The 72,089-nt window shown below is 37.6% G+C and overlaps 2 protein-coding genes and 2 long non-coding RNA genes across 5 annotated transcripts; 2 read left to right on the top strand and 2 right to left on the bottom strand.

Moving 5' to 3' along the window:
* Positions 1-1,869: 1,869 nt before the first annotated feature.
* LOC114259445 (protein SGT1 homolog A) lies at positions 1,870-5,957 on the top strand. Of its 2 annotated transcripts, none has more exons than XR_003628295.2 (3): positions 1,870-4,821; positions 4,973-5,038; positions 5,633-5,957. XR_003628295.2 is itself a non-coding variant. In XM_082874349.1 (3 exons), exons 1-3 carry the CDS (start codon positions 4,719-4,721, stop codon positions 5,774-5,776), a joined length of 309 nt encoding a protein of 102 aa, XP_082730475.1. In that variant the 5' UTR covers positions 1,874-4,718; the 3' UTR covers positions 5,777-5,957. The 2 variants fall into 2 exon arrangements, 1 of the variants encoding a protein (XP_082730475.1); XM_082874349.1 differs by having other exon boundaries at positions 1,874-4,817.
* Positions 5,958-11,521: 5,564 nt separating this feature from the next.
* Positions 11,522-13,489, bottom strand: LOC145792349 (hydroxyproline O-arabinosyltransferase 3-like). Its single transcript, XM_082873098.1, has 3 exons — positions 13,244-13,489; positions 12,772-12,956; positions 11,522-11,631 (listed from the first exon to the last, which is right to left on the bottom strand). Exons 1-3 carry the CDS (start codon positions 13,305-13,307, stop codon positions 11,569-11,571), a joined length of 312 nt encoding a protein of 103 aa, XP_082729224.1. The 5' UTR covers positions 13,308-13,489; the 3' UTR covers positions 11,522-11,568.
* Positions 13,490-17,444: 3,955 nt separating this feature from the next.
* LOC145792806 (uncharacterized) lies at positions 17,445-19,079 on the top strand. The gene is made up of 3 exons (XR_014332722.1): positions 17,445-17,936; positions 18,093-18,158; positions 18,753-19,079. It is a non-coding gene; the product is annotated as an uncharacterized LOC145792806 (long non-coding RNA).
* A 9,576-nt stretch (positions 19,080-28,655) lies between these two features.
* LOC114259486 (uncharacterized) lies at positions 28,656-31,252 on the bottom strand. The gene is made up of 2 exons (XR_003628307.2): positions 30,702-31,252; positions 28,656-28,922 (listed from the first exon to the last, which is right to left on the bottom strand). It is a non-coding gene; the product is annotated as an uncharacterized LOC114259486 (long non-coding RNA).
* Positions 31,253-72,089: the final 40,837 nt, after the last annotated feature.

The raw sequence follows: 72,089 nt of genomic DNA on the forward strand, positions 1-72,089 counted from the left end.
TTTTACAGCTTGCAATGCACGCCATAAATAATAAACTTTTCTACGGCGTGCATATGGCGTGCTGTTAATACATCAATTATACACAACGCACATATGTTAGCCCACTTTTCATGGCGCATACAATGCTCGTCGTTAAAAGAATTGCACTTTTTACGACGCACACATCGCCTGCCGTTAAAAGTATTGCCTTTTTACAACGCACCATGTCGTGAATTGTATGATAAAAAAAGCACCAAAATGAAATTTGGGGTGCCAATCACCAAAAAAAAAATATTAGAATTTTTTTTTTCCCACACTACAACAAAAAGAGTCTTTGAAGACGAAAGTTAATGACGAAAATAAATTTGGTCACGAAAGACACACCTTTTAGTGAATAAAATAATATTAGAAGTATGATAAAAAAAAAATTAGATTGATATTTTAATCACATTTGATTTGATTAAGTGTGAAAATATTTATTATTTATACTTTTCAATTAAGTGTGATTATATATATATTTTTTTAATCACACATTCTAATTAACATGTGATTAAAGACCACGTAAAAAGAATTAAAAATATCTCACTTTTAGTAAAAGTATCATTAAAAAAATTAAAATAATTTTTTAATCACATTTATTTGAATGAGTCAAATAATATTTTTTTTAATCACACATTTTACATAAGTGTGATTATATATTTATTTTACTACTCTCTCTTTCTCTCACACACACGCACACACACAATCAATTCCCAAATTAAACCCTAACACACCTACCCCTCATCTCATCGTATTCAACATTTGTCTCACACTCGTCTCTCACTAGGAATGGCAACGGGGCGGGGCGGGGCCGGGGATCACCCTCCCCGTCCCTGATCCCCGATGGCCAAAACTTCCCCGTCCCCGACCCCGATCCCCGACGGGGAACCAATCACAGTCCCCATCCCCGTCCCCAACGGGGATCGGGTTTTCCTGACCCCGAAATTCCCCGATCCTCATCAACAGATCAAAAAACAACATCACCACCATCAGATCAAAAAATCAATAACAGATTAAAAAAATAATAATAACAGATTTGTTTTGTTATGGTATTTCATACAAACCTTCTACACAAAAAAAATTCGTTCAAAAAAAATAAAAAAATTCACACAGATCTGTTACAGAGATCTGTATTCGTTCCAAAAAAAAAAAAAATTACATACACAAACAGATCTCTATTCGTTCAAAAAAAATTAAAAAAAAAAAATTGTATACATACACAAACCCAAACCCTCTACACAAAATAACAAAACAAATTTGTTATTATTTTATACAAACCCTTTACACAAAATTTGTATTTCATACAAACCCTCTACACAAAATTTGTTTCAAAACAAGATCTGTGTCGGTGGAGGACGATCGGGGGAGGAGGACGACGGATGAGGACGATCGGCGGAGGAGCACGACGAAGGAGGACGATCGGCGGAGGAAGACGACAGAGAAGGACGATCAGCGTCGGAGGAGGAAGAACGACGGAGGAGGACGACGGAGGAGGCAATCGGCGTCACGGAGAGGTGCGAGAGTGAGAGTAGAAGAGAGAGAGAGAGAGTCGAAGATAAAAGAGAGGAGAAGAGGCTGCGGTTTGCCAAACCCTATATATGTTATATATATATATATATATATAAGGGCAAAACAGTAATTTTGCATCGGGGAAAACGAGGCGGGGATCGGGGCCGGGGTCGGGGCGGGACCGGGGCTGAAAAATGTATCCCTGTCCCCGGCCCGTATATCATCGGGGATTTAATTTTTAATACCATCCCCAGTATTTTTCGGGGATATTTTTCGGGGAATCACCACTCAATTCGGGGTCGGGGGATCGGGTCCCCGTCGGGCCGGGTTCCAATTGCCATTTCTATCTCTCGCTCCTCTATCATTAGACTGCACCATCTCATTCTATCACTTTGAAGACCTCAAACGGCAAGAGGTGAGGTATGTCTTCTTTTCTCCCTCTCGCTCTCTTGCGCCGCCGACTACACTCCCTTGAACGGCGATGTTTGAACGACGCTGCCCCTTCGTCTCTCGCACAGCTGATCGCGAGTAGAACCAATCGTGTCCTTCTCTTTGGTCGTTGCCCTCTCTCTAGTTACTGCCCTCTTCCCATCAGTCTCCTCAATCTTCCTTCCTCTACCGGACTCGATCCTATAATTCCTATCTTCTGTGAGTTTTGGTTTTTAAACGCAAAAGATAGGTTCCAATCTAAGAAATGCAGAGAAAATAGTGCCAAATCTTGGGGTTTATATAATATGAAAATATTTTAGCCTGTAGTTTATGATGTACATATATATGAACATATTTATAAAACAAATCTAGTGCTGTATTGTTTCATTAACTGGAAATATTGTTGGTGGATTTCTGTTAATTCTTCATCCTTTCATCTTCTTGTTTTGTAGATATTGTTAGAAGCTTCCATGTTTCTTACATCAATAAGCTACTGTAATATTACCATCTATCATAGTTTATATGCATTACGTACTATGCACATGCAGCAGGAGCTCTTTGTTTTGCATTGGAGAATAGATGAAATAACCACCCAAATTCTGCTTTCAAATTTGCTGAGTAGTTTTTACACACACACACACACACACACACACACAAACAAATCACCAATTTTGCATTAAAGTTGTGGTTAACTAAAAGAAAAGCACATACTTTGTAAGGCAATGCCAAAGTCTTTATCATTCTCTATGTTGCACGACAATCTAAGGCTTTTGCTGAATATGATTGTCTTCTCTATTGAAGGTAAATAAACATATGATCGGAAAAATCAAGTGCCCAAATTATATATTTCAAAAATAATCCCATTTTGGGTGTCTTACAAATACCAAACATTACTTGTTCCTACCTGTAAACTATGATTCGAAGGGTTGGCAAATATAATATGCCCAATCTCATGTCAGTTGCATGAAACAAAATCACATAAATAGTTTCAATAAGATAATGAATTGGAATTTTCTCAAATATTTAAAGACAAATATTCTTTGGGTGGGTTCTAAGTGGGTGCAATTTGGATTTTGGTGAGTTCACGAGTACATGTTAGGCTAGCCAACCCTACTAATGTAATGGACCCTGACTGTTAATGTTATGCATTTTTGCTACGTTGGGGGTTCTAGGCTCAAGTGGTATGATCTTATGCATCATGTAGGATCACGTGGTTGGGCTGTCATTGAGTCAAGCCGAGTTGAGTAGCCGTGCACGATGAAAATTAGTTGTGCTCAAGCTCAACAGAGAATTGTAGCTAAGCTCGGCTTAGTTAGCAGTGTTGGGAATCGAATTCAAACATGTCTATATTTATCTTTTGTGAGTCCAAGTTAGTGGTCTTTGACGTATTCAAAGTAATGGTATGATGTTTCAAATTATGTAGGGATGTCAAGTGGTGTCAAATAGTTGGATTAGGGAAGACTGATTGTTATTTCTCGTGGGATAGTAGCTATTTTTCAAACGTGTTTAGTGTTTCTTTCTCAATCTCTATGTCTAGCATATATTTCTTTCTATTGTAAAAATACCATGAGCAGTTGGGCAACTTGAGCTTTGCTTGTCTCAATTCGATTGTATAAAAGAGCCTAGCTTGAGCTCCCAGGAATATAAACAATACAACTCACACATATCAAATGTAAGTCATTAAGATACAAAAGAGAAAAACTACAAGACCAACAAAAAATAAAATAAAAAATGGACCTTTCAAATGCTCTGAACAAGCTAACTGGATGGACAATCACTAGCAACCTCAAATATGTCTTCATAATTCCAAAACCTTAACCCACCATAACCCATAAGCATTCACTGTAATATCAAAGAAACCCCAAAATTAGAAGGGGAAAAAAAACCTATTGAATAACGATATAAAATATACATACATGTATAGGAATTTAGATTTGTTAAAAGGGTTTGGTGTTTTGGTCATCGGGCTGTGTAGAGATATGGTGATTTGAACTCTAGGGTGTGTTGTGAAGCAAAGAGATGAAGGAGCGAAAGAGAAAGAGTTAAAACAGTGTTTGTGGCTAGCAAGTTGGGTAGTTTACAATTCTCATTCCAGTCCTTGTAATTGCACATAAATAAATAAAAAAAATTAAACTGGTCTCATGCCACCACATTCACATCAACATGAAAAACACTATTAAATTCCAGTCCTTTCAATAATTAATTTTTTAATTTTCCCTTTTCTTCAGCATTGCATGCTTTAAGCTTGAAGAATATCACACTGCCAAGGAAGCATTGGAAAATGGTGCTTCTTTAGCACAAAATGAATCAAGATTCACCAAATTGATTACAGAGTGTGATGAAAATATTGCAGATATGTACATGCCTATACTTATATGTCGTGTTACTTCTATGTTGAATAACAGAACAAGCCTTTAATAGTTTTTATAGGTCAGTTTTATTTTTTTACTAAATTATTTTTCTGATATGCATTAGAAGTGTAGTTTTTTTTTTTTTTTTTTTTTCATCTATTGTTTCAATTGCTGCCTTTATCATTAGACTGCTGCCAATGCTAGCAGCTGCTTGCCATTGTGATGACAGTACTATCTTTGTTTTTGGTTGTTGTTGGCACCAATGCCATCATTTATTTTCCTTGATTGCTGTTAATTTGTTGTAACCAATATTAGTCTGTTAGATTGTTTTTTTTTATGCTAGATGGAGTATTCTACTTCTGGAGATACTGTCCTAGCTCCATATAGTTTTTTGACAATGATTAGTTAAACATGCATTCATACTATCAGAAGCCAAAAGAAGTGGTAGTGACAATATTTGCAAAGGGTGTACCAGTAGAAAATGTTTCTATCAACTTCGGAGAACAGATAGTAGGTCAAATCTACTAGACAATTTCTTCTGTTATGTCTTGTTAAATACTATTTTCAATCATTATTCTTGAATTTTTAGCTGCCTCTCCAAGACTTCATTATCTTCTAATGACAAGTTGATGTACTAATCAATTCTATTTAACTTTTTTGTGCAGCTAAGTGTTACTCTTGATGTCCCTGGTGAAAAAAAGTACCATTTTCAGCCAAGACTATTTGGAAAGGTATTGAATTTTACTTTTTTACATGTTCAACTCTTTATTGTGAAGTTTTGTTACTCTTCTAACACCTATCGCACTATGTTTTCTTTCTAGAGTTGACCTACTCTTTTGGCCTAGCTTCCTTCAAATTCATCCCCATAATAGCTATGATGGTATATTGCTATATTTAGATCCCATGAGGTGGGGAAAATTGGTTGATAGCTAGGCAATCTATCATTGTTATGTTTGTAAGGTTTAGGAAGTTAGTTTGTGAATGCTGTTTTGGAGATTGCTTGATCATGTTGCGATTAAGATATTTGACTGGACTGTTTAAGAACAATGGCTAATATATTTTGAAGTTGGGGGTATTCATTAAAATAAGCACAACACTTTGTCACATGAAACAAAATCGACGATTTAATTAAACACCAGAAATAAAGTTCTGTGAGGGTGATCCAAAAATAGTGTCTTTTTTGGGGCCATTGATTATCTTATTAATTTTGGAAACATTTTGTTGATGTTTTAAAATTTCTTGATCATTTCTTAAAATCTCAAGAAATATTTTTGTCCTTGAGTTGTTGGTTTTTGTACTTATGTGAAGTTTCTTTTGTCATGCAGACAAGAAATGCAGCAACGTTAGTTGCTCCAGCTATTGCCGCGGGTTTAGGTGACACATACATTGGGCACTCTCGTCCTTGTGATAGGAGCAAGTGGATTTGCTACAGCTACAGCTGCAACCGCTATAGGAACTGTTGTCGGTAGTTTTAGATAATCTCTTAATAGTTGTCGATATGTTTAAAGAGTTAGATATGCATAGTTTTGGATGGTTTAAATTTTTTGTACAATTTAGAACTTAAGGATATAGTTTTCGAATGTTTGGAATGTATAGGCAATTGTTGAATGTTTATAATTTATGAATATAGTTTCTTTTTGATGTTTCAAACAATATTTTGGTGGTTGATTGGTGTTTTGTGATTCTTGTTTGTAATATTTGTTAGATTGTACAAAATTGGTCAAATAGAACCTGTTGAATTTAAAAATAAAAAAATAAAAAACTGCATATTTTACGGTAGGCACAATAAGTCGTTTTATTACATATTTTACGGCGCACAATCAGCGTCGTTATTTGTCTCACCAATTAACGACGTGCAAAAGTAGTCGTAGAAAAAGTAACGACACACAAAATTTGTTGTTAAATAGTTTTTAACGGTGCACTATAGCATGTCGTAGAAAAAGTAATAACGACGCACAGAATCTGTCGTTAAATAGTTTTTAATGGCGTACGAAGCATGTCGTTGAAAGTGAATGACTTTCCATGACTGGTCATAATATGACACGCTCTGCATGTCATAGAAGGGTTTTTACCGCGTGCATTGCGCACCATAAAAACCCTTTTTGGTTGTAGTGATTACTACTATTTATCAAACAGTATATGACTACTATTTACATTTTCCAACCAGAATATTGCTTTGTAAAAGCACAGAAAAATTAATACAATGAAGACACTGAAAATAACTATGTTTTAAGATTGTTGGACAATCTTCATTGTATTCAAAGAATAGATTAAGGAGAGGAGAGAGACTATTTGATTACAAAAATCAAAACAGCATAATAAAATAAAATAAAAACAAAAACAGATTCTTATTTTTTTACTTAAACAAAATCAGAATCTAAAAAAGAAAAAATACTTAAAACTGAAATTAAATTAATTACTTACCTTATTAATTTTTCGAACAAAATTTTTGATCAAGTCCAGTATTTAACACTGTGTTCTTAAGACAGATTCGTCCTCTCCAAGGTGTTTTCAGATTATGTACGTCTATTTCTCAAGATAAAATGATCAACAATGAATAGTAGCAGTATTACAAACTATTCACACAACGAACACACTTAGTGTTTATACTATTTCTCACAAAAAAAATAATGCAGCAAGAATGCAGAGAGCAATAGCAGATTTAGGACGAAATTTCTCAATTAAAAAATCAATTGAGGGACTGCCTATTTATAGATGAAAATAGTGGCTGTTTGGTTTGAATCCAACAAGTATGGCACCTGTTTGAACAGATCTGGTTTGATTTGAACAGATACAGGTTTGAATTTTGAATAAATAAAAACTGTTTAGGTTTGAATTTGAACAGATTTGGATTTGTTTGAACAAATATGTAACCTATACAGAAATTCTGAAGAGGTGCAAACCAAAATTTGAATTTTATTTCCAAACAAAAAATAAAAATAAAATTCAAATGTAATGTTTTTGGCCAAAAAAAAAAGTATTGGGCCGGACAAGCTCAACCCAACCCAACCTCACACCATGCGTCCAAGCCCGACCGACCGATTGGACGGACGGATGAACGGCGACGGCGGCACGTGTTTATTTTTTGGGTCCAATGGGTCTATCCCACTTCACCTATAACCTCTCCATTCTATAAACTTGGGGTGCCCCTTGGGGCCCTTCCCAAGTTGCAAACTCAAACCTTATAAACCCACAAAAGTTTGCCCACCAAACCAATATGGGACAAACCTTTAGTTCAAACCTTTAAGGAAACTTTACTAATATACCATTTCCATGGAACTCTCTTTGGCTTCAATTTTCCATTCACGTGATAATGGTTTTGAGAAACCAAATATACTACGTGAATTACAACGCGACATAGAATCCGTTACCGCTTAGACCTGCCAACTTTGGCGTATGGATCCCACCTACGACCAAAGTTGAGGAAAAATCTGATTTTTCCAAAACCATTTCTAACAGGGAGAACCCTAGGGGCGTTGGGAAGACAATAGTAGCAGTGAGATGAGAGGGAGGTTACACAAAGTAGGTGGTGGCAAGGTAGGTGGCGGCTACGATGACGGTTAGGTTTAGGGTTAGCCAAAAGCCTACAATTGGTGACTAAAACTAAGTTTGGTCGCTGATTATATGGATTTTAATGACTAAAAAATTTTTAGTAGCCCAAAGTAAAGCTTTTTGGCGACTAAAAAAATTTAGTAGCCAAAAGTCTACAATTGGCGACTAAAAATAAGTTTGGTCGCTGATTATATGGGTTTTATCGACTAAAAAAATTTTAGTAGCCAAAAGTAAAGCTTTTTAGTGCCAAAAAAAATTTTAGTAGACAAAAGTCTACAATTGGCGACAAAAAAATAAGTTTAGTCGCCAAAAGTGGTCATTTTTAGCGCTGGAGAACTAAAATCCTAAGGCGGGAATAAAATTTTTTGGTGACCAAAATTTTGGTAGCTGAAAGTGCATCTTCGGTGACCAAATCCGATTTTGGTCGACAAAAGTTAAGGTTTTTAGCAACTAAAAAACAATTAGTAGCCAAAAGTATAGAATAGGCGACTAAAAAATATTTTTAGTCGCCAAAAGTGGTCTTTTTTTTATTTTGGTAGTAAATAGTTTATTTTACATAAATTATGTTCAATAAAATAATTATGTTTATATATATACTTTTATATTAATATGGATGTATGTACTATATAAATAATATATGTTGCATATATAATCATGTGGTGGTATAGAGGTGTAGTGGGAAGAGCGTGGTGTATAAGGTTTATGGTGCGGAAGGTTGGCGGTTCGAGTCTCCGCAAGAGCGGATCAAATTGTTCTACAACAAATTATCGTCATGAATGGCACTTGATAGCGTCACGAATAGTGCCTACCATGACATTAAAGTGTCACTGAAAGGTTTTAGTCTTGATGGTGTAATGACACTTACAAGTGTCACTAACTCTTTTTTTAATGGCGCTTGATAGTGCCACAAATAATATCTACCATGACATTAACATGTCATTGAAAGTTTTCAGCCATGATGGTGCAGTGGCACTTGCAAGTATCTACCGTGGCACTCATATCTACCGTGGCATCGATAGAAGTGGCACTTGTTCAAAATGCCACAAGACCAAAAAATGTCATTAGAAGAATAGTTTTGTGGCACTTTCAAATGTCACTAAATTAAGAAAATGTTGCACGACAATCTAAGGCTTTTGCTGAATATGATTGTCTTCTCTGTTGAAGGTAAATAAACATATGATCGGAAAAATCAAGTGCCCAAATTATATATTTCAAAAATAATTCCATTTTGGGTGTATTACAAATACCAAACATTACTTGTTCCTACCTGTAAACTATGATTCGAAGGGTTGGCAAATATAATAAGCCCAATCTCATGTCAGTTGCATGAAACAAAATCACATAAATAGTTTCAATAAGATAATGAATTGGAATTTTCTCAAATATTCAAAGACAAATATTCTTTGGGTGGGTTCTAAGTGGGTGCAATTTGGATTTTGGTGAGTTCATGAGTACATGCTAGGCTAGCCAACCCGACTATTGTAATGGACCCTGACTGTCACTACAGGAAATGCCACTTTTGGCGACCAAAATATTGGTCGCCAAAAGCCCCATTTTTGGTCGCCGAAACAATTAGCGACTAAAATATTTTGTCGCCAAACTAGTCGCCTATACCCTGTCGGCGATAGTATTGGCGACTAAACTATTTTTGGTCGTTGAAAGTGAATGTTTTGGCTACTAAACTCTGGTTAGTCGGCAAAGGTTATCTTTTGGCGACTAAAATATTAGTCACCAAAAGTGAACATTCGGCTACCAAGCTCTGAGTAGTCGGGAAAGGGTATGTTTTGGCGACTAAATATTTAGTCGCCAAAAGTGTTCAAATAAAATAAATTAAATTTTCAGCGACTAAAACTTTTTGTCGGGAATAAGTTTTAGTCACAACATTACTACATTTAGGGACTAAAGAATTTAGTCGCCAAAAATATTGAATTGTTAATTTTATTAAACTTTTGGCTACTAACCATTTAGTAGCCGAAAGTCTTCATTTATTTTTATCTACTAAATTTTTAGTCACCAAAAATCTTTGGATTCTTTATGGCTACCAAATATTTAGTCACTAAAAATATTAATTTCCTTTTTGGCTACCAATTGGTTAGTCACTAACAAATTTACTTCTTTTTTTTTTCGCTACTAAACATTTAATTGCCAAAAACTTTATTTAGTTTTTTTTTATTATAATTAATTTCTTCACAACCTGTATTTATTTCGTACAACCTGCACCCTGTATTTAAACAAAATAATACATATATCTATTTCTATTTCGTTTCAACAATACAAAAATTTGATCTTTTAACATCAAATTCTATACAAATCTGAATTATCCAACCCAAAATAATAATTCCATACAAACAAATGATGGGAAAATTCTACATCAAATGTCATTTACAGAATATTTTGAAAGTGTAAACATGATGGAAAAATTAAATTTATTTACTAAAACACTTGCTTAATTTAACAATGAAGCCATTGATGTAAATGCTTCTCATCCTTCAAGCTTGCTTCATATAGTTTGGTACCTTTCTTTCTGAAGACACCAACTGCAAAATAAAGCAAATGTAGTAATGCAATCAGAAAATCAAGAAATGGAATGGAAAGATGCAAGAACATTTTCCAATACACCCATTGCCCACGTCTTATAAAACATTGTAATAATCGCACCTTCAAATATAGTAGGAAGCTAAAAATCAAATATAGTAGGAGGCTAAAAATCATTAAGTGATCTATAAGTAAATCCACAACTATCAATCATTAATCTAAGATGCAACAAAATTTGGTATTTTCTCAAGCATAACTTAGCAGTCAAAATCATTAACGCATAACTAAAAAATATATATCATTTGACCATATTACTACAAATATTCGATTAACGTAATTTTTTTTAATAGTAGTCAATGAGCCTTGCATAATAAATAATTTAAATTATTAAAATTGTCTGAAATGGACTCAGTCGAGCTCTCATACCAGCTTGTTGAATTCGATGTGCTCAAGTTTAGACCAAGTAGTAGAAATGGGTCTTCAATATGCAGAATGCCCAAAATTGACTTATTTTCATATGATTAAACTAACCAACACATTCAAATAAGTACAAGAATCTGAGTGAGTTAGAGCATAAAATTGTCTTCAATCCACCTAGTTCTAACTAAATATGAATAAAATATATGGGGATTCATCAACGATTGAGAATTTAACCACAACATATCTCATCAATAAATGCATACAAACAAACACAATGGTGAGATTATATCCAAATTTTTGATGACCATGTTCCATGGGGCTTGGCTAATTATGCAGTGGTTTGATTTGCTATTAATGTCTATCTCTCAATAAAATCACAATACTCTGTAACAGAGTTACAATGGTGTACATATATTGGTGACCATGTTCAATTGTGAAAGCAGATTGAAACAGATTCAAACACTCCATGTTCCAATTGTTTCTGATAAATTTGTCACTTGAGCATAGAATCAAACACTTGGTGGGCAAAAAATTTAACAATCCACATATCAAACAAACAATCACCTAAACCAATGATCCAAATTCAGAGTTTATGATCTAAATTTTCTAAATAATAATAGACCATAGATAATGAACCCAACAAAATACTAAAACCCAGATGAATGAAGCAAATGGCATTACTAATCCGTAAAAAAATAAATGAAAACCTGGAAGAGTGGGCATGGTGCAAGAAGCGACGGGCTTGGGCGACTTCTCAACCTCGATAAGGTACGTACGGCAGTTTCCGGCAATGGAGAGGCGGGTGTGGTAACAGAATCTGGGAATTATCCAAAAAAACTACAAATCAAACTCCTACGGAAAAAAAAAAGACAATCTGTAAAAATAATTTTCTTGTAGAATATTTACTCTTAGAATGATTTTTGGGGGAATTGTTGTTGGCCAACATTTGTTGTAACTAGGTTCATATATTTTTTCAATTTTTTATTACATATTTACTGTCGAGCACAAATATTATTGAAAACTGGTAACCATTACTCATTGGGTTGTTAATGTTAATATATGTAATAAAAAGTGCATTCAAATTTATAACTTAGCATTATTTGGTTTGAGTCATCGTGAAATACTGAACATAGTTAACATAACACCAGCAACAAGAAAAATTGAAAATCAGATAATATGAAATTATTCTATAATACCCAAGAATAACACACACATGAAAAGATTAAGCACAGATCTGGGCTTAAAAACATTCATAATGCTATTTGTAAATATATATATATATATATATATATATATATAAAGTAATTCAAATGTGATGCTGGATGATCTCACATTATGGATGAACCTAGTGTACAAAACTCCCACTAAAGTAGGGTCTGGATATACAACCTTACCCCCCATTATGGATCTGCAAATCAAATATTGTTTGCTGGATGGACAAAATTTATAAAATTGTATGTCCTATTCAGTTTGGTTGGACACCCATTTGAGTGAAAGAAGTAGAGATCTTTTATAGCTAATCATTTCAAGAAGTGTGAGATCTCTCAAATTTCAATCTAGAATTCAATTGGTATATCCCTTAAAATCTTTAAATTACAGAGTTATTAAAAGTGCTTTTGAGTTTCAATAAAAACTATATCCCAAAGAAATATTTTTAGTTATGAGGTTGTGGATGAGAAAAAGAGAACACAGGAAAAGGCCCAATCTAAATTAGTTTGAGATTCTAGGTACCACAACCTAGTATTTCCGTTAACCAAAAACACCATATAAGACCACTAAAAAGCAATAACATCATCTCCATATAAACAAAAACTCACTGGAAGCATTTAAAATCGGGCTCATTTCATTTTGAACTTATAAAATTCAAACCACATCTAAAAAAAGTAATAACAGTTACTAAAAAACTACAGAATGTAGAATAGCAAGTCCTAAGTACTGACAAAAAAAAGACTCTTACCCAGTCCAGCCCGTCTGGAAAAGGGTCAACCACAAAAGTTGGAATCTCCTCCATCAAATTGTCTGGATTTCCTGAATGCAAAACCCTAGTGAATCCTCCCATATCAGAACCTGGCATGGCTTTAACCTTCTTATACCAATAATACATGATCTGGCACTGCCACTTGCTGTAAGGTGCATCTGTGGCTGAGAATGAACAAATTATAAGGAAATATTAACCCAAAGAAAAGGGACTGGTTTCTAAAATTGAACCAATAGGTAATTCTCCAGTAATTATCAAAAAGGTAGAGTAGCTTATATTCTAATGTTGCTTTAACTAGTAATTTGGTCTGATTCTAATAATTTTCTTCACATAAGAAGCACCTAAGGAATTTTAAATGCTCCTCACGTAAGAATGAAAGCAAAATCTGCTGATTCTTGTTGTGATTGAATCATTAAAAAGTAATATAGTACTGATAATTGTCAAGGCTAACCTTTCTTCTTCTCCTTTTTTGCCCCTCCAATAATGCTCCATTTGTTTGGGAATGTTTTCTGCATTACGTAAAATCTCAAGCTGAACTTATTTATGACTGATGCAGATACATTCTGATTGTTGTAACTGATCAAGTATTTGTAAATCCTTTGCCAAACTTGGCATATGGAGACCAACCAGTTGCATTCCCATTTTCTACATAAAACCAAGTAACACCAACAACAACAGAGATAACCACCAAGCCTCACAGCAGCTAATCAATCAAACCACAACCTCAAATCAGAGCATACCAGCATACCACAACCTCAAAACAGAGTAGGAACAAATCGTATTCAACAATTTATCCAATTGGAAATCACAAAAAAATTGAGGGAAATCGTATACAAATCTTTATTCACAAAGAGTGTACATATATATATATAGAAAAGAAGATACCTGGTGCGAAATGGATGGAGAAGAGTGCTTTCGGTGGTGCCACATCAGTGAAGCAAAATGAACAGAGAAGAGGGCTTTCAGTGGTGCGATTCGAACGAAGAGAGAGGGCTTCCGGTGGTGCGATTCGAACAGAGAGAGAGGGTTTCCAGCATTGCTCGGGTGCATGCGAGAGGGCGAGGAAGAGATCGGTGAGAGGGTTTCACGAGCTCAGACTAGAGAGAGAGCGAGAGACAGACTGGGTGAGATTAGGGTTTTTTTTTTTTGGGAGGGGGGAGGGGGGGAATGGGAAAAAAATAAAGGGGGGAGCGGGAATGGAAAAAAATAAAAGGGCGGGACTGAAAAATTAAAATAAAAATAAAAAAATAATTAAATAAATTTATTTTTTGTTAAAATATATATATTTTTGTGGTTAATGAATTTTTTTTTAATTTTTTTTTAGTTATTAAGATTGAAAATTTATTTGTTTCATTTTTATTTTAGTGAAAAAAAATATTATTATTTTTTATTTTGTAGAAATAGGGGTAATATATATTTTAATGAAAAATATTTTCCACTAACATAAAAATTAATTTTCTGTAGTCAATGAAAAATAAAAAATAGACACAGAGAGAGAAAGAAAGAGAGAAGAGTGATAAGTGAGAGAGAGAGAGAAGAGTGAGAGAAACAAACAGACACATAGAGAAAGAAAGAGAGAAGAGTGATAAGTGAGAGAGAGATAAAGAGAGAAAGAGATATATATATATATATATATATATAGAGAGAGAGAGAGAGAGAGACATATAGAAAAATAGAGAGAAACAAGAGATGAGAGAGATATATAGAAAGAGAGCGAAAAGAGATGAACGAGAGAGAGAATAGAAAAATAAAGAGATAGAGAGAAGAGAGATGAGTGAGAGAGACAAAGAGAGAGAAAAGAGAGATGAACGAGAGAGACAGAGAGAGAAAAGAGATGAGCGAGATAGAGAGAAGAGAGATGAGCAAGAGAGACGTAGAAAGAAGACAAATGAGAGAGATAGAGAGAAGAAAGATGAACGAAAGACACATAGACAGATAGACAAACAGACAGAGAAAGAAGAGTGATGAGTAAAAGAGAGAAAGGGAAGAGTGGTGGTAGTTGAATGGCATTTGCAGTAGTGGTAAATGTGGTAGAGAAGATGGGTGGTGAGAGAGAGATATGAGTGAGAGACGAATAGAGAAAAGAGATAGAGAGACAGAGAAAGAGACAGAGTGATGAGCGACAAAGAGACAAAGTGATGAGCGAGCAAGTGTGCCGTCGCAAATAGTTTCGTCTCATATACCCACTTTTCTTGTAGTGAGGAATGAGAAGGAGTTGTGTGTGAGAGTGAGATGAGAAACGGAGAAGGGTTAGGCAAAATTTTAGGGGGAATCCCAATTTGAGAGGGAATTTCAAATTAAGATAAAAATTTTGTGAAAATATTTGCTGCTAATTTTTTTAGAGATGTGAAAAATAGATCAGGCTTGTTAAAGTAATATTTTTTAATTTTATTTATTGTTTATACTTTTTACTTTATTGGAGTTTTATGACTCAGTTTGTGAAAAAAAAATTACAAAATTTAGAAATATTTAGAAAGTATAAATTTAAAAATAAGTCTTACAAATCAGATTTATTTACTCATAAGTCAATTGTGAATTTTTTTTACACACTTAGCCCTCGTTTTGATAATGAAATTTTTTTAAAACTTTTTAAATATATGTTTTGTGTCTGTAAAATGATTATTTCATTAGTACTGGTAATAACATTGAAAAATTTATTAAAATGATAAATAATTGGGATATTTTGTCTTTTATTTGTGAATTTTGATTTATTCTTAATTTATTAGTGTTATTGAAATATGATGATGTAAAAAGTATAAATAGTTTAATTGTACTTTTTAAAAATAATAAATTTATTATTAAAAATTAAATTCATCAGACTGACCTGTAACTATGCCTTTAAATTTTTGCAATGTAAAACTATCGACAAACAGCCAATAACAAGTTGCCCATTTTAGCATACCTTTCGCGTGAGGGCCCAATTATTACAATTATTAAAAATAATAGTCTATTTTCAGAATTTAATTTCTTTTTAAAATACAATTATTACATTTTAAAAATATTAATTTTTAAAAATTACCTTTTGATAGTATATTTTTTTAGAAATATCAATTGTTATAATTGTTCTGTTTGTATTATTAATGGATTTAAAAAAAGGACAAAATAAGAAATTCATATTATTTTAATAATTAATTTTTTAAAAAAATTAATATTTTTAGATAATAAAAAATAAAATAAGATATTAATAATTTTGGATGGTGGGTGTACAACCTAAAAATAAAAATAAAAATAAAATAAAATAAAATAAAATAAAATAAAAATAAAATAAAATAACTATTTTGTTTAGTCAAATTTTCAAGTGGAGACTAATGGTATTGTTATTAATAAAATAAAATAACTATTTTGTTAATTTTTTTATTTTCATTCGGCTACCAAAAAATGTAGTAGCCAAAAGTAGGTCATTGGCGACTAAAACTCATTTTGTCGCCGAAATTTAACATTTGGCGACCAAAATTTTGGTCGGCAAAGATTAAAAATAATTTTTTTATTTTCATTCGGCTACCAAAAAATTTGGTAGCCAAAAGTAGGTCTTTGGCGACTAAAACTCATTTTGTCGCCGAAACTTAACATTTGGCGACCAAAATTTTGGTCGGCAAAGATTAAAATTTAATTTTTTTATTTTCATTCGGCTACCAAACAATTTAGTAGCCGAAAGTACGTATACAGCGACTAAAAGAAATTTTGTCGCCGAAACTTGACATTTGGCGACCAAAAGTTTGGTCGGGAAAGATTAAAAATTAATTTTTTTATTTTCATTCGGCTACCAAACAATTTAGTAGCCGAAAGGTACCTCTACGGCTACTAAATTTTTATTTAGTCGCCAATTGTCATATGTTTAGCTACTAAAAATTGTTTTAGTCGCCAATTGTAATATCTTTAGCTACTAAATTTTTTTTAGTAGCCAATAATCAACATTCCCCTACTAAAAAAAATTAGTAGCTAAAAAGTTGACTTTTGCCGACTAATATTGTTTTTGGTAGCCAATTCCGTGACTTTTGGCGACTAAATTAGTTTTGGTAGCTAAAAGTGGTCGGCAAAAATGCTTTTTCTTGTAGTGTGTTAATGTTATGCATTTTTGCTATATTGGGGGTTCTAGGCTCAAGTGGTGTGATCTTATGCATCATGTAGGATCACGTGGTTGGGCCGTCATTGAGTCATGCCGAGTTGAGTAGTCGTGCATGATGAAAATTAGTTGTGCTCAAGCTCAACAGAGAATTGTAAGCTCGGCTTAGTCAGCAGTGTTGGGAATCGAATTCAAACATGTCTATATTTATCTTTTGTGAGTCCGAGTTAGCGGTCTTTGACGTATTCAAAATAATGGTATGCTGTTTCAAATTATGTAGGGATGTCAAGTGGTGTCAAATAGTTGGATTAGGGAAGACTGATTGTTATTGCTCATGGGATAGTTGCTATTTTTCAAACGTGTTTAGTGTTTCTTTCTCAATCTCTACGTCTAGCATATATTTCTTTCTATTGTAAAAATACCACGAGCAGTTGGGCAACTTGAGCTTTGCTTGTCTCAATTCAATTGTATAAACGAGCCTAGCTTGAGCTCCTAGGAATATAAACAATACAACTCACACATATCAAACGTAAGTCATTAAGATACAAAAGAGAGAAACTACAAGACCAACAAAAAAAAAAAAAAATGGACCTTGCAGATATGTACATGCCTATACTTATATGTGGTGTTACTTCTATGTTGAATAACAGAACAAGCCTTTAATAGTTTTTATAGGTCAGTTTTTTTTTTACTAAATTATTTTTCCGATATGCATTAGAAGTGTAGTTTTTTTTTTTAATTGCTGCCTTTATCATTAGACTGCTGCCAATGCTAGCAGCTGCTTTCCATTGTGATGGCAGTACTATCTTTATTTTTGGTTGTTGTCGGCACCAATGCCATCATTTATTTTCCTCGATTGCTGTTAATTTGTTGTAACCAATGTTAGTCTGTTAGATTTTTTTTTTTATGCTAGATGAAGTATTCTGCTTCTGGAGATACTGTCCCAGCTCCATATAGTTTTTTTGACAATGATTAGTTAAACATGCATTCATACTATCAGAAGCCAAAAGAAGTGGTAGTGACAATATTTGCAAAGGGTGTACCAGCAAAAAATGTTTCTATCAACTTCGGAGAACAGATAGTAGGTTAAACCTACTAGACAATTTATTTTTCTTATGTCTTGTTAAATACTATTTTCAATCATTATTCTTGAATTTTCAGCTGCCTCTCCAAGACTTCATTATCTTCTAATGACAAGTTGATGCACTAATCAATTCTATTTAACTTTTTTGTGCAGCTAAGTGTTACTCTTGATGTCCCTGGTGAAAAAAAGTATCATTCTTAGCCTAGACTATTTGGAAAGGTATTGAATTTTACTTTTTTACATGTTCAACTCTTTATTGTGAAGTTTTGTTACTCTTCTAACACCTATCGCACTATGTTTTCTTTCGAGAATTGACGTTCTCTTTTGGCCTAGCTTCCTTCAAATTCATCCCCATAATAGCTATGATGATATATTGCTATATTTAGATCCCATGAGGTGGGGAAAATTGGTTGATAGCTTGGCAATCTATCATTGTTATGTTTGTAAGGTTTAGGAAGTTAGTTTTTTTAATGCTGTTTGGAGATTGCTTGGTCATGTTGCGAATAAGATATTTGACGGGACTGTTTAAGAACAATGGCTAATATATTTTGAAGTTGGGGGTATTCATTAAAATATGCATAATACTTTGTCACATGAAACAAAATTGACGATTTAATTAAAAACAAAAAATAAAGTCATGTGAAGGTGATCCAAAAATAGTGTCTTTTTTGGGGGCCATTGATTATTTTATTAATTTTGGAAATGTTTGTTGATGTTGTAAAATTTCTTGATCATTTCTTAAAATCTCAAGAAATATTTTTATCCTTGAGTCGTTGGTTTTTGTACTTATGTGAAGTTTCTTTTGTCATGCAGACAAGAAATGCAACAGCGTTAGTTGCTCCAGCTATTGCCGCGGGTTTAGGTGACACATACATTGGGCACCCTTGTCCCTATGATAGGAGCAAGTGGATTTGCTACAGCTACAATTGCAACCGCTGCAGGAATTGTTGTTAATAGTTTTAGATAACCTCTTGATAGTTGTCGATATGTTTAAAAAGTTAGATATGCATAGTTTTGGATGGTTTAAACTTTTTGTACAATTTAGAACTGACGATATAGTTTTCAAATGTTTGGAATGTATAGACAATTGTTGAATGTTTATAATTTATGAATATAGTTTCTTTTTGATGTTTCAAACAATATTTTGGTGGTTGATTGATATTTTCTGATGCTTGTTTGTAATATTTGTTAGATTGTACAAAATTGGTCAAATAGAACCTGCTGAATTAAAAAATAAAAAAATAAAAAAACTGCATATTCTACGGCAGGTATAATAAGTCGTTGTATTACATATTTTACGGCGTGCAATCAGCGCCGTTATTTGTCTCACTAATTAACGACGTGCAAAAGAAGTCGTAGAAAAAGTAACGATGCACAAAATTTGCCGTTAAATAGTTTTTAATGGTGTACTATAGCATGTCGTAGAAAAAGTAATAACGACGCACAAAATCTGCCGTTAAATAATTTTTAATGGCGTACAAAGTATATCGTTAAAAATGAATGACTTTCCATGACTGGTCATAATATGACGCGCGCTGCATGTCATAGAAGGGTTTTTACGGTGTGCATTGCGCGCCGTAAAAACCCTTTTTTGTTGTAGTGATTACTACTATTTAGCAAAAGTATATGACTACTATTTGTATTTTTCAACCAGAATATTACATTGTAAAAACACAGAAAAATTAATACATTGGAGACACATAACATAAATCTGTCTTAAGATTGTTGGACAATCTTCATTGTATTCGAAGAATAGATTAAGGAGAGGAGAGAGACTGTTTGATTACAAAAATCAAAACAGCATAAAAATAAAATAAAAATAAAAACAGTTTCTTATTTTGTTACTAAAACAAAATCAGAATCTGAAAAAGGAAAAATACTTAAAACTGAAATTAAATTAATTACTTACCTTATTAATTTTTTGAACAAAATTATTGATCATGTTCAGTACTTAACACTGTATTCTTAAGACATATTTGTCCTCTCCACAGTACTTTCAGATTATGGACGTTTATCTTTCAAGATAAAATGATCAACAATGAATAGTAACAGCACTACAAATTATTCACACAACGAACACACTTAGTGTTTATACTATTTCTCACAAAAAAAATAATGCAGCAAGAATGTAGAGAGCAATAGCAGATTTAGGACGAAATTTCTCAATTAAAAAATCAATTGAGGGACTGCCTATTTATAGATGAAAGTAGTGACTGTTCGGTTTGAATCCAACAAGTATGGCACCTGTTCGGACAAATCTGGTTTGATTTGAATAGATACAGGTTTGAATTTTGAACAGATAAAAACTGTTTAGGTTTGAATTTGAACAAATTCAAATATGTTTGAACAGATATGTAACCTATATAGAAATTCTGAAGAGGTGCAATCCAAAATTTGAATTTTATTTCCAACCAAAATTTGAAATAAAATCAGACAGGATTTATTTCCAAACAAAAAATAAAAATAAAAGTCAAACGTAATGTTTTTGGCCAAAAAAAAAAAAGGTATTGGGCCGGACAAGCCCAACCTCACACCACGCATCCAAGCCCGGCCGACTGATCGGACAGACGGATGAACGGCAGCGGCGACACGTGTTTATTTTTGGATCCAATGGGTCTATCCCACTTTGTCCATAACCTCTCCCTTCTACAAACTTGGGGGGCCCCAAGTTGCAAACTCAAGCCTTATAAACCCACAAAAGTTTGCCCACCAAACCAATGTGGGACAAACCTTTAGTTCAAACCTTTAAGGAAACTTCACAAATATACAATTTCTATGGAGCTCTCTTTGGCTTCAATTTCCCATTCGCGCGATAATGGTTTTGAGCAACCAAATATACTACGTGAATTACAACGTGACATAGAATGCGTTACCATTTAGACCTACCAATTTTAGCGCATGGATCCCACCTAAGACCAAAGTTAAGAAAAAATCTGATTTTTCCAAAACCATTTCTAACCGAAAGAACCCTAAGGGTGTTGGGAAGACAATAGCAGTAGTGAGATGAGAGAGAGGCTACACAGAGTAGGTGGTGGCAAGGTGGGTGGCGGTTGTGGTGATCATTAGGGTTAGGTTTAGGGTTTGGGATGAGAGTTTAAGAGTTGATGAAAATGAGGGTAATTTAGGATTTTTAAAATTGATGGTGTCAAACGAAAAGAAGTTAACGAATTAAAAATATGTGTGGTGTGTATTAAGACAATGGCATTTATTGAGAGTTTGTGTGATGTGTAAATAGAATTTCTTTTTATTAGCAAAATGAGCTTGTAAGAGCTACCAAACGAAGCCTCAGGGTGAAGCTTATGATGAATTGTAATTCAGACGTCTTACAGATCCCTCATAAAAGAAATTAAAAAACAAAAAAAATAACTTCTAAATTCGTCCACTTAGAAAGTTTTTTAAGGTGGATTAATTAGGTGGGTTTGGATTTGTTCAATTGAAGATACAATCCGAATTGATCCGTCTAAACTCGGCCATTTGTAATTCTTAAGCATTGTATGATTAGTAAAACTAATATTGAGAGAATTAATGAGAGTGTTTGGGAAGTTGCTATTTTAATAGGTTAGTTTAATTTTTAATTATTTTTGTAGGGTAAAATTTTTATATTTGGAAAGATAGTTAGATTTTTTTATAATTGGATGTGATATTTGTGAGAGAAAAAATGAAATGATTATGGGTTTGATGTGACATTCTGTCTTATTAACTATTTTAGCTTATTTTATCTTTTTGTGAATTTTTACCTAAAAAACCAAAAAATAACCTTTGTCTTTTAGTTATTAAGTTAGATTAGATACATAATTGTCTATTGTTCACGTTTGTTTTGCAATAGATAATCCAAATTAAATGTTCATTTTGCATAATTAGTTGTAGGATTAAAAAATATGCTAATTTTTGAAAGATGCACTATCTATTGAAATTTAATTCAGATAACAAAAATTACAGGAGGTGGGGTGGTTGTTGTGCATAGGGCACATCAGCCACTGTTGTGCGGCTATATAAGGCCATTTAGGAGCTCGTTTCGATAATCCGAACCGTCCATTTTTAGAGTATATAAAATAAAATATACCTGCAAAAAATCAAGTTGTTTAGATATTGTTGACCTTTTTGTCGAATTGTATTTATATCTAAAAAATAAATAACAAATATCATTTAGAGTATAAAACTGAATATAAATGTGGTTAGATGAAAGAATTAACGATATCCGATTAACTTGATTTGTACAGATATATTCTACTCAATATATTTTAAAAAGTGAACAATTTAAATTATCAAAATAAATTACAAAATAGGCCCATACAGTCGCACAACAACCACCCCATCTTCAAAATTATAAAGATATTGGTCCTTGATGAAAATGTATTTCTTATCATTTCATTATTAAATCTGGAAAGTACATACAATCTATATTTATAGAAGGTAAACAATTGCTGATCTAAGCAGTTAACTAACTCCTAACAGTGTAACTAACTCCTAACAAATTAGCTAACCAATTCCTAACTGATTACATGATATTACAGATAAAGCTCTGTTCTGGACCATATCAGAATCTGTTGCTGAAGTTGAAGCAGTTGAAGCCGTGGCTGCTGCTTCTGCAGAAACTGTTGCTGAAGTTGAAGCCGTGGTTGCTTCTGTATAATAATTCTTATCACCCTCGGGCAAGCTGATGGGAGAGGGAGAGACCAGAAGCTTGGCTTGAAGATAGTGAAATCGTGACACTGAGAGAGGCTTTGTGAATATGTCAGCAATCTGATCAAGAGAAGGAATGTATTTGAGAAGTAGCTGTTTGGTAGCAATCTTTTCTCGAATGAAGTGACAATCCACTTCAATGTGTTTTGATCGAGTGTGAAACACGGGATTGGAAGCCAAGGCAATAGCAGACAGGTTGTCACACCAAAGGAGAGGAGGAATATGAGAGTGAAGCTGAAGTTCACGAAGTAACATGGTTAACCAAGTAAGCTCAGCTGTGGTGTGAGCGAGAGAGCGATATTCAGCTTCGGTTGAGGATCGTGAGACAGTTGGCTGCTTTTTAGCAGACCAAGAAATAAGGTTGGACCCAAGATACACACAGTAGCCTGAAGAACTACGACGATCAAGAGCATCACCAGCCCAGTTCGAGTCAGAGAAGGCCTGAAGTTCAAAGGAACTAGGACTGAAAGTAAGTCCATGAGCTAAAGTCCCTTTGACAAATCGTAACAGTCGTTTGACAGCAGCAAAATGAGCATTAGTGGGAGCATGCATGTGTTGACAAGCTTGGTTAACAGAGAAAGATAAATCCGGTCGGGTGATCGTAAGGTACTGTAGGGCACCAACAACACTGCGATAAAGTTCTGGTTGATTAAATGGAAGAGCAGAATCTGAACCAAGAGAAGGTTTAACGGACATAGGAGAATTGCAGGGCTTGCAAGCGGTCATACCAGCTTTAATGAGGATATCAGAAGCATATTTGTGTTGAGATAAGAAATAGGAATCACCACAAGTTTGTATAGATATACCCAAGAAATAGGAAATATCCCCGAGCTCCTTCATGGCAAAGGCAGTATGCATTTGAGCAAGAAGTGATTGAATATGAGAAGAGCTATTTCCAGTAACCAAAATGTCATCAACATATACAAGAAGAAGAGTAACAGTGGAAGAAGTCCTTTGAATGAATAAAGAATTGTCACACTGACTATTAAGAAAACCTTGCGATAGTAAAAATTGGGAGAAGGTAGAATACCAGGCACGAGGAGCCTGCTTTAAACCATAGAGAGCCTTCTTTAAAAGACAAACATGAGTGGGATGAGATGAACTAGTGAAGCCTGGAGGCTGTGTCATGTAAACTTCATCTTCTAATGTACCATGGAGAAAGGCATTACTAATGTCAAGTTGTTTCAGAGGCCATTGATAATGCAGAGCCACACACAATAAAATACGAATAGTAGGTTGTTTGGCAACGGGGCTAAAAGTTTCAGTATAATCAATCCCCTCTTGTTGGAGAAACCCTTTTGCAACCAAACGAGCTTTATAACGAGCAATAGAACCATCAGAATTGCGCTTAATACGGAATACCCATTTGCAGCCGATAGCAGATTTAGAAGGAGGCAAAGCAACCAAAGACCAAGTACCTTGAGCAAGAAGAGCCTTGTATTCATCTAACATGGCAGTGTGCCAAACAGGAGAGGTGAGAGCTTGCTGATAAGTAGATGGCTCAATGTCAGAAAAGGAGGAAGAAGAAGCTAAGAAGACTTAAGGATGTGCTTTAGAGCGAGTAATCATAGAATGAGAATTAGTAGAAGGAGGAGGTAGAGGTAAATCAATAAAAATAGAAGAAATAGGAGTAGAAGTGGGAGTAAAAGAAGAGAGAGGAGCTGATGGCAGAGAAGAAGAGATATACTGAGGAGGTAGTGCAGACTGGACAGATTGAGGGAAGACAGAGGACTGCTGAGGGGCAGACTGGACAGAGTTAGGACAGTGAGTGGACTGCACGGGAACTGTGGCTGGTAGTGCAGATTTGGACTGCACAGGAACTGTGGCTGGTAGGGCAGATTTGGACTGCACGGGAACTGTGGCTGGTAGTGCAGATTGAACAGATTTAGGATATGCAGTGGACTGCACAGGATCTAGAGCTGCTGAAGAAGGGAAAGATGAAGAAGGAGAAGGAGACCAGAAAAAGGATTGAAGCATAGACAAGGTCTGAGAAGGAGGAGGAGAAGTACTAGCAAAAGGAAAAATATTTTCATGGAAAATGACATGACGAGACAGATAAACCTTACCAGAGGAAGGATCAAGACACCGATATCCTTTGTAAGAAGGATGATAACCAAGAAAAACACACAAAGTGGATTTAGGTTGAAGTTTATGAGAAGTGTGTGACTTAAGCCAAGGAAAACATTGACATCCAAACACACGCATAAAGGAGTAATCAGGTGCTTTGTGAAACAATAATTCATAAGGAGAAGAATGAGGAGCCTTAGATTTAGGCATGCGATTAATTAGATAAGTGGCTGCAGAAATAGCATCAAACCAATATTTAATAGGTATAGAAGAATGGTGAAGCAGTGCAATGGCAGTCTCAGTGATGTGTCTATGTTTTCTCTCAGAGACTCCATTCTGAGGAGGTGTATAGGGACAAGAAATTTGATGAAGAATACCATGAGAATTAAAAAATTTAGTCATAGAGGCATTAACAAACTCAGTACCCCCATCTGTACGAAAAATTTTCAAGTGAGTGGAAAATGGAGTACCAACATATGCTGTGAATTCTACAAATTTATCAAATACTTCACTTTTGTAACACAACGGATAAAGCCAAGTAAATTTGCTATATTCATCAACAAAGAGTACATAGTATGTATAACCGGAAAGAGAAAGGGAAAAAGGTCCCCATACATCACTGTGAATGAGAGAAAATGGTTTTTGAACAGTAGAGTTAGACAATTTGAAAGGTAATCTATGACTCTTTGCTACACAACAATGAACACAAGTAAACTCATCAGTCTTGGTTTTATTACAAGTGGAAGAAAGAAGGTGTTGGAGCTTAGTAAACTTGAGAGATGATGGATGCCCCAATCTCTTGTGCCAAACAGTGGCAGACACTTTATTAGTAGTTGAACTGCAGAATGCATTAGGAGACTGAAATGAAGAAGGTGGAATAGCAGCAGAAAAAGGCTTGTGCTTGGTTGTATGAAAGTGATATAAACCATGTGAGTTAAGGCCCTTGTGTAGGATGTCCTTGGTGTGTTTGTCCTGAACAATGAAGGAAGAATCATCAAAAGTGATTGTACAATTATTATCTTTAGTAAGTTTGTGCACAGACACAAGATTGGAAGCAATAGGAGTGTGCAAGACTTTGTTGAGTTTAAAAATATGATGTGGAGTAGGTAACAGACCCTTACCAGTATTAAGAATAGGGATAGAATTACCATTACCAACAGTGATGTGATCAGGGCCTTGGTATGGTTGATGAAGACTCAACTGAGACAAATCATGAGTCATATGATCAGATGCAGCAGAATCAAGATACCAAGGAGAGGAATCATACTGAGGTTGTGGAGAGGAAGCAGAGGCCACAAAAGCTCTGGTGTTTGAAAAACCAGAGGATGATTGTGCTGAAGATGGCCTTGACAGATTTGGAAATTGCTGTGACTGAAGTTGCTGTGACGGATTTGGAGCAGAATAATTTTCATTCAATCGATGCCAACACTCTAGAGCTGAGTGATTAGGTTTTCCACATATCTGACAAATTAAATTGTGATGGTGACTGCTGGATGACTGTCGACCTCTGTCTCGAGATAAAAAATGTCCTCGAGAGCCATGTCGAGAACCACCTCTGTGACCTTTGACATAAGATCGGCTTTGAGAAGAAAAATTTTGAGAAGAACCACGAGAAGCAGTATATGCGACTGAAGGTTCATGATTATTAATGTTCTTGATTGTGGAATGCATGTGAATAGATTCTGAGCATAGAAGAGATGAAAGTTCTTCCATAGAGATGGCTTCTGATCTAGCTCGTATTGTGGTTTTAAAAGCATCAAATGCTGCAGGTAAACCATTCAGTGTAATAAGAACAAGATCTTCTGGATCTACAGGAGAAGAGGCAAGAGCAAGTTGATCAGCTAACTCTTTAATCTGACTCAGATACTCTTCAATTGACTGAGAAGTCTTGGTCAGATTAGTCAATTGATTTTTCAGTTGATGAATGTGACTGCGAGACAATGTAGTAAAACGTTTTGACAGAACTTGCCAAACCTCTGCACTATGTTGAAGATGTAAAATAGAAGAGAAAATTACAGGTGTGAGTGTAGCTGTTAAACAACTCAATAGATGTGCATCAATTTGTTTCCACTGCAGAAATTCTGGATTCACTGCTGTGGTTCCATCTGCATTTGTAATTGTTGATGGTGGAGAAGAATGAGAACCATCAACAAACCCTAGCAGATCTGTAGCACGCAGGATATTAAGAAATTGACTTCTCCAAATGATGAAATTTGAAGAATCCAGTTTTACAGTTATGAAAGAACTAAGATTTGAAATGAGAAGATTCAGATTTGAAGGAAGAGCATTTGAGGTAGGAGTTGCCATTGAAGAAGATTGAACAATTCTGAAGAATGATTGAGAAAAATTTGAAGACTTTTGAAAGAACTAAGAAAATGAGATCAAGGACCCAAGAATGCTCGTGAGAGCTTTACTTGCTCTGATACCATGATGAAAATGTATTTCTTATCATTTCATTATTAAATCTGGAAAGTACATACAATCTATATTTATAGAAGGTAAACAATTGCTGATCTAAGCAGTTAACTAACTCCTAACAGTGTAACTAACTCCTAACAAATTAGCTAACCAATTCCTAACTGATTACATGATATTACAGATAAAGCTCTGTTCTGGACCATATCAGAATCTGTTGCTGAAGTTGAAGCAGTTGAAGCCGTGGCTGCTGCTTCTGCAGAAACTGTTGCTGAAGTTGAAGCCGTGGCTGCTTCTGTATAATAATTCTTATCAGTCCTACACCCATAGAAATATTGTATACAAAATTTTATAATTTTTTTTTTTTGATCCCTACTATTGTTCGGCAAAGAAACAGTTGTGCTTTTCATTATCATCATCTATACATGACATTTTGTTTTGAGCAATGGCATCAGCCTAGAAAAACATTTAGAAAAGATAGTAGAGTTCTTTTTTTTCTTTTTCTTTTTCTTTTTTTTAAAATAAAAATAATTTAGAGAATTGATCTACTTTTTAAACTATTTGAGAAACTAACATACTTTTTGAAATCGCATTTTGAAAATACGATTTTGAAATTAAAATTACATTTTCAACATGTAATTTCATCTTAAAATCGCATGTTGAAAATGTAATATATTTTAGTGAAGCCTATGTTATCATAAATTACATTTTTAACATACTATTTCAAGGTGAAATCGCATGTTGAAAATATAATTTCAATTTAAAATTACAATTTTAAAATGCGATTTTAAAAAGTAGGTTAATTTCTTAAATAGTTTGAAAAGTGAGTTAATTCTCTAAATTATATATATTTTTAGAATATTTAAAAAAAACACTCAAAGATAGTATGTAGTTGTAATTTATTTCAAGGGTGAGTCTCATGATATAATAATTAAATTTATATTATATATTATTTTTCGAGATAAAATTCTTGATAAGTTTTCATCACTCTTAGCATTTTTTTTTTTTGGTGGAGAAATTACACACACACAAGGGAAAAAAAAAAAAAGAAACTTGAAGTTTAATCATTTTAATAAAATAAATTTTGTATTTTGTCAATTTAAACCCTAATCTTTTGATTTATTTTCAATCTAAACTAAACTAAATAAAAAATAGTATTTCAGTCATTAAATTCAACGAAAAATAGTATTTTAGATATTTTATGTGCACCTACAATGAGTTTAATAATTAAAATATCATTTTCCGGATCAATTTTTCTTAATAAAAATAGGCAAATGGTTTAGATTGATATAGATTGATAACAAATAAAAAGATTAAGATTTAAATTGATAAAATTAAAAATTCAAGATCTATTTTAGTACAAGAGTCAAATCCTAAGTTTTTTTTTTTTTTTTTTTTTTTTTTTTTTGTAATTTTCTTCTTTTCTTCTTTTTCTTTTTCTTTTTTTGGGTTTTGGCATGGGCTCCCCAAATGCTATTTTGGCGTGACCATTACGTTTTGGAACATACATAATAATATTAAAAAGGCATCATTTGGATAAAAGAGGCATCATTTGCTTTTGAACCATTTTTTTTTTTTTTTTTGGATAAAAGAGGCAATTTTATTTAACTAGTAAGATTGTTGGCTACACAACTGGGGTAGCCATCCCACTGTTGTCGTGTTGTATAAAAGATAAACAAAACAAGGAGAATTAGGATATATCACAAGGTCTCCCTGATGTAGGTGAACAACATGGTTAGCCAACATATTTGCTACACCATTGCCTCTCGGTAGATATGCATGATTTTGACAGTTCAATCACGCCCCAGGAGGAGTGACCTGCAATCGGAAATCAACAGTTGTAATGAAGGTAAGGTACACATAGAAGAGGATAACAACAAATATGAAATATCTGAGTAACTTCTAAAAAGTTAACTTGTTTTTTAGCGAAGAAAAAGTATATTGCTGATATTGACAGAAGAAAAAAATACATCAAAAAAGAAGATGCAAAGAGTATCATAGTAAAATCAATCAATCCCAATTAAGTTGACATCAAAAGAAAATGCCCAAATCATATGTCGCCATGTTGGTGAGAGACCAACCAAAACAGAGCAAAAACAAAACAACCATCCAAGTACCAGTAAATAAAGAAAACAGAGCAAACAACACCCAAACTCTCAATAGAGCCAAAATCCAACTAGTGATCTTTACCAATAGCAACCACCTTTTTGCTTGGGCCCAAAACACTAGCAGCAGCCAATAAATCTAAAAAGTTAATGCTTTATTTGTTATATTATCATGTTTTTGCTATAAATAATTATTTGTGGATAAATTACACTGACTTCTTATAAAATTTAGAGGGAAAAAAAATAATTTTAGTGTAATTATATCGATTTTCTTTTCAATAAAATTAAAAAATTAAAATTAAGGAAAAAAAAAATACACAATACACGAGGATTCTATTAGTAAAAAATTTTAAAAAAAGTTAAATACTTGCAATCTTATCCCAACTACTGCAGATACTATTTGAACTTTTGCATTGTTGGTCCAACCAAAAGTAAAATAAAGTAGAGGGAAATGTGAAAAAAGAATTGATAAGTTGTGGGACCCAATCACCACGAAACGACCTCGTTTGAATTCAGAATTTCAAACTGGCCTCTGTTTGCCCAAGTCAAGCATGTGTTAATTGACAAGCTATGGCATTATTCATTTGTCTTCACTTTCTAAGATATTTTTTTTTCTTTTCAGAAGCCTTTACTTTCTAAGATGGGGTTGGTAAGGTTCATAAAGTGCTCAAGAATCTTTCAATTGCCCTCAATATTTTTAATTTTTAATTTGTAAGAAAGAAGTAAATAAATAAAAATAAATAAAAATTGTGTCATATCACCATAAGATTCAATCCCAATCTTGAAACTAGTTGTTCATAAGTTCAATAGGAGGCCTACTTTGGGGACATTTAATATGTTAAGGTGAAAATTTTCTAATAAAAGTAAAAAGAAAAAGGAAAAAGAAGTCTATGTAGTGCCCATCTATGGTTGTTTTAGCAATTATGATGTGTCATCATAGAAGTAAATAAAACTATTATATAGAGTTGTAAATATCTGAAGGTCTGCAATATCCTTTTGGCATCTATTCAAGATAATGAAAAATAATTCATTAATTTTTTTTACAAAAAATAGTACATTTTTATATATTTTTATTTTTAATAATTTTTTCATTTTTATTTACAAATATTTTATGTTTTAGGTACATTCAAATTATGTAAATTTTAAAATAAAAAAAATTAACTAAAATATAAATTTTCAAAACTACCACGTTCGAAATTTTTAAATATTTACCAAATATTCATGGGACTATCAATACTCTGTAACTCATTATTGCCTCTAAATTAAAAATAAATAAATAAATAAATGATCCAGTGCATCAACAAGTACTTAAAGGATCAATAAACAAAGTTGCACAACAATCAAAACACAAAATGAAATTGATGAAAAAACAAAATACACAAAACTTTAATCTCAACTTTAATATATATATATATATATATATATATATATATATATATATATTATGAACTCAATCAACTATCTTGTGGTTCCATGTCTCAGCTTCTCTTACAATGGAATCCGGTGGTGGCGCCACTGTGTTTGGGTGGATTTTCTTGAACATTCTGGGAAAACAACCACAGGAAACTTTTCCTTGATGATCAGCAATTACTTCTTTATCTTCCCTTTCCTTTTCTGTTCTCTTCATCTTCTCCTTATGGAGCTTCCGCATCACGTAAACTTCGGCAAGATAAGGTCCAACCGTTGCCATGAATTAAAAATAAACACCAATATGTGTGTGTGTGTATATAGCTGTGGATCAGATCAGAGAGAGTATTAGGGGGAAGCACCCCCCCAAGAGTATTTGTGAAGACAATAGTGAGAGAAAAATGAGAGCACAAGTAGAGAGAGAAAAATGAGAGCACGAGTAGAGAGAGTGAGAGAGACGAAGAGAGAAGGATGATATATATAGGGAGAGAAGATGACTCTGGTGAATGAATATATTATGCTTGAGTAGGCACCAAGAAATTAGAAGTATGTATGCACAAGGATATATGCACAAGTCACTTTCCCTCTCAAATAGCCACCTTGTGGTAATTGACATATTAACTTTTGGATTATTTGAGTCCAAAAATAAATGACATTTGTGTATATATACATGTATGGGCTTGGACAGCAAGCAATGTTGACTGGAAGTTTGTTACTGTTGAAGACCATGAATGAAACACACACAAGTATAGTGCTTTTTTCAGAAGGAAAACTTTGACTTGTCCTCTTTTGTCCTTTACACTCCTTGGAAGGGCAGAAATTACGGGTGTAAACACTAAAAAAAAAAAAATTTAAATTTTTTGCGACGGTGAAATATCGTTGCGAAAGGTTTTTTTTCAACTATTGTCAATATCTTTTGCGACGGCATTCCTTACGTCGCAAAAAAAATCTGGTTCTTATATATGTTTTTTTGAGACGGTGTAGTGCCGTCTCAAAAACAAAAAAAAAATTTGCAATAAAAATATTAAAAATATGAAAATTACATGTATTAAATGAAAAATAACTGAAAAAGAAATCGATAATTATATAATAATATAAAAATTCCAATATAAAATTAACAATTCATCCATAATAAAATATTTTTCCATTCATAACAACACATCAGCAAAATTATCCCACTATATAATGTTGCATAATACATATACAATATTTAAATACATAATGTTGTTCACATATCAAAATAATGTAAATCAAAAACAAAAGTTTTCCTCATGATTCGTTCGTGGGTAACAAAAATAAAAGTTAATCGCAATCTTCACACGCCTGCATTCCACAAGAAGCAAACTGCTACATAGGAAATATCTATAAACAAAAAATAAAAATAATTAATGACAATATAATTGTGTGTTAATATTTTAATTACAAAAAACATAAAAAATTAACTACTAGATAATTACAAAGACAATAAAGTAAATAATTTTGGCTAGACAGAAATCCGACTCTAACTCCCAAACCGGGAATCCGATTGGAGTCTCATCTTCTCTCACAAGTCTCTCATGCCTAGACGGTCATGTGTGCCAAGTTTCGTACTAAACCGACGCTGTTGGTGATTTTGGGGCGTCAACACCTCGAATTTAAATTTCTTAAGGAACTAGTTTACCTAGACCAAAATCCGGCTCTAACTCCCAAATCAAGAACCCGATTGGAGTCTCGTCTTCTCCCATAAGTCTCTCGTGCCCAAGCGGTTGTGTGTGCCAAGTTTCATCCTAATCCGACGCCGTTTGGTGATTTTGGGGTGTCAACACCTCGAATTCAAGTTTTTTAAGGAACTAGTTTGCCTAGTGTGAAATTTGGCTCTAACTCCCAATCCGAGAACCCGATTGGAGTCCCGTCTTCTCCTACAAGTCTCTCGTGTCTAGGCAGTCGTGTGTGCCAAGTTTCATGCTAAACCGACACCGTTTGGTTATTTTAGGGCGTCAACACCTCGAATTCAAGTTTCTTAAGGAACTAGTTTGCCTAGAATAAAATCCAGCTCTAATTTCCAAACCGGGAACTCGATTGGAGTCCCGTCTTCTCCTACAAGTCTCTCGTGCCTAGGTGGTCATGTGTGCCAAGTTTCGTGACGTTGTTTGGTGATTTTGGGGCATCAACACCTCGAATTCAAGTTTCTTAATGAACTAGTTTGCCTAGAGTGAAATCCAGCTCTAACTCCTAAATCGGGAACCCGATTTGAGCCCCGTCTTCTCTTACGAGTCTCTCGTGCCTAGGCAGTCGTGTGTGCCAAGTTTCGTGTTAAACTAATGCCATTTGGTGATTTTGGGGCGTCAACACTTCGAATTCAAGTTTCTTAAGGAACTAGTTTGCCTAGAGTGAAATCCGGCTCTAACTCCCAAACCGGGAACCCGATTGGAGTCCCGTATTCCCCCACAAGTCTCTCGTGCCTAGGCGGCCGTGTGTGCCAAGTTTTTTACTAAATCGACGATGTTTGGTGATTTTGGGGCGTTAACACCTCAAATTCAAATTTCTTAAGGAACTAGTTTGCCTAGACCAAAAATCTGGCTCTAACTCCCAAACCGGGAACCCGATTGAAGTCCCGTCTTCTCCCACAAGTCTTTCGTGCCTAGGCGGTCGTGTGTGCCAAGTTTCGTTCTAATCCGACGCCATTTGGTGATTTTGGGGCATCAACATATTGAATTCAAATTTTTAAAAGAACTAGTTTACCTAGACCGAAATCTGGCTCTAACTCCCAAACCAAGAACCCGATTAGAGTCCCGTCTTCTCCCACAAGCCTCTCGTGCCTAGGCGGTCGTGTTTGCCAAGTTTCGTCCTAATCCGACGCCGTTTGGTGATTTTGGAGCGCCAACACCTCAAATTCAAGTTTCTTAAAGAACTTGTTTGCCTAGAGTGAAATTCGGCTCTAACTCTCAAACCGGGAACCCGATTGAAGACCAGTCTTCTCCCACAAGTCTGTCGTGCCCAGGTAGTTGTGTGTGTCAAGTTACCGACCGCCATTTTTTGATTTTAGGGCGTCAACACCTTGAATTCAAGTTTCTTAAGGAACTAGTCTGCCTAGAGTGAAATCCGACTCTAACTCCCAAACCGGGAGCCCGATCGGAGTCCCATCTTCCCCTACAAGTCTCTCGTGCTTATGCAGTCGTGTGTACCATATTTCGTGCTAATCCGACACCGTTTGGTGATTTTCGGGTGTAAACACCTCAAATTCTAAGTTTCTTAAGGAACTAGTTTGCCTAGACCGAAATCCGACTCTAACTCCCAAACCGGGAACCCAAATTCTATCAGTAGCTTGTTTTAACACTTTTGACAATGAAAATCTCTTAATCGAGTGTAATACCTTGTAAATCGCAATTGCATCCTTACTTAATGGTAATAGTACTTTTCAGGAATTCAGGGCATACATATATAAATTCTAAAGTAAAAATGTAGTAGAAAACTACACCAAGGAAAGCCCAAAGCATACAAAATGAAACACATACCAAATGCATCCATAAACTTTGGATCACCTAGTGACTTGACTTCTGCATATGAAAGGAATAAAAGAATAAGTAAGAAAAAGTTAAGTATTTCGGAGGATATTATTGAACCTACGGTACTTAACATTTTCTAACAACTAGACTTTCTCAAAGCCATAACTATATCAAACAAAATTCACTTATAGAATAGTTTCTATGCCAATGAATATCAGTTACCCTAAAACATAATCTAGATACAAAGGCCCCAAATGTGATTGAAAGAGATGATATAATAAAGCAAATATATTGTCTTTATCAAACAAATAATAAGAATCATAATATTTGCTACAATGAAAAGACAAATGACATTAACCTTTATCCTAGCATCCCTCTTTAGCCTTTTGCCCTGCAGAAACAACAACTTCGAAAGGAAGAGGTGCTTAAGATGACCAGTACTCATGTTTTGACACTGCAATATCTGCACATATACCTAAAGAACAAAGAACCATTGTGATTAAATTAATCTGATTTGTGAGGAAAAAACTATGAGAAAAATTCATCAATCAAGCTAAAACAAATAAAAAACAAACAAGAATAAACACGACCTTGTTAATTTAGATAATTGAAAGGAAAAAAATGAAAAGACACATGCAGATAGTTGGAGTAAATGGAACACCCAACTGTGAATATCAGTGATACCCCAAGTATTATAAGTTCACGGGTATTAGTACATGGAGAATTTGAACAAAAGAAAGGTACTTTGCAACTACCTAGAGTCCGGAAAATTTGAAGCTTTTTTATGGCATGTTTTCAGAGATAAGATTTAAAGATATAAAAAGGTTATCCATACATGACTAAATCATGTAAATTAAGTCACAATTTGGGTTAAAATACACAGCGTAACATAACACAAGAACTCCACTTGCTTTGATCTCAACTACTTAGGATGAGTAAATATGAATGAATGAACAAAAAAATGAATACAAAAATGAACTTTTGCTTTTAAATAATGAAGTAAAACAGAGCTGTAACATGTTGATTACCACTCCAATCTGTTTGTGCAGTCCAGAACACCAACTCAACCATACGTACATATATAATTCCATTTTCAACTCATATCATACAAAGCTCAATTCAATAATTTTGGGATCAATTACTACAGGGATTAAAGAAGCCATGTGGTCAAAGTAGAACATATATAGTAACCCTCCTTATCCTTTGTGCAAGGACTATATCAAAATGCAACAAGTATTCCAAAGCTTCACATGGGTTTACCTGGTATTTTATGCTCAACCCATTGCGACCTTGACATGTTGCTCCAAGAAATGAAGATATAATAAATGCTTCAATTGTAGAGAACTTTTCTTTGGCTAACCACCACTCATAAAATATTGGCAATGGGATACCACCTATAAAAAAACCAATCATAAATTACATTTGCAGTATTAAAATTAAATAAAAGATTAATTAATGAAGAATATCCAAAAAAATAAACAGTTTATTCTAGTCACAATATAGAAAAACAGAACCAAGTCCATGGACCACAATATATGGATATTAAACTTTCAAAAAAGAAGAAAATAGATGAAAGAACGACCAAAGAAAAATAGGAAAGAACATTAATAATCACAATAAGAAAAGTAGAATACTTAATGAGTATCAGTTTGCTAGACTGACGGAAGAAGTCAAGTAAGGATCACAACACTTGTGTATTCTTGTGAAAATGCAACAAATTCATGGCCATAATAAAACTTATTAAAGTTTTACACGTTAATCTCCTAAACATAACATTGGAATATCTTTGACACTGTAAAGTAGCCAAATAACCCAAAATTGGGAAACAATTCAAAGAAAACAGTATCTGTAATGAAATACTATCTATAATTCCTTAAGTCCAGTGCAAGTGTTCTCTCAAAATATGTATTCTGCACTGATGTAATGAAACTTCTCATGATGCCATCTGAGAGGGTGATTTATGATCTGGAGTTGGACCGAGGTATCGACCGAGCAGGTTGAAAGCCCAGCAGTGCATTGGGCCGAAATGATCGACTGTTCGCCCAGAGAAGGGCTGCCAGAACTTGGGCCGAGTGCGTCCCGCCCCGTAAAGAAGCAGCTCGGTATGACAGTGCTCGGTCGGACCAGGATGCTCGGTCCGAGGATAACCGAAGTCAGACAAGCCGAGTGACCGGCGTCCGGAAAGGCGTGGTAGGCCGAGGTGACCGTTTGACCGGCAGGAAAGCTGACATGTAGTGCTTCGGGCTGGGCTTTGCCGAGATGTCGCCTAGCCCGGTCCCCCCTTTGACTTTGCCAGGGAAGTGCTTGGGTATGAAGCACGGCACGGCGCAACAACGCATAGGGCAGCTCGGCTGCCGAGCTCCAGCTGTGATGACAGGCAGATGAGATTAGGTGATGTTCAGCAAGGTTTGTGCTGACAGATGGGATAGCAGAGCCACGTGTCAGGAGATGACTGGGAGTGGATATGGGGCGCAGAAGGTATATAAGCATGTCTGCGCCCCCCATACGCGGGACACGAACATATCTGTAAGGACTACTTACACTCAAACACTCTCTCCCTTCTCTCTATCCATCCTAAGGTGTGTACTAACTTGTCCGTCGGAGGGTTTTTCCGGCCACACACCGCCGGGTAGCTCACCATTACTTGCTCGCAGGTGATCGGACATCGACGGAGCTTGGAAGAAAGGAATACGGGCTTGCCGAAATATTTGCTCCCCGTACAATTGGCGCCGTCTGTGGGAAACTTTTCAGACAAAACCTTGTCTTCCAGGTTCGTCTGATCGCCGTCCATGGCGAACAACGACGAGTTTCCGTTGTCCGCCATCGACGGAGCCACCCCAGAGTATACCCGAAGGAGAGAGGGACCTCCTGCCGTCCATCCAATTGCTGACTTGGGGACGCCCACTGGAGGACAGTCAGGAGACGCGCGGGATAAGCGCGGAAGGAGTCATGGTCGTTCACGGAGTCCAGACGGTCACCGGCGGAGGAGAGACTCGCACGCCAGGCGACTGGAAAACAAGTTGAGGGACCAAGACGCTGTCATCAGGCGGATGGCGGCGGAGATGGAGGATCTTAAGCGGCATGTCAAAGGGAAAGGTGTAGCTGGAGTGGGAGACCACAGTGAGCGCACCCCATCCCGCCGGTCAGGCGATCAGAGTCAGCGACGTACTCAGTCCATTTCCATCACCAGAAGCTACCAGGTTGGTGATTCCGACGTGCATGCAGAAAAGTCTAGCGCGCAAGACAGCACCTACAAACCCTCACGTCCGGCGACGACGTCGAGGTACTCATACTCCGCTCAGTCAGAGGATTTACGGTCTTAAAGGAACGGGCCCGCCGTCGCGAAGCTCAAAGGATACCTGCTTTCCAGCGGTTATCCTATGGGGTTCACGCCAGTGAGGAGGTCGGAATGCCTCCACCCCGCATAGTAGTTCCACTCTTTGAAGATATGGACTTGGCCAGGCTGAGTGCCACTCATTTTTCCCTGGAAATTGAAACAACACCACTTCCGGCAGGCTTCCACCAACCTAAGTTCACACTCTACGACGGAAAAACCGACCCTTACATGCATATGAGTCACTTCCGACAGGTTATGGCCGGACATAGGCGGAATGACGGACTTATGTGCCTAATCTTCCCGTCAAGTTTGGGCGAGCTGGGCTTAAAGTGGTTCGAGAGGTTGCCGGAAGGGAGCATACAAAGGTGGCATCAGTTGGCCGAGGCGTTTGTTACGCGCTTCAAAACCAACACAAAAACACCAAAGGAAATCGATCACTTGCTGAGTGTCAAGATGGAACCGTGCGACACACTGAAGGCGTACAATTCAAGGTATTGGGAAACCTTCAACGAGATCTTAGACTGCCCGGTCAACCTTGCAATCACGCAGTATAAGCGCGGTCTCCCGGTCGAACATAGACTGTGGGACTCGCTTACCATGCACCAGCCGACCTCCATGGGCCAGCTCATGCAGCGCATCAATGAGCACATCCGTGTAGAGGATGACGCGTCGGCTTCTACCGTGAAAGCCAGTCCGATCGTAACAGACAAGAAGACAGCAGGCAAAGTGCACGCAGTTGGGCAAGAGTCCAGCCGCTCAAGTGACCGAGCAGAGGAACCAGACCGGGGTTCAAATCGTAAAAATCGGGGTAGAGGACGTCGGAATGACCGGGATGACTACCCCCGGGATGACGTTGAGGACGCAAACAGAAGAATGAAGGCGAGGATTGGCATAACCACGGTCTTCAAGATTCCAATCTATCGCATACTTAGTGAAATCCGAGACGAGGAGTATGTCCGGTTTCCTGCTAAGTTGGGCGATGGACAAAAGGGCTACAATCCGCGGTATCGTTGTACGTTCCACCGGGAGAGAGGCCACCGGACTGAGGATTGTTTGCCTTTGCGACAACACTTGGAAGAATTGGTTGCGGCCGGGCATCTGGACCTTTACATTGATGGCGGTGTGAAACCGAATCAGGCTCCGGTCGATCCCAGGGGACAGGATGACCGAGATGCACCACCACAAGGAGTTATTAATGTCATCCACGGCATCGTGGAACCGGAGCGTGTTTGCGAACTCCGGGGCATGATCAAGAAGGCAGAGCATATGAGGGAAGTTTTGTCGGTACAGCCTGCCATCAAAAGGGGGAAGACAGAAGAGAAAGACGTGATTAGTTTCACCTCAAGGGATTTAGAGCGTATCCAAACGCCGCACAACGATGCTCTTGTAGTAACACTACGCGTGAAAGAATTTGATGTTAGACGGATCTTGATCGATCAGGGAAGCTCGGTCGAGATCATGTACTATGATGCGTTCAAACAGCTCAAACTCCGTGAGACAGACTTGGCTCCGGCTACTTCGCCATTGGTTGGATTCAACTCGCAACCGGAGTGGCCTTTGGGAAAGATAATCCTGCCGATCAAAGCGGGATTCGTGGTCAAGCAAGTTGAGTTTTAGGTGCTGCAAGTGCCTTCGACGTACAACCTTATCCTTGGAAGGGGATGGCTACACGCCATGCAAGCCGTGGCATCAACTTTTCACCAAGTAATGAGATTCCCCTCGGCTATGGGGGCAATCGAGGAGATTTGGGGTGACCAGGTCATGTCCAAACAGTGCTTCGTGGCGGTCAACGGCAGCCGGGCTGCCAAAGGATTCGTTCAAATGATTGAGGGACCGGAGGACCAGGGTGTCTTGGATGATGTGGGTACCAAGGCCGAAGACAAGGCTGTTGAGGAATTGGTTGAAGTGCGGATTGATACCAAGCAGCCGGACAAGTTCTTCTTGCTGGGCTCAAGTCTCACGGCCATAGAGAGGACCGAGATGATTGAGTTTTTGATGGCGAATATCGAAGTCTTTGCATGGTCGCCTTACGACATGCCTGGCCTCGACCCGAATTTTATCTGCCATCACCTCAATGTCTTCCCTGGAGCAAAGCCAGTCATCCAGCGAACAAGGAGATCCGCGTTGCATCACGCCGAGGTAGTTGCTGAGGAGGTAAAGAACCTGCTTGAGGCACGAGCAATTCAGGAAGTGCACTATCCTCGGTGGATTTCCAACACAGTAGTGGTGCCTAAGAAGAATGGGAAGTGGCGAGTTTGTGTCGACTACAAGACAGTCAACCGAGCTTGTCCCAAAGACAGCTTCCCTTTGCCGCGCATTGACCAGCTAGTGGACTTGACGGCTAGACACAATAGGCTCAGTTTCTTGGATGCGTATCGCGGCTATCACCAGATCGCCATGCATGAGCCTGACCGAGAAATCACCTCTTTCACAACTCCAAGGGGACTCTTCTGCTATCGAGTTATGCCCTTTGGTTTGAAAAACGCCGGGGCAACCTTTCAGAGGATGGTGACCAAAATGTTTGCTGCTTTGCTCGGCCGGACAATGGAGGCTTACATCGATGATATGGTGGTAAAAAGCCGACAGGAGGCAAACCATTTGTCCGACTTAGCCGAGATGTTTGCCATTCTGAAGAAGCACAAGCTGCGCTTGAACGCCTCAAAGTGTGCCTTTGGCGTGGGATCCGGAAAATTTTTGGGATTCTTAGTCACGAACCGAGGCATCGAAGCAGACCCTACTCAGATCAGAGCCGTGCAAGAGTTGAAGCAGCCCAGCTCGGCTAAGGACGTGCAGCAACTAGCCGGGATGGCCGCCGCGCTTAATCGATTTATAAGCTGGTCATCAGATCGCTGCCGCCCTGTCTTTCAAGCATTGAAGTCAAAGTTCTCATGGGATGCCGAGTGTGACCGAGCTTTGGCCGAGCTCAAGGGTTATTTGTCTTCTCCGCCGCTGTTGGTTACACCAGAGCCGGGTGAGGAACTCTACCTTTACCTTGCCGTCTCCCAGCACGCAGTAAGTACGGTGTTAGTCCGGGCTGAAGGAATCAAGCACCTCCCAATTTTTTATGTCAGCAAAACTTTGTTACCGGCAGAATCAAGGTACTTGCCGTTGGAGAAGCTTGCCCTGGCCTTGATGATGGCTTCAAGAAAATTGGCGCACTATTTTCACGCCCATACCATCATCGTATTGACCGAGTTTTCCCTCAAGGCTTTGTTTGAACGCGCGGACTTTTCAGGCTGAATTCTAAAGTGGGCGGTCGAGTTGGGACAGTTTGATGTGAAGTTCCAGCCGCACACCGCCATCAAAGCCCAAACCTTGGCAGATTTTGTCGCCGAGTTCTCACCTGGCACTCATTCGGTATGCCCAGTCGACATTGCCGAGGCAGATGATGAGATGCACGCAATGCCAACCGAGGAACAACCAGTTGAATTAGGTAGCGCCGCGGAGTTAGCGCGCACCATCAAAGTTCCCTCAGTTTGCACGGTCATACCACCCGGTGATGCGATGACGGAGTTGTGTATCACCAACCCATCCACTCTGTCCAGTACCGCATCACCAAGGGGGGAAAAAATTGAACCACACCGCTCAGAACTTGATGATTCGCCTACGGACTTGGGCATTCCGAACCAACTTGCTGAGTCCGGTGCCGAATCATTAAGGGGGGAAGGAATGGTTCTACATAGCTCAGAACCTGCGGCCGGCTTCACACCGCAACCTGATGATTCGCCTACGGACTTGAGCATTACAGAACAACTTGCTGAGTCCAGTGTCAAATCACCAAGGGGCACTGAATTTGAACCGGTCGACACCAAACTTGACACCGCACAGCCGAGCAGTTGTGATCCCATTGCCCTTCGCAACTCTCAGGACCCATCTGACTGCTGGAAGCTTTTTGTGGGGGACATGTGGAAGCTTTTTGTTGATGGAGCGTCCAACCGCCATGGTGCCGGCCTAGGTATTGTTCTTATATCCCCGGATGGCCTAACGCTTGGCTTCCCGGCGTCTAACAACGAAGCTAAGTACGAGGCACTTCTCGCCGGGCTCAAGAGCGCAATTCAAATGAAGGCTGCCGAGCTCCTGGTGTACAGTGATTCCCAGCTTGTGGTTAACCAAGTTTCTGGGATTTATGAAGCAAAGGACGAAAGGATGGCGAAGTACCAAGCTCTGGTCAGGGAGCATATCAAGCAGTTTGAGGCAATTAGAGTCCAACAAATTGGCCGGGAAGACAACAGCCGAGCTGTTGAACTGGCCGGTCTCGCTTCTATGGTGGATAATACTTTTCCAAACCCTCTTTTGATTGACTTTCTTCCGCGGCCAAGCATTGAACTCGCCGGGCAGACAGATGTACTCTGCGCCGCGCTTGGTCCCTCTTGGATGGACCCCTTGATTTTGTTCCTCAGCGACCGGACTCTTCCAACTGACAAGAAAGAAGCACACAAAATCCGGGTGAAGTCAGCGCGGTTTTGGCTCTCTTCATCTGGCGCGTTATATAAGAAGTCCTTCACTGGTCCTTATTTAAAGTGCGTGCACCCGAATTGTGTGGAGGCCTTCTTGTACGAAATTCATGAAGGCATTTGTGGCAGCTACATAGGAGGCAGGTCCTTGGCCTACCGCGCTATTTCACAGGGATACTGGTGGCCGTGCATGCAGGCCGACGCACAAAAATATGTCCGCAAGTGCGAAAAATGCCAGAAATTCGCCCATCAGATCCACCAGCCTGCCAGGGAACTTCTTCCCCTCACCAGTCCTTGGCCTTTCGCCATGTGGGGGCTAGATATAGTGGGACCACTGCCAACAGCACCGGGCAACCGGAAATTCTTCATCGCGGCCACAGATTACTTCACAAAGTGGGTTGAAGCTGAGCCCTTGGCAACCATCAAAGAGAAAGGCGTGAAGCGATTTGTCTGGCAGAACGTGGTCACGCGGTTTGGCGTCCCCAAGATTTTGATCTCTGACAACGGCACCCAGTTTGACGGTTGCCTATTCAGAGGATTTTGTGAAGATTTGAAGATAGAATTCTACAACTCCACCCCGGCCTACCCGCAGTCCAATGGTCAAGCCGAAGCATCGAACAAGACTATACTGGATGGGTTGAAGAAACGACTGGAAAAGGCCAAGGGCAAATGGGCTGAGGAATTACCTAGCGTCCTTTGGGCATACCGAACAACCCCGCGACGTTCGACCGGGGAAACTCCATTTGCTTTGGCTTACGGCATGGAGGCGGTCATACCCTTGGAAGTTGAAATGCCCACCCTCAGAAGCGAGAGTTTTGAGCCCGAGCTAAATGCCGAGGCTATTGCCTTGGAGCTGGACCTAGCGGAAGAGCGCCGGGAGAAAGCCCTCATCCATGTGGCCGCCTACCAACAAGAGCTCTCCAAGAAGTATAACAAGACAGTGCACCCCAGACCATTCAAAGTTGGTGATTGGGTTTTGAGGAAGATTATGGGCAACACCCTAGTGCCAGGAGAAGGCAAACTAGGGGCAAATTGGGAAGGACCCTACAAGATCACTGGTCTGGCGGGCAAGGGGGCTTACCACCTGGAGGATTTAGAGGGAAGGGCAATACCCCGGCCATGGAATGCGGCCAACTTGAAACTGTATTATTTTTAAGCTTCTGCTTTCTTTTCTTGTGCAAAGAAATTTTTTGGCTTGCACCACAGCATGTAATTCTTTTTGTCAATTTATAGAAGTAATTTTGCTTTAGCACTTGGACTGTTGTTTTAATGTTACGGACCGAGATGATGTACTCCGGTTGGAAGAGTTGGTGTCTTGTCCAACTTTGGATTCCCAACTGAGATGATGTACTCCGGTTGGAAGAGTTGGTGTCTGGTCCAACTTTGGATTCCCAACCGAGATGACGTACTCCGGTTGGAAGAGTTGGTGTCTTGTCCAACTTTGGATTCCCAACCGAGATGACGTACTCCGGTTGGAAGAGTTGGTGTCTTGTCCAACTTTGGATTCCCAACCGAGATGATGTACTCCGGTCGGAAGAGTTGGTGTCTTGTCCAATTTCGCATGCCCAACCGAGATGATGTACTCCGGTTGAAAGAGTTGGTGTTGTGTCCAACTTAGGATTTCCAACCGAGATGATGTACTCCGGTCGGAAGAATTGGTGTTTTGGCCAACTTTGGATTCCCAACCGAGATGATCTAATCCGGTTAGAAGTGTTGATTTGTTTAACTTCGTTACAACCGAGATGGTTATTTCGGTTCATGAATTTGTTTTGTTATGCTGAAATGCTTCGACCGTGTTATGGATTCCGGTCGAAAAAGTTATGAGTTATACCGAGATATTTTGCTGAAGATGGAATTGATTACTACCGTGCAAACACTTAGAAAAATTTGAGTTTCTCATTGAAAAGAAAATCATTACAAAAGGTGGGGACAGAGCTCGGTTACATCAAAAGAAGCAAAAATACAAAAACAAGGAAAAAGAAAACTAAACTAGGGGGGAGAGATTGGTGAACTCGTCCTCGCCAACATCAAGGTTGATGGTAGGACTGACGTCTTGGGCACCGGGCTCAACACTGTCGGGCTGCTCTGGCACCTCGACCTCCTCTGCCTCTGAATCTGTGTCATCCTCTCCATCTTCAAGTCCTTCCTCGGCCTCCGCTTGCAGAGCGCTGAATACGTCGTTCGCGTAAGGCACAAGGTAGACCGGTAGCGAAGCTGGAGGAGGGTTGGCAAATACGTCGGTGTCGGAGCCTTGGCCGAGGTGTTCGCAGGCAGATTTCCAGCCTGCTTTGAAGTAGATGTCTTGCGTTGTAAAGACCTGCTTCTTGTAACTCTCCTCGGCCTCGTTGAAGCCAGCGGTGTTTGCAGCCCGGCAAGCTTTCTTCTTCGACTTCTTCAGAGTATCTACCTCAGCTTGGAGCTCATCTTGTTTTTTCTCGGCCGCATCAAGCTGGCCGAGCAGTCTGTTATTGTCGGAGTTGGCCATTTCAAGGGAAGACTTAGCTCGGCCGAGCTCGGCTTGAAGGCTTTCAACCTGGCTGGCTGTGTCGTTGGCTTTCTGCCTAAGCTGGTGGATGCGCTCCAAAACCAAGTGTTGTTTCTGAATGGCCTACACAAAGAAGCAAAGTTGATCAGAAAGGGGACCGAGCAAAAAGGACCTAGCAAACACTTGTGAAATTTTCAAAGGAACACCGACTTACCCTGGCCATAGACTTCACCGACGATTTGACCAACCGAGTGTCGGGGACGTGGTCGCTGCCGACCACGTCGCTCGGTAGTAGCAGGGCTTTTGACAGGTCGAAGGCGAGCAGATGCTCTTTATCCGCCTTGATCGACGCCGTCGCCGGGATATCTTGACCCCGGTGCTTCAGATGTGGGTGCCAGGCCGGCACTGGGGCAGGGGCGTCCGTTGGGTGCTCGGTGGTAAGCTCGGTGACTAGCTCGGCGGACGGGTCTGCCCGAGCTCTTTTCCCGGCGCGCAGTGCAGAGGGTTCTCGGTTGGATTGCTCGGCGAATTGGGAGGCAAGGGCGACCACAGCGCTGCTGGATTGACCAGCAGCTGGCGACTGGGTTACAACGCTCGACAGCTCGGCGGATGTGGCGGTGAGAAGATTTTTGATTCTGCTGCGTTTGGCCATCTCTTGTTCCTCGGTCAGGCGGATGAGAGGAACGTCTGGAAGGGTAGGATCTGGAGGTGGCGAAGGAGCCCGGAGGAAGTCAGTTACTCTACTCCGGCGCGGAGCAGAATACCTGTATGTCGGTGTGTAGCCAAGTAATTCGTTGCAATCTCGGCGAGGATACCGAAGCACGGCCCGAATTGCTTCGATGTTGGGAAATTGATAGTTGGCTTGCAAGGCTTAGATTGCTGCAAAGGAAATAAGAAAACCGGTTAGTTACAAGGTAAAACGTTAAGCTAAACCGAGCAAGTTTGAATGTCTTACATGAAGAACCGAAGTCCTTGTTTATGAACCAGCCCGGCACCTCGGCTGTTTCGTAATTGCCCGACACCCAGAAAAAATCATCGTCGTGAAGATCTTTATCCGGGGTGCCGGTCACAATTTTTTTCCTTGCCCGGTCTAATCTTCAAGTAATATGCTAGGCCGTCACCGGTGTGGCCCATTGTGTATTGCCTTAATATCTCGGCTAGACCTAAGTGGGTGCCTAGCCGATTGTTCAGTTCGTGAACGCCGTTGATTATTCTATAGGTATTGGTTGACACTTGTGTGGGTGCCAGCCCGGTGCGACGAAGGAACTCGGTTATAAGAGGATTGAGCGGGAAACGGAGACCCCCTTCGACAATTGAGAGCACGGTGAAGGGGCATTGATCAAGTCTGCCCCATGGTGTGGTCTCTTCTTCTGCCAGTTCGAGATGAACATCGGCCGGGACGCCGTAGTCCTCTCTGAAAGCAGCTAGTGCGGCCGGAGTATCCACTAGGAAGTGGAATTTCCCCATTGGTGGCCGGCCTAGTGTATCCCGGCTGAGGGGTTTGGCACTGGTTATTGGATGCTTCTCGGTCCTGAGAGCCTCAGGAATGACAGTGGTCCCCTTGGACTCTGCAGGAAAAGGATGGTAAGTGTTAGGTTTGGGCGCGGTAGCGCAAAAGGAGCTGGATTTTAGCTTAGAGTGCCAAACCACTTCGGTTGTCTACTCTATCTAAGGAGCCCGGTCGCCCAAGCAGACCAGATGTTAGCTCGGTTGAGCGACCAAGTCCTTTTGTTATCTCGGTTTGTGCCGGGGTTGCGACAAACATGTTGTTTGCCCGGTTTGATTGGTTTTTTGGATCAAAATAAGACCGAGAGCTCGGTTCGCCCCAGTTCTTCAGTGTTCTTCAGGAAGACAAAGAACACCAAGAACAGTAGGAGGTTTGAGACGTTTTCTATGGCCTATGCCCTAAGGACTACGTTTTTGTGCCCTAATATGTGCAATATGAAAGAAAATAGCAACAAAATGAGGGTGGAATGACTTGCCAGTGAAGGGCAGGACCTAATCCTTCAAGCACGAAGAATGGCAGCAAGTCTGGATGAAGATGCAAGAGCTCTGAGGTCGAATGTCGAAATGGCAGTAGGAGGATTTGGAGTTTGAGCAGGGCATGTATGTATAAGCGAAGGAGACCGCCCAAATTCAAATTTTGGCAAAAACGGCGGGTTGGCTGCCCGATGACCAATGGCAGACCGCCATGTGTCCCCATTTATGGCTATGACAGGACTGAAGTGACGGGTTGCAAATACGAAGAGCCAACCGAGCTACTTTCGACGAAGATGATGTCAGCCGAGGAATATAACCGGGCAAGTTTGCAGACAATTATGTTAACTAGCCCGGTCGAGGTTCGGCGTCTTGAAGACCGGAGAAATGTTATCTCGGTCGAAGTGAGTAATCCCAGTCACGCTTTCGCAGACGGAATTAAGGGGCAATTGAGAGGGTGATTTATGATCTGGAGTTGGGCCGAGGTATCGACCGAGCAGGTTGAAAGCCCAGCAGTGCATTGGGCCGAAATGATCGACTGTTCGCCCAGAGAAGGGCTGCCAGAACTTGGGCCGGGCAAAACTTGGGCCGAGTGCGTCCCGCCCCGTAAAGAAGCAGCTCGGTATGGCAGTGCTCGGTCGGACCAGGATGCTCGGTCCGAGGATAGCCGAAGTCAGACAAGCCGAGTGACCGGCACCCGGAAAGGCGTGGTCGGCCGAGGTGACCGTTTGACCGGCAGGAAAGCTGACATGTGGTGCTTCGGGCTGGGCTTTGCCGAGATGTCGCCTAGCCGGTCCCCCCCTTTGACTTTGCCAGGGAAGTGCTTGGGTATGAAGCACGGCACGGCGCAACAACGCATAGGGCAGCTCGGCTGCCGAGCTCCAGCTGTGATGACAGGAAGATGAGATTAGGTAATGTTCAGCAAGGTTTGTGCTGACAGATGGGATAGCAGAGCCACGTGTCAGAGATGACTAGGAGTGGATATGGGGCGCAGAAGGTATATAAGCATGTCTGCGCCCCCCATACGCGGGACACGAACATATCTGTAAGGACTACTTACACTCAAACACTCTCTCCCTTATCTCTATCCATCCTAAGGTGTGTGCTAACTTGTCCGTCGGAGGGTTTTTCCGGCCACACACCGCCGGGTAGCTCACCATTACTTGCTCGCAGGTGATCGGATATCGACGGAGCTCGGAAGAAAGGAATACGGGCTTGCCAGAATATTTGCTCCCCGTACACCATCATATAAAGGGCTCCATATTACATCACCATGAAACAAGCATGCAAAATATGTTTTTAAACAAACAGTCTGCAGTTAGAATGCATGCAATCATTTCATTTAAACAAAAACATATCAGTGAGATCATAATGTGTTTTAGCTACACTTCTCATCAACTAAACCCAACTAATGGGATATGTTAAAAAGAGGTTACTACTAATATGATTTAGTGACGTGAACACGAATGAATAGTCTGCATTTAGAATGCATACAATCATTTCATTTAAACAAAAACAGTTAAGTGAGATCATAATGTGTTTCAGCTACACTTCTCATCAACTAAACCCAACTGATGGGATTGGTAGTAATTTGGAAATCATGAATTTACAAGCTGCACCTATTTATCATAATTGGATGAGAACATTGACTTCAGTAGAAAGAGATGAAAATTTGTAGTATATCAAGGAACTCAAGCAAAAGCTAATATATGTGCATTACACAAAGTAAGAAAAATCTGTTGGAAATTTTGTTCATACACTATGTAATTCTACAAGGCAAATAAACAATAGATGAAAGGCATATAAGAAATATAAAAAAAAAGGATGTAGAGTTTTCGGAAGTAGTCCTTACAGATATGTTCGGATGTAAAAAAAGGTACAAATTATAAAACCAAAACACCAATAATTTTGGCCAAGCCATCATTACCCATCTTTACCGAACCAAAGTCACCAGGTATGTAGGATGTGAAGAAATCTTTTCGAGATGTAGCATGAATAGAGGCACCACTATCAATCACCCAATTGGTCTCATGGCATGCTATGTTAATAACATTTTCATCATAAACAATGAGAAAGTCTTCGGAAGTAGCGGTGGCAACTCGATCATTATCCTTTTCATCATACTCAATCCCTTTCTCCTTGTTCTCTCTCTTCAATTTTCTGCACTGTTTCTTGATGTGCCCTTCCATGCCACAATGATAACACTCAGCATTAGCAAACTTGTTGGACTTGCTTTTACCTCTATCTCTGTTCTTCGAACCTCTGCTCTTGCTTCTCCCCCTCCTTTCTGTAACCAAAACCTCTGACTGTGAAGAAGATCCCTGTGATTTCCTCCTCATCTCTTCATTTAAAATACTGCTCTTAGCCAGATCCATATTGATTACACCATCTGGGGCCGAGTTAGATAATGACATTCTAAATGTCTCCCAAGAGTCTGGCAATGTACCAAGCAAGCACAACCCCTGTACCTCATCGTCTTCCGAGCATATAATTGTTCAAGTTTGTTCCAGAGTGTACGTACATGTGTCTCTCCACTAATATGATTCAAAACATTACCATCCGCCCATTGCCTAATGTACCCACACACTTGTCGATGTAGTAATGTCCATTCTTCATCAGATTTATTTTCTGATTTTTCAGTAGCAAACACCTGTAGATGAAATTGTTTTACATAAAGGAGGTCTTCCATTTTTCCTTTCCATGTGTGATAGTTAGAACCATTCAAAGTAACCATTCTACTTAAATTTTCTTCCATTATTCAACACAAGACACACAAAAATACGAACTCGGCTCTGATACCACTATGTTGGGAGAAAACAAAAAAAAAACCAATTCAAAATATCCGAATCTAGCACAAAAATAGCAGAAGTAGTTTATTCTCCCTCTTTGTGTGAACCTATTAGGAAGCAATTTAATAGAGCACAATATATTCTGAAAATAATCTGAAAACGATGATCCAACAATCACACAACAAGGCGACAACAAATTTTTAACGTAGAAAACCTTCTCGATGTGGAAAGGAAAAACCACGGGACCGTAGTCCACCAAATATCTCCACTATCAACAAATAATGGGTATACAAGAGTTCTCTCTAGATAGAACTAGAGGCAAACAATCAAGAACAACTTACAAATAAGCTTCCTTGGCAACCAAAGATCAAAATACAAAGTTTAGGAAAAATCTCACCAAAAACGGGTACTGTTCACGGGCCAAAAACCAGCAGTAGAATACTCCAAATCTGATCTCCACCGTCCAAAATTTAGAGTCTTGAGTTGTGAACTCGCCTACCAAATTTCAGTTCAATCGGACCACAGATGCTTGTTGATCGGATAGCTTGATCACTGCTACAGAATTTCTCCTCTCCTCTCTGTTTTTGGTGGTTGCTGCTACGTCTCTTTTTCTGTGTTATAGAAAAAGGGTTTGTCATACTACACTCATGGGCCAGATCTTTCAAAAACATAACCTTTCCATGTGGGCTTTGGAACTCACATGGGTTTTACTAAATGCTTTGGGCCTTCCTCCACATAGAAGGGAAACCCAACCCAACAGCTCTCTCTCTCATTCATCTTTATACTGACAATTGCTCAATTGTTGTTGGAAATGGAACTCGAATTCAGTTTTGGGTGGATGCTTGGGCTGGAAATGCTGATCTTAAAGATGATTTCCCCATGCTTTTCAGTCTGTCTACTGAGCAAAATGTTACCCTGAAGGTGATTATGGATCAAAAAGGAAATTCAGAGGATTGGAGTTTGAATTTTGGAAGACCTTTCAGGGTCTAGAAAAATGAAGAACTTGTTCGACTTTTTCAGCTTCTGAACTCACTCTCTCTCACCTGCTCGAATCAAGATGGCAGACAAAAATGAAGGGATAACCATTTCTCAGTGTCTTCAGTATACCACTCAGGTCAGTCTACTGTTTGTCCATCCTCGTTTCTCATTACCTGGTTTTCTTCGGAATAATATTGCTCAATTTTTTGGATGACTTGTTTACCCATACTTCTCTTTGAAATCCAGGTATAAGGAGAGAAAAACTAACTGGAGCCTATATAATAGCCAGACAACGAAATGGCACACCAATAACAGATCCAACTAAGCTCTGATACCAAATTGAAAAACTAAACTCATACTTCTTAAAAACCAAGTATTAAAGTGAGGAAAATTGGGGTTTTATAACCAGTGTAGATGGAGCAATTCTAGGCGACGTGGAACACATTCCAACATCAACCATGTGCTCTTGCTCTGTCCTCGTGTCTGGGTAGTGTGGTCTGAAATGATCCATTGGCAGGCGAGGACTTCAATGGGTTACGCTTGAATCGGTGGCTGCATTACTTGAATGGTGGTCTAGCTTTAGATTCAAAAAGTTAGAATAAAAAATATGGAATGTCATCCCGCTGGCCCTCCTCTGGTCTATTTGGAAAACTCGAAATGATTGTGCATTCAATGGCAAACAGTCGCCATCGAATGAACTAAGGTTGTGTTCAGTGGGAGATTTGGAAAGAGATTTGAAATTAAAAAGAGAAAAAATTTGTGAAACTAGGTATAATATAAGTATCTTTATTTACATTTCACCTACATTTTCTTTTTTTCTTTTTAAATTTCTTCCTAAATCTTTCAATCAAATACAGCGTAAGTGAATCAGTGATAGTAAGAATTGCAATTTGAGTCAAATGTAATTCACCGGTTATACCTTACTCAGTGCTTGACTTATTTATAATCTAAGACAAGTTACTCTTTGTACTCGCGGGAATTCATAAGATCCCCATATTCGTCACCGTGGTGGGGGATTGCTCTGTTAACAGCAGATTTCCTTTGTTGTTCCTTTTGTTTTGGGCGTGTGGACTGTTGCCCATTTTGATTACCCTTACAGATGTATTTTTGGGTGCGTGGACTGTTGTCTCTTTTGTTTTTTCTTTTGTTTATCAACAATGATTCATCCCACTAAAAATATCACCACTAATAGCACTAATGCATTAAAAAAGTAAAAAATAAAAAATAAAAAAAATACAACTCCAAGACCAAAACATCACATCATTAATGACGGGACTCACTCCCAAACATTTTTCTTTGTTTATTTTGTTGGTTTCATCAACTTTGGTTGGTTATTCACCAATTTCGAGGCGTAGTCTTGGTCAATGATTAGGCTTGCATATTAATGGCAATATAATTGGGATAGTTATACTTTTCTTGTATATTTTTTATACTCTCACTTCTTTATTAATGCATATATAAACTTTCATTGATTTCATTAATAAAAATTTTCTTTTTATTGATAAATTTTTTTTATGATGTCTCGTCATACTCTTCAATATCCTTTCAGTATCTATTCAAGATAATGAAAAATAATTAGCAATTTTTTTTATAAGGTACATTTTGTTTATATATTTTATTGTTAATATATTTTTTCATATTTCTTTACAAATATTTTATATTTTTAAGTATATCTGGATGTTATGAATTTTAAAGTAAAAATAATTGACTACAATCTAAAATAAAAAAATCACTAAAAATAAAAAAAATAAAAAAAAGTAAAAGAACACAAAAATAATGAAAAATAAAAAATATCAAACAGAGATTGATTATCTCTTAACCAATTAGCATGAGTCATCAGACAAGTTTGTTTTTATCCATTTGTGCTCTTATGATTAGTACCACATTAACATGTTAAATTGATATTATGAGATTATTGAATTTTTATTAAATGTTCATAGCATGGGACTATAAACATTGTCTAGTTCATTATTGTCTCTATATTAAAGTTTTTAAAGACAAATGCGTAACGTGAGATATTTTATTTCTTATGAGGCGAGGCATAAGCTTTAAGATGTAAGCATTTCAAATTTTAAATTTTTATAAATAGTAAATAATTTAAATATTTTATAATCACCTACAACTTTTTCTCCTTAACAGCATAAATGGATAAAAACAACTTGTCTGTTAACTTGACTCATGTTAAGCGGTTAAACTTTGGGTATGAATTTTAAACCCGACCCAATTTCCAACAATAAGCAATTACTTATTTCTCTTCCCTTTCCTTTTCTGTTCTCTTCATCCTCTCCTTATGGAGCTCTCGCATCGCATAAACTTCGGCAAAACAAGGTCCAACCATTGCCATGGATTAAAAATAAACACTAATATATATAACTGTGGATCAGATCAGAGAGTCTTAGAGATTTATGAGAGAGAACAAAGAAGGGCCACCAAGTGTACGTGTATGTATGAAGACAATAGTGAGAGAAAAATGAAAGCAAGTAGAGAGAGAGAGAGAGAGAGAGAGAGAGACTGTGTGAGAGAAGAAGAGAGAAGGAAGACACATAGGGAGAGAAGATGGCTGTGGTGAATGAATATATTATGATTGAGTAGGCACCAAAAAATTAGAATATAGACAATAAGGAAGGATATATATGCATATAAAGTCACTTTCCCTCTCAAATAGCCACTTTTTGGCAATTGACTTAAACTATTGGATTATTTTAGTCCAAAAATAACTGACATTTGTGTATATATATATGTATGGGCTTGGAAAGCAAGCAAAGTTGACCGGAAGTTTGTTGCTGTTGAAGACCATGAATAAAACACAACACACAAACACAAAGAGTACTGATTTTTTTCACATGGAAAACTTTGACTTGTCCTCCTTTCACACTCCTTGGAAGGACAGAATGTAAGAAATTTGCTGGTTGGGTCAGCAAAGGCAAGTTTTTGTGGTATTGTATAGGAAAATTAGGATGCCAGATTGTTTGTCTTTTAAGTATGTGTTTTTTATTATTTTAATTTTTTAGGTTTTAATTTTGTTATTTTAGTCATTAAAGGTGTTAATTTGAGTCAATTTGATTTTAATTTTAACATCTGTATTCATTGATAACGTGAAATAAATATAAAAGGCAGATTTAGTTTCTAAAATATGATATCATTTTAATCACTTAGGTGTCGTTTGATAACACTTACGTTTTCAGTTTTCTGTTTATATTTACAAAAATTTTAAAAACTCAAATAAAAACTTGTTTGGTAAAATTTTTGATTTATAAATAAGTGGTCTCAGTTTATAAATTTGGCCAAAAAATGAAAACACAAAAAATGTGTTTTCATTTTGAGTTTTCAGTTTTTTTTTTTTTTTACCATCCAACACTAGCCACCACCCGCCACCATTTTCCACCATCGTCTTCCGCCACCACCACCCACCACCCACTACCACCTCCCACCACCACTCACCAGCCACCTGCCACCACCGGCCACCACCGGCCACCCACTCGCCACCACCACCCACCCCTCGCCACCGCCACCACCCACCACCCACTTGCCACTACCCACCACCCACTTGCCATCCACTGCCCGCCACCACCACCCGCCATCTACTTGCCACCACCATTCACCACTTGCCACCCATCACCACCAGTTACCTGCCACCCACTCGTTACCACCATCCACCCGCTACTGTCACCCACCCACCCATCACCTGCCACCACCCACCACCACCCGCCAGTCGCCATCCGCCACCCACCTGCCACCAACGCCCATCACCCGCCACCACCCACCACACGCCACCGTCACCCATCCACCTACCTACCACCACCACCCACCCACCACCACCGGCCATCCGCCACCCACCTACCACTACCACCACCACCACCCACTCGCTACCACCCACCATCGTCACCCACCCACCCACCACCACCACCCGCCACCTACCTGCCATCCGCCACCCACCTACCACCACCACCTGCCACCACCACCACCACCACCCCCTCACTACCACCCACCACCCGCCACCGTTACCCACCCACCGACCACCACCACCCACCCGCCAACTACTTGCCACCACCACTCACCACCCACTTGCCACCACCATCCACCACCTGCCACCCACCACCCGCCACCACCAGTTACCTGCTACCCACCCGCCACCACCACCCACTCGTTACCACCTACCACCCGCCACCGTCACCGACCCACCTACTACCTGCCATTACCCACCATCACCCGCCATCCGCCACCCACCTGCCACTAACACCCATCACCCGCCACCACCCACCACCCGCCACCATCACCTACCCGCCATCACCACCCACCCACCACCACCTGTCATCCGCCACCCACCTGCCACCACCACCCACTACCCGCCACCACCACCCACTTGCTACCACCCACCACCGTCACCCATCCACCCACCACCACCATCCGCCACCTACCCGCCATCCGCCACCCACCTGCCACCACCACCTGCTACCACCACTACCACCCACCCGCCACCGTTACCCACCACCCGCCAACGTCACCCGCCACCGTTACCCACCCACCTACCACCACCACCTACCTACCACCTACCGTCACCACTTTCCACCATCGTCTTCCGCCGCCACTTGCTACCACTTGCCATTTCTCATTCTTTTTTATATTTTTAAATTTTTTTAAACATTTTATCAATTACCAAACGTGTTTGTAGTTTATGTTTTTCTAAAAATAAACAAAAAATAAACAAAAACCAGTTTATAAAATTTTTGTAAATATAAACTGAAAACGTAAATGTTACCAAACACACCCTTAAGTTTTTTATTTTTTTTTTTATCAAAGAGGCAGAGTTGTATTTATGTATAAAGGGTGTTGGCTACACAACAAGGAGTAGCTTTCCAGGTTTGTCATAATTAACAAAATGTAGAGCAAAAGAGGGCATTTTAGGGTATATCACAAGAGAGCCCTCCATGAAAGTGGCAGCAAACTTAGCCAAACTGTCAGCAACACCATTTGCCTCTTTATACACGTGCTGAATTCGAGTAGTAACCTATAATCAGTAACTAAAGGTTGTATCCATGGTGACACATGGGTAGAAAAAGTGAGCAAAAGATAAGCAGAGCGGGAATCAACTTCTAGTTCTATGTCTAGAAAACCATTTTGCCATGCAAAAGTTCTGCTACCATACTACTAGTAATACCTATATTTTGGGTTTTATTTTTCGAATTTATTCTAAAAAAAAATTTAGTGAAAAATAATAAAAATTTTAAAAACACTTAAAAAAATAAACAACAGTGCTGAGATTGGAATTCATCCAAAAACTATACCCTTAATTTGAGTTTGGAATTCATCCAAAAACTATACCCTTAATTTTACATCCTGTATTGATTGTTGGATGTACTTGCACCTCCTCTTACTTGTGTTACATAGATTACAATCGGTCTTACCTGATATGAGTCTTGTGCCTGATTTAGTACAAGTGTAAATATGTCAAGTGTTAGTAGCATTGTTGAGTTATTTTAACATTATTAGAAATTAAGGTTTTAGAAATAAAAATTTAGAGATAAAATTATTTTTTGGAGACAAAATATTTTTATCACCAAAAGTATTATTATTTATTTTTAATGACAAAATAGGATATTTAGTGATGAATTACTAACATTTTGGGATCAAAAGTTATCTCAAAACACAAACATTTTTTGGACCAAGTTATTTTATCCCTAAAAGTGCATTTATTAGTGACATTTTCAAAATTTTGTCCGTAAAAGCTCTTTTTTGACTTTTCAAAAAGATCTTTTAGCGATTGTTTTCGTGGCAATTGAAATTAATCTCTAAATATTTTTTGTAATAAAATTTATATTTTTAAAGGTAAAAAAAATTAATTTTTAAAACTCTTATATATTGTAATGATTTGACAAGCTCAATCCAAACCTATACATGAACCAACCCAATTAAATCTATCAAAATCATTTCATCTATCTACTATCCATTCACAAATTATTTAAGGATGAAGTTTCTTTCCAGTTCAGTGTGTGAATTGAAATATATTGTTACGTTTGTAGAGTCTATCACGGGTTTCGTTTTGATAATCTAAATTTTTTAATGTGTAGAGCTTGTTGAGTATTTCATGCTTGCAAAAAAATCACGTTAATCGGATATCGGTAACCCTTTGATCAGGACATATTTTTGCCGATGTGATTTTAAAAATAAATTGTTAACAAAAATATGTTCCGATCAAGAGGCCACCAATATCAAATCAACGTGATTTTTTGTAGGTATGAAGGATTCGATGAGCTCTACACATTGAATAGTTCAAATTATCGAAACGGAACCCATGATAAACCCCACGAATCTAACAATATACTCCGATCTCTCCCACTATTTAACTGTTAAACCACAAAGTCAAATCTTGTCCATAAAAGGGAATCCAAATTCAATTCACCTGTTAATTAGGTTGGTTTAGACTTACCCCAATTGAGGATGGTAACTACGAACATCACTATGTAAACCTTCAAAATTTATTATATTAATTTTTTTTTGAAAATTTAATTGGCAAATTGACATATATCAATTTGATCCAGAAATTTTTCATTCGATATGTCAAATCTATTATTCTATTATTTTTAAATTTTGAACTCTTTTGTATATCATTAATGTTCTTTTATTTCAAAGGTAAAAAAAAACCGAGGCATAAAGGGGTGATGCCAAAAGTCATGTAGGCTTTTGACACACCATGTGGAGTTCATTTGATATGCCAAAATAGAGTTGTTGGACTGTCACCTTGAATTTGACATATCGAATAAAGGCAGGACAGACTTTGAGGATAAGCCAAACAAGCAGTTGCTTTGGCCCAAAAATTGGTTAAAAAAAAGGTCCCCCAAAAATTTGTTAAAAAAAATAAAAAATAAAAAATAGCCTCCTAAAAATAAATCAAAAAGATAATTGATGTAGTAAACTATTTAAAACTAATGGATGATTGTTTTTCAAATATATGAATTATGTATAGAATACTATTGACCATAGTTGTTAAAATTGCTTTTGCAAAAGAAACTTTTCAAAGTTGAAATTAATTAAATCTTAAATTAAGTTAACTATGTAATGAGAAAAATTAAATGAATTTGATTGACAAATTGTATAAAACAAGCTTGATTAGTAATTTTACAACTAATGTGAAATTTATCATGTTTAAGTGATACATCGTTATAGTTTGTTCATTTTTATTTATTTATTTAGGACACTAGTTTGGATTACTTTGATAATTAATCTTAGTCTATATTTGAATGATAGTAATTTTGGGAGGGAATGAGAATGTGAATGTGATTTCAGATTTCCATGGTTCTAACATATGAGGAGTCACACTTCTTATAAAAGTATCTCATGACAATCACAAGCACATTCACAACAGTTGGCTTGTCCAAGCAACTAATAATTTAAGTTTTCTATACATTCATATGAAAGTTCAAAAATTTTAAATTACTAACTAGTCCAGCTTTGACCAAAAAAAAAATGCAAAATTGGTTCATATTAGAAAATGTGAATTATACTAACAGTCCCTATAATTTAGAGTTTGTGTCACTGTGGTCCTTAACTTTTCAATTGTGATATATTTGAACCTGAATTTTGAATCTCGTTCTAAATAAGGATAATTGAAGACATTATAACTCCATTTGAATGGCAAAGTCATAAAATAACTTATTTTGTGTTGGTTAACTTATATGTTGTTTGAAATATAATGGCCTTTTTTTAATGAATGATGTTGGAAATTTTTTGTTATAAAATTTTGTTTGGTTTAGTTTTTAGAATTTATTTTCAGAAAAATTTTCAAAGAAATTAAAAATTAAATTGGTGAAAAAAATTAAAAACACATCATTTTTATATAATTTTATCTTTTGGGAGGGTAGAAATAATTTTCTTAAATAATTATTTTTTGATATTTATTTTCATTAAATTAGTTTTTATTTTTTCAAAAGTCAAACATAGCGACAAATTTAATGTCATTATTAAACTAATCCATTAAATTAAAAAATTTAAAACTAAAAACATTTAATATATTAAACATATCGATTATACATTGAAGCTTAATAACCCTCTATTACATAATAACCATAAAAAAAATGAGTTAACAACAAATACAATCATGTATTACATGATAGCTATCCAAAATTATCAACAAAAACAATCACCTATTACATGATCATCATCCAATCACATACTACAAATTAATTTAGTAAAAAAATAAAAAAAATAAAAAATGTAAAAGATTTATCATTTTTATATAATTTTATCTTTGGTGAGTAGAAATAATTTTTAAAAATTTAAAAATAATTTTTTGACATTTATTTTTGTCAAACTAGTTTATATTTTATCAAATTAACGACTTTACCCTTAAAGTGGAGCAACAATGTCTGTAATTGTCATTATTTGAAACGAGATTTAAAATTTTGAGTCAAATGTATCACAATTGAAAGGTCAGGGACTAAAGTGACACAAGTCCCAAATTACAGAGACCGTTAGTGTAATTTGCCTATTAAAAAATTGTTTTGGAACGTTTTTTATTTTTTAATATGTATAGAAGGTCCGATGTTAAAAGCTTGCTTTGGGTCCTTGGAAAAGTTAGAGACAGTCCTAGGTGGAGATGTTATAAGTTGACCCATCTAAACCTTTCCAAATTGGTCTTCTTTTTGTTTTTTATAACTAGGTGTCTGACCTAGCTTCCTTTTCAAATTTGTCTTCTTTTTGTTTTTTATAACTGGGTGTCTGAGCTAGCTTCCGCACATCTCGACTAGTCCCCGAGGCCGTAACGTCAACGACTGGACAAATTTCTAATGGTCCCAAGGTTTAGAATATTTGGCCTTTGTAATTTTCGAACCCATAACCTCTTAGCGATAAACTTTTTGGTTGCCTTCTCTTTTCTCTAAGCCATTGCTACCCTTAATTTATTTAACAATTACTTATATATAAACTTGGGGAGCAAGTGAGCTATCTTTTTTTGATCAAAACAGAAGTCAGCTATCTATGAACATAAATTTGTGAAGACTAAATCTATAGATACAGAATCAATTATAGAACTAATTATATAAAATAATTTTAACTATATATGAAGGGATAGAATATAAATAGGTCGGATCCAAGCATTGGGCCGGCTCAATCCATTAAACCCAGGTCCAAATGGGCCTGGTGAATGTGTAGGCAAGCCAATGCTTACTACAAGGGTTAATTAGAAAGCTTAATGAATCAGCACATTGCACAGTCTTTCAAAAAAAAAATAATAATAATAAATAAATATTTTGAGAATTCTGTTTACAAAAGTTTAATCTTGTCTGTATATGTTGGGGGTTATTATGAGTTACACTAGGCTATTATAGTGGTCAGTTAACTAGTTATGGAGACTGCACGTTACACTGAGGTTACTGATGATGTGTTCTACTAACATTCACAAGTACATAGAACTTGACTTGTGTAATACTAAATTGCGGCCTTTACTCAATAGATTCCTTCATATTTGTCTACTGTGTCTTCAATGACTCATCAAGTCTTAATATTGCACTGTAGTGACGCATAAATTAATTCTTGCGTGGTGTAGTGTGATTGATTGTTGCTAGATAGATGTGAATATGATAATGTTTGTGGGTACCATTTCTAGAAACCCTCACGAGACTTTAGTCGTCCACTTGGGATAACTTTGTTGTTTAAAGGCTTGTTGCATATGCTAAATGCAACCATTCTTCCCACGAAAGAGGAAATACCTGGATTTTGTTTAATAATATGTTATTTTATTTTATTTTATTTTTCTTCTTTATTCCTTGCTTAAGGACTAGCAAGTTGTAAGTTGGGGGTAGTGATTGAGGCCGAATTGTGCAACACTGAGACCGTTAATTAGGATCTCTTAACTTTACTTGCTTGTCAAACTATATATTTTATGCCTGTTAAATGTCAACCAGGTTGTACATAGTGGGAGCATAAAATGAGCAAAAATGCAGAATTTTGGAGAGAAAAGTTCTTCCTGCGCGTTTTGAGGCCTATTCCCACATGTGCGGCCTTTAACTCGCAGCTAAACAAGGCCTAATCTTTCCGCACATGCAGAGGGTTTTCCCACACGTACGGAACCCCTTCTCGCACGTGCGGTGACCACTCCTGCACGTGTAGCAGTACCTCAAATTTCGTGCCGTTGTTTTGAACTTATTTGAAAGACAGCAAAGGTATAAAAAAACAGAAAATAGGTTGGAATATGTTCTGAAAAATTGAAGGAGAAACAGGAGGCTAGGGTTTGGAAAAAAATGATTCTCAATCTTCAAAACAAATTCCTATAGAGGGTTCCATCTCTTCCATCTCTTCCCATTCCTCTATAAGTGGCTAGGCTCTTCTTTTCTAGGGTTTTGATGAAACCCTAGCGATGAAATTAGGTTTTCTTTTTGGTTTTTGATTATATAAATGTTTGAACAATTTTATGGTGTTTTAGAAGTTTCAAATATATATTTTCCACTATTTCTACGAGTATTCGACTTTCTGTGATTGTTGAATGCTTTCCATACAATGGTTTTCTTTTATTTCACATTCAAAATTAATTTAGGAACTTAAAAATTAAATTAGTTTAATTTCCCGTTTGTCCCTGTAGATCGATACCTAGACTTGCCATTATTCTAAAACAATTTGGTAAGGTTTAGTGTTTATTTTTGTGTTGCTAAGTGTGCAAAGTATTTGCAATTGGAGCCATCACCGAAGTGCAAGCGAACTGCAACCAAGTTTTAAACAAAAAACCGCAGTACCAAAGTGCTAAAAAAAAGAATAAGCAAATACTCGCAACCAAAGCACCGAAGTGCTTAAACTAGAGAGCTCAAGTGGAAATTGGGGATAACGTCTATAAGTCAAACACCCGCAAGACGAGTAAAGCATTTTCGTTAAATAGCGGTGAGTATTTCTCCCTTTGATATTTTGCTTTCATAACTTAGGGCACAGAGTCGGAACTTAGTGTGTGTGTGTGTGTGAGTAGTGTATGCACGGGCGCCGTTCTTGTCGCCTTGAATTGTGGAGTTTGGATCTTGAACTAGAAAGGACTTTTAGGAAACTTAAAGCCTTTTCTCGTGTTCCTAGGCTTGAATACCCTTATCCATACTTCGAACCAATAGAGATGGTGAATTCGAATGGCCTAAATGGGCCCAACCGGACCTTTGAGGATTAATTCACACCCACTACATATATATCACCATCATGCATCCAGTTACCCGACACCATTGCTGCTCATTCTGAGATTAAGTCCAGCACCATACAAATGCTCCCTTCATTCCATGGACTAGCTCATGATGATCCTTATAAACATTTGCATGAATTTCTGAAAATTTGCTCTACAGTGAGGATCCAGAATTTCATAAATGAAGCCTTAATGTTGCAATTGTTCCCATTTTCATTAAAGGACAAAACCAAACACTGGATGAACTCTTTACCTGCTAATTCCGTCATAACTTGAGACCAATTACAACAGAAATTTTTGGAGAAGTACTTTCCCATTAGTAAGACAAACCAACTCAGTGAGCCATCACCAATTTTGCTCAAATTGATGGCGAGCAATTTCATGAGACATGGGAGAGACTTTGTGACCTTCTCCAACAGTGTCCCCACCACCAAGTGTTTGATTGGCAACTTGTTCAGACCTTTTACTATGGCTTAACTGAGCCTCACCGCCAAATGGTGGATTCTTCTTGTGGTGGGACATTCATGTTAAAAAATGATGCCGAGGCATGGCAATTATTTGAGAACCTAAGTGATAATTCCCTTCACCATGCCTTCGCAGCTCGACTAGTTCAACAATCAGTAATTGGAGCCCCGAAAAGAGGGGGCATTTATGAGGTAGGGCAAAACCTAGAGTTAGCCCAACAAGTAGAGACATTGTCCCACAAAATGGACCAATTGTTAGCTTCAGGCATGCCCCTACACAACAAGATCAACGTCAATTTCACAAGGCATGTGCTATTTATGTGAGCCCTGCTCATGGCTCGAGTGAGTGCCCTTCGGCATCACAATTTCTAGAATTAGTTCAAAAGCATGTGAATGCGGATATAGGATTCCCTAACCTGGGTAATGACCCATATTCCAATACATATAATCTGGGATAGAGAAATCACCCTAATTTTTCATGAAGACCTCCTTCACAAGGCACTTCTTAGAATCCTCCACCACCAAGGTAGAATTTTAATAATTTTGCCAATCAATCTTCTTACCGACCACCACAACCTTACCGGCAACCACAACCCCCGCCTGTTCTTCAAGGCAACTCAGCCTTTGAGACTCAGGTGTTAGAAGTTCTCTCAGAACTTAAGGGGTTAGCACCAGCAGTTCACTCCCATAATCACTACATTGCCAAGCTAGAGGCCCAATTGGGTCAAATGGCTAATAACATAAATAGAAGAGATGAGGGAAAATTATCGAGTCAACTAGTGGCTAACCCTAAGGGTAAATATGGAGCAGAGGGGCCTGGTGGGAATAGAAAACACCATAAACAGGTACAAGCGGTGATTACCTAGAGAAGTGGGAAGGAGTTAGGGCCTCGGCCAGTTACATCTGATGCAACTACGGCTAAGAAGGGTGATCACGGTGGTTAACCCAAAGAGAGCAAGGGTGAAGGAGACACACCTACTGGGGATGACTTAGTCCCAAGCACTTCACATGAGCCTAAGTCACCATATGTGCCTAAGGCACCCTTTCCCCAATGCCTTGATACACTGTCCCTTTTTAATAAGAAGACGGCATCCACGGAAGTGATGATTGAGGTGTTTAAACAAGTTAAAATCAACCTCCTCCTGTTCGAGGCGATTAAACAAGTACCCTTCTATGCTAAATTTTTGAAGGACCTTTGTAAACAAAAGCATAAATCAAGGACACACGTGTCCCAAAAGGTCATCCTCACAGAGCAAGAAAGCTCCATTTTATTCAATGACACACCCCCTAAGCTTAAAGACCTGGGTGCCCCAACCATTGCATGCATTATAGGGGGACCATTTCATTGATAGGGTCTTGTTAGATTTAGCGACTAGTGTCTATTTGTTACCGTACTCTATGCACGAGGAATTCAGGTTTGGCGAGTTGAAGCCCACTACTGTTACTCTCCAATTGGCTGGCTAGTCCCTCAAAGTGCCACGTGGCATTATTGAGGATGTTCTAGTAAAAGTCGATAGGTTTTATTTTCCTGTTGACTTTTTAGTTTTATGGAATCGGTAACCAGTTCTAGGAAGCAAATCCTGGTAATCTTAGGTCGACCTTTCTTGGCTACGGCCAATGCGTGCATAAATTGTCGTATCGGTGTTATGGATGTTTCATTTGGAAATATGCAAGTGAAACTCAATATTTTCCAAGCATCCCAACAACTCTATGAAAGAGAGGAGTGTTTATTTATAGATGTTGTGGATGTGATTGTGGAAGAGGCTTTACTCTCAATTCTTGTAGAGAACCCTCTAGAGGCTTGTCTAGCTTATTTTAAGTTTGAAAATTTTGATATTGACAAGTCGGTTGAGGAGGTGAACACCTTACTTAATTCTTCTTCTACACCAAATTTTCCTCCATGGAAAACTCGGTTTGAGCCCCTTCCTCATCTGTCTAGGGAACTTGTCACACCATCTCTAGTCACACCACCTACACTTGAGTTGAAGCCACCACCGGCCACACTCGATTATGCATTTTTAGGGCCAAATGATACTTTACTTGTCATCATTGCATCTGACTTAACTTTAAAATAGGAAAGTCAATTAATTAGTGTTCTTATGGCATATCAGAGTGCTACAGGGTGGTCAGTGGCTGATTTGAAAAGGATTGATCCCTCCGTGTGCATGCATCATATACATCTAGAGGAGGACAACAAACCTTCTCGGGAAATGTAATGGAGACTAAATCCCAACATGAAAGAAGTTGCGAAAAAAGAAGTTGTGAAAAAAGATGTTTTGAAATTGTTAGACGTGGGTATTATATACCCTATCTCAGATAGCAAGTGGGTGAGTCCCACACAAGTGGTGCCCAAGAAACAGGCATCACTATTGTAGAGAATGAGCAAAAAGAGTTAGTCTCCACACGAACCATTACTAGGTGGCGAGTTTGTATTGATTATAGCAGATTGAATTCCATGACTAGGAAGGACCATTTTCCTTTGCCATTTATTAATCAAATTCTTGAAAGGTTAGCGTAGTAGGGTTTTTATTGTTTTCTTGATAGCTACTCGGGATATAATCAAGTCTCGGTGTACCCCGCTAACCAAGAAAATACCATGTTCACCTGTCCTTTTGTCACTTTTGCTTACAGGCGCATGCCCTTTGCGCTATGTAATGCATCTGTGACTTTTCAATGGTGTATGATGGCCATTTTCTCCGATATGGTGGAGAAATTTCTAGAGATTTTCATGGATGATTTTTCGGTGTTTGGACCGTCTTTTGAGAAATGCCTTAGGAATTTGACTAGAGTGTTGAAACGATGTACTGAGGCAAACCTAATTTTAAGTTGGAAGAAGAGCCATTTTATGGTTCGTAAGGGTATGGTGTTGGGACACATTGTGTCCCGTCGAGGTATAAAAGTGGACAAAGCTAAAGTTGACCTTATTGCAGGCCTACCTCCACTCACTTCTGTGCATCAAGTCCGATCATTCTTAGGGCATGCAGGTTTTTACCATAGGTTCATCAAATACTTTAATAAAATATCACGTCCTTTGTGTAGTTTACTTGCTAAGGACGCACCTTTTATCTTTGATAAGACATGTTTGAAAGCCTTTGAAACACTGAGAGTGGTCTTAACTACCGCCCCAATCATGAAATCACTAGATTGGTCGCTTTCCTTTGAAATCATGTGTAATGCCTCAGATTATGCTATCGGGGCTGTGTCGGGCCAAAGGGTCAATAGGGCACCATATGCTATATACTATGCTAGTCACACTCTCTCGGATGCACAATTGAATTACATTACCACCGAGAAAGAGTTGCTAGCTGTGGTCTTTACCTTAGATCGTTTTGATCCTATCTCCTAAGTTCCAAGGTCATAGTCTTCACTGATCATGCCGTTTTGCAGTATTTACTATCAAATAAAGAGACCAAACCTAAGTTGATTTGATGGATATTGTTGCTTCAGGAATTTGACTTAGATTCTATTTGAACTTTTGTAATGTTGGACCAAACCAACATATCCAAAAATAAAATAAAGTAGAGGGAATGTGATAAAGAATTGATAAGTAATGGAACCCAAACACCGAGAAACGACCTCGTTTGAATTCAAAATTTCAAACTAGCCTCTGGTTGCCCAAGCCAAGTATTGGTTAATTGACAAGCTATGGCATTGTTCATTTGTTTTGACCTTCTAAGATGGGATTAGTGGAGTTGGGGTGCACAGCAAGCACTGCTGTGCAGTTTTATGCTCTTATTTTAGAATCTGTTTTGATAATACGAACCGTTCACATTTTAGAGTACATCGAGTAGAACATACTTGTAAAAAATTAAATTAATCGGATATCGTTAACCCTTTCATCCACTCACATTTGTATTCATTTTAATACTTTAAATCACAATGTCATTTATTTTTTTAGATATAAATGTAAGTGGATGGAAGTGTTAACAATATCCGATTAATTTAATTTTTTACAGATATGTTCTACTGGATGTACTCTAAAATGTGAATAGTTTGGATTATCAAAACAGATGCCAAAATAAGCCCATAAGACCGCACAACAATGCCTGCTGTTGTATGCCAAGATTAGTAAGGTTCATATAGTGCTCAAGAGTCTTTCAATTGCCCTCGATATTTTTAATTTTTAATTAGTAAAAAAGAGAGAAAGAAATAAAAATAAATAAATAAAAGTTGCGTCATATCACATAAGATTCAATCCCAAACATTAAGCTAGATAGAGAAGCGCCAATCTTGAAACAAGTTGTCCATAAGTTCAATAGGTAGGCCTACTTTGGGTACATTTAATATGTTTAGGTGAAAATTTTCTAATAGAAGTAAAAAGAAAAAGGTAAAGGAAGGCTACGTGGTGCCCATCTATTTTTGTTTTATCAATTCGATAATGCTACGTAATTCAAATTTTGTGGCTCAAAAGTGACTCAAATGGTCAAAACGACGTCGTTTTGAGTACAGAACAATATAAAAATGGCCAAAACGACGTCGTTTTGACCATTTGAACCACTTTTGAGCCACAAAATTTGAGGTACCAGACATTTTTCTTATCAATTATGATGTGTCATCATAGAAGTAAATAAAACTATTATATAAAGTTGTAAAGACCCCATGGTCTGCAATACCCTTTTGGCATCTATTCAAGATGATGAAAAATAATTCATTAAATTTTTTTTATAAAAACGGGTACATTTTTATATATTTTTATTTTTAATATTTTTTTGTATTTATTTACAAATATTTTATATTTTAGATACATTCAAATTATGTGAATTTTAAAATAAAAAAATTTAACTTGAATTTTCAAGACTACCACGTTCACATGTTAACTATATTCCAAAATTATTAACTATTTACCAAATGTTAATGGGACTATCAATATTGTGTAACTCATTATTGCCTCTAAATAAAATAAATAAATAAATAAATAAATGATCCAGTGCATCAACAAGTACTCAAAAGATCAATAAACAAAGTTGCACAACAATCAAAACACAAAATGAAATCGATGAAAAAACAAAATACACAAACTTTAATCTCAACTTTAATATATATATATATATATATATATATGATGAACTCAATCAACTATCTTGTGGTTCCTTGTCTCAGCTTCTCTTACAATGGAATCCGGTGGTGGCGCTACCGTGTTTGGGTGGATTTTCTTGAACATTCTGGGAAAACAACCACAAGAAACTTTTCCTTGATGATCAGCAATTACTTCTTTCTCTTCCCTTTCCTTTTCTGTTCTCTTCATCTTCTCCTTATGGAGCTTCCGCATCAGGTAAACTTCGGCAAGATAAGGTCCAACCGTTGCCATGGATTAAAACTAAACACCAATATATCAGATCAGAGAGAGTTTTAGAGGTTTAGGAGAGAGAACAAAGAAGTCCCCCCAAGTGTATTTGTCAAGACAATAGTGAGAGAAAAATGAGAGCACAAGTAGAGAGAGTGAGAGAGAAGGATGATATATATAGGGAGAGAAGATGGCTGTGGTGAATGAATATATTATGCTTGAGTAGGCACCAAGAAATTACAAGCATGTATACACAAGGATATATGCACAGGTCACTTTCCCTCTCAAGTACCTTTTGGTAATTGACATACTAACTTTTGGATTATTTTAGTCCAAAAATAGATGACAATTTGTGTATACACACATGTATGGGCATGGAAAGCAAGGAATGTTGACTGGAGGTTTGTTACTGTTGAAGACCATGAATGAAACGTTCTTCAGAAGGAAAACTTTGGCTTGTCCTCTTGTGCCCTTCACACTCCTTGGAAGGCCAGAATTAGGGGTATAAAAATCGAAGCGGGGTTGGTGCTGTCACAGCACCATGCTCTGACAATCGAACAGTGTCGTTTTGTTTAATAAAAATAAGTCACACTTACATGTAAATCTTAATAAGTGAATTTATTTTTTAATAAGTCTTATAAAAAAATGTTGTCAAAAAAAGAATTACTAATTGTAAGTTTTAATAACAATTTATAAAAATTATGATAAAAAAAGTCACAATTTTCAGCGACATATATAAAAAATTGTTATAAAAAAATTATTTTTAACGATAATTTTATCAAAATTTTTTTTTAATAGAACTTTATAAGAATTAAGTCTAACTATTACGACCTATTAATAGTTTATCCTAAAAAAATTTGAAACAAAAGCACTCCTGCCGTCTTCTTGTTGTGCAGAACAACACGTTTATGGGTTCGCTTTAAGAAAATAAGGAGAAGCTATAAACAAACAAAAAAAAATTCAGACACAAGCCTCTGAATATGTTTTTGAGAGTAATTTGAGTTTTGAATGATTTAGTATGTGAATGAATTGTATTTAGAATAATATTGAATATTGAATCAGTTGGTTGGTTCACAGTTTGAATTAAACTTTATTTTTTATTTAATTTAGTTGTTACAGTTATATATATATAGTAGTTACATGTGCTTTTTATATTATATGATTATTACAGGTTATATAGTTGAAGTACCATTTGTTTCAAGTCCTTATATTTTAACATTAGTTTTCTTTTAAAATTTAGAGTAAATTACATTGATAGTCCCTAAATTTTATCTTTTGTATTATATTGGTTCCTACACTTTCAATTAGTTCAATTTTAACTCTTAATTTTTTTAGATTTTTGTGCCAATTTAGTTCAATTGACAATGATGTTAGGGTTTTTGATGAAAAATAATTATTAACTTAGTTGATACTAACTCAGTAAATTGATAAAGTTTATAAATTTCCCCTCAGAGCATCCCCAGCAGTACCCTTATATTACATTTTTAGCCAAAATAAGGAGTTTTGTTGTCAAAAAATAGCCCCAGCAGTTCCTTTATCCAACCTCCCAAAAATAAGTGTTGCTATAGTCATTCTTTATTTATAGAGAGTCACTATAGCTCCCTCATATTGGTAAATTCTTATTTTATTGCAGCAGAAGGCGCAAAGGGAAACTAGAGGGCACCAAAACTCAGCCAAAGGCTCTCTCAAGAATCTCTTTCACTAGTGTAGGTCGCTCTTTCTCACCATCATCACCACAAAAGGCAATTTCTAGTATGTATTTTCTTTGTGTTCTTCCCAATCTAAACCCTACTTCTTCTATTCTATTTCATGCCCAAAACAACAAAAGAACAACAAACAGAACAACAGCAACACAGCAGGCGAACATAGCAGCTAGACAAGGGACCAGACGTCCAGGGGGTTGACTGGCCGGAAGTTTAGCCGGATGACATCATAACTGCTCTGTTTATACAAAACTGCTCTGTTTAACTGGTTTTGTTTATACAAAATTGAGAGAGCAACCATGTGATTGGATTAACTCTGATATTTAGATCAAGGCAGATGATAGAAAGCAGGAAATATATGCACTGTTGTGTCTTAATCTGGGTGTTTAAAGGCCAACTTCATACAAGTTTACATATTTCCCTGATTAGTAAACTTACACTCTTTACCCCTGGGGTGAGACCAAAAACCATATTTAAGTTTGACACAGTCAATTTGGGCTGAGTTTGCAACAAGACGATACAAAATTACTAGTGTATAGTTTTTTTGTTTTGTTTTGTTTTTCTTCCTTTTGTGTGTGTGTGTCTGTATGTGTGTGTGTGTGCGCCTGTGTGTGTGGGAAGTGGGAAGTGGGAAGTGAGGTTGATCTAAAATGCATTGATCTCCTCCTTCTCCATAAGGCCATCATCTTCTCCAGCATTTTCCTCCCAACCAAGAGAACGAAAGAATGCAACCTCTTCCTCATCTAGATAAATTGCTCCATTATGTCCAATCAATTAAATTTATTATTTTAATATAATAGAGGAAGAATAGAGAGTCTTTTGGGGAAAGTAAATAAAAAATTGATTCCTAAAATAGGGAATGAATTTTTTAATAATATTATAGGGTAAAGTTTAAGTAAACTGTTGGGGGTGCTCTTACGTAATACATGTCGCTCATATTTACGTTTTTTATAAAAAAGAAATATCGGTGCAATTCACCCTAAAATTTATTTTTACAAAAAAATAATTTTGAGACAAATAAAAATATTATAAAATTCAATTTTTATATAATTTTTTGCATATTTTTTTCAACTAATCAAACCTATTGTTTCAAAAAAAAAATTAAATTTTTTTTATAGCTTTTTATTTTCTTCAAGTCAACCTAGACAAGGTGTTGTTCTACACATAAGCTTAAGGCGTGTGTTCATTTTTTTTTTTTTTTAACAAACAAAACGGCACCGTTTGGCTGTCACAACATGGGTCTGTGACAGCATCTATCCTACTTTCGTATAAAAATGGCTTGTGGGCCTATGAGTTGCCCCAAGTTCGTTTGTGGCTCGGGCTTGTCTGGGGTTACTAAGTCCGGGATCCTGGTTCTGGGCCATGTGTTTTGGAGCCCGGCCTGACCTGTGGCCTGATCCATCGGCTCGTTCAAGGCCACTCAAAGTTCAGCCCGCCTGAGGTCCAATGTCATTTTTGGAAAAAAAGAATTAAATTTTGATGAAAAAAATAGAAAAAATTTGTTTAGGCTTGCCCAGGCTCAACCTAAGCTAGAGCCCAGGCCTAAGCCCGCTGACTTGTCTAAGGCCTGAATACTCCCTAGGCCTAGGCCTAATTTTTCTCACATATGGGCTGGCCACACTTCTTTGGAATAATATTGCTCATTACCTGGTTTTCTTTGGAATAATATTGCTCAATTTTTTGGATGACATGCTTTGCTTGCCCACACTTCTCTTTAAACTCCAAGTATAAGGAAAGGAAAACTAACTGGAGCCTATACAATAGCTAGCCGAACAAACGGCACACCAGTAATAGACCCAACCAAGCTCTGATACCAAATTGAAAAGCCCAACCCATACTTCTTCTTAAAAATCAGGTATTAAAGAGAGAAAAACTGAAACTTTCTAACCAGTACAGATGGGGCAATTCCAATCGATGTGGTGCACATTCCAACATCAACCATGTGCTCTTGCTCTGTCCTCATGCCTAGGTAGTGTGGCCTGAAATGATCCATTAGCAGGCAAGGACTTCAATGGGTTACGCTTGAATAGATGGCTGCATTACTTGAATGGTGGTCAAGCTTTAGATTCAAACAATTAGAATAAAAAATATGGAATGTCATCTCGCTGGCCCTCCTGTGGTCTATTTGGAAAACTCAAAATAATTGTGCATTCAATGGCAAACAGCTACCATCAAATTTGGAATTAGAAAGAGAAAAGGTATGTGAAATTAGGTGAAATGTAAGTATATTTTATTCACATTTCATCTACATTTTCTTTTTTCCTTTTCAAATTCCTTCCTAAATCTCCAACTAAACACAACATAAGTGAATGAGTGATAGTAAGAATTACAATTTGGGCCAAATGTAATTCACCGGTTATACCTTACTTAGTGCTTGACTTATTTATAATCTTAGGCAATTTATTCTTTGTACTCGTGAGAATTCATAAGATCTCCATATTCGTCACCTTGGTATAGGGGGAGGGGGGGTTACTCTGTTAACAACATATTTCCTTTGTTGTTCCTTTTGTTTTGGTCGCGTGGACTGTTGCCCATTTTGATTGTATTAAGATCCTCTAGAGTGAATTCCTAGAGTGATCTTCTATAATGATCCATCTATGGCCGATACGTGTCCCACTCAGCTGCTAAGGGCTGAGATTCAGCCTCACCAAAACGATGTCGTTTTGGTGAGTAATTTGAAAAAAAAAGGGCTGAGTGAGAGAGAGACAAGAACAACAAAAACAAAAACAAAAAGACAAGAAGAGAGAGAGAAGAAGATGTTACAGTCGGTGGGGCGATGCCGTTGCCACAGAAGCTATTCTTTAAGACCCTCTTTCACCATTTAAAGACCACCAAATATTCTGATATATTCACATAGATACTCTTACAACAAAAGAGGGAATATGAAAGGTCACTTTCATTGTTTTCATTCTTTTTCTACCATGCTCAAACTAGTAATGAATAGAAATATATGCAAGTGATTACATTCTAATCTTGATAGACAGTTCAAAAAATCAACCATGATAGATATATTAAATCGAACAAAACTTCAAAACAAATCACTCTACATGTTTGATATACGGCAGGGTCAATTCAAAATTCAACAAGAGAAGCAATATTTCTCTCAAGATAACAAAAAAAATAAAAGATCTAAACTTTGGGAAGTGAATGAACAACAATAAGCCTTACAATGTAAGAGAGAGCAACATCAGGGTCAATGGTAGAATCATCATTGTTTTGGTAAGAGCAAGTCTTGCCTTCTTCAAGCTCAGTCTTTTTCATCTCTGCACCACCACCATACTCTAGTCTTAACCCTTTCCTTTCATCCCTACTCCCCATAGAAATCATATGAAAATACAACCCAAAAACCTTTCAAACTTTTCAAACCATCC

The sequence above is a fragment of the Camellia sinensis genome, chromosome 6 (assembly GCF_055761805.1).
Source record: "Camellia sinensis isolate YWXY chromosome 6, ASM5576180v1, whole genome shotgun sequence".
In the NCBI taxonomy this organism is placed as follows: domain Eukaryota; kingdom Viridiplantae; phylum Streptophyta; class Magnoliopsida; order Ericales; family Theaceae; genus Camellia; species Camellia sinensis.

Excerpts from the sequence above, each read along its gene's own strand:
- LOC114259445 (XM_082874349.1), top strand. The coding sequence starts at position 4,719 with ATGCATTCATACTATCAGAAGCCAAAAGAAGTGGTAGTGACAATATTT. Across the intron at positions 4,818-4,972 it reads TCAACTTCGGAGAACAGATA|CTAAGTGTTACTCTTGATGT; the intron begins GTAGGTCAAATC and ends TTTTTTGTGCAG. Across the intron at positions 5,039-5,632 it reads AGCCAAGACTATTTGGAAAG|ACAAGAAATGCAGCAACGTT; the intron begins GTATTGAATTTT and ends TTTGTCATGCAG.
- LOC145792349 (XM_082873098.1), bottom strand. The coding sequence starts at position 13,307 with ATGCAGAAAACATTCCCAAACAAATGGAGCATTATTGGAGGGGCAAAA. Across the intron at positions 12,957-13,243 it reads AAAAAAGGAGAAGAAGAAAG|CCACAGATGCACCTTACAGC; the intron begins GTTAGCCTTGAC and ends GTTCATTCTCAG. Across the intron at positions 11,632-12,771 it reads TTCCAGACGGGCTGGACTGG|ATTCTGTTACCACACCCGCC; the intron begins GTAAGAGTCTTT and ends GATAATTCCCAG.